Below are 72,089 nucleotides of genomic sequence, written 5' to 3' on the forward strand. Positions count from 1 at the left end.
CCTAATAATGAATCCAATAAACAAAATATCATGTTCCTCCTATATGTTTCTGCTGCAAATTCTGAAAAATATCTGCTGCAAAAATCATATATCTTTGTAGACACGTTGAAACCACGATCCGCTTGTGCCGTTGGAAAGACGACTTCTGGAGCTATAATATCACAAAATTTAGGTTCAGGTTCTTTGTAAATTTATACAGATATTCTTTTGAACTTAATTATAAATTTTTGTGATTTTGCTTTTCACGTGCAAAGCCTGACTAAAAATATATTATCTCTCTATAGGCACATCGAAATCATGATCCGCTTGTGCCGTTGGAGAGAGGACTTCTGGAACTACAATATATACAAATATCAAGTTTAGATTCTTTGTAAATGTATACAGATATTCATTTTAACTCAGTTCTAAATTTCTATCATTTATGGTTCTATTTCTTTTCCTCTTATGAGTAGTTAAGAAACCGGAAGAAATAATTAAAAAACATAAGAAAATCCACGATCATCTTTCCAAATGTGGGTATCCTAACCTAACTCCATAACTTATCCACTTTCTCAATAACTACAAATAATGTTTTATGCGGCTCCTCATTTTAATTTCTTTTTTATGTGCTCAGAAAATAGAACTTTGCAAATATGGCTACAACATTAGACAAATTTTAAGTAACTCGATGCAATGGAATTTGAAAGTTGGAGTGGTTCAAATGTGAGAAATCCCCGATGGCTTCAAGTTTGAAATACCGTATTGTATAGAGTTGATTTTACAGGTTGCAAAGGTAACATATTCATAATTGATTTTTTTTATACTTCTTTTCTCTGCTGTTATAGTTCATAAATTTTTGACAATTTTCAATTCAATGAAACTTTTCATGTAAAACTACTTGTGTAGTACCCTTAGTTCTCTTTCTATTTCTAACGTTACTTTCACAATTGTGTATGAATTTCCAGAAGTTCTCAAATACATGAAACTATCTACATGAAACGATTATGTGGAGTATCAATATAATACATCCTAATAATGAATCCAATAAACAAAATATCATGTTCCTCCTATATGTTTCTGCTGCAAATTCTGAAAAATATCTGCTGCAAAAATCATATATCTTTGTAGACACGTTAAAACCACGATCCGCTTGTGCCGTTGGAAAGACGACTTCTGGAGCTATAATATCACAAAATTTAGGTTCAGGTTCTTTGTAAATTTATACAGATATTCTTTTGAACTTAATTATAAATTTTTGTGATTTTGCTTTTCACGTGCAAAGCCTGACTAAAAATATATTATCTCTCTATAGGCACATCGAAATCATGATCCGCTTGTGCCGTTGGAGAGAGGACTTCTGGAACTACAATATATACAAATATCAAGTTTAGATTCTTTGTAAATGTATACAGATATTCATTTTAACTCAGTTCTAAATTTCTATCATTTATGGTTCTATTTCTTTTCCTCTTATGAGTAGTTAAGAAACTACTATAGTTGGCCGCACTATGACCTGTTGAATTTACTGTTGATGATTCCACAATAGCATAAATAATTATATCTTCTTTTGAATTTACTACTTTTGTTGTTGAGGTTGATGAACCAACTAAGAAAATAATTGGTGAGATGATTCCTGAAATGTTTGTAGTGTCAGTTCCCATACAGGAAGAGATGGATATATAGCAACAAATCTGCTATGTTGATTAATAAATACATCGAGCGGATGCGAATACTAAATTTATAATGCTTAAAAGAATCATATTTAATTATACTATATTGCTATATTACAAGTTCATGTTACTGTGGAATTTACTAATGAAGTTTTGGAATAATGCAACACTATCCTTCAGAGTAATCATTCCCTTATCCCTCATGTATACACTAGGAATTTGATATATCTGAAAGTGAAATTTCGTAAGTTTATTTATTTCTTCTGTTTAAGTTGTTGGTGATACTGTATTGCCAAAATATTAGATAAATGTCTTAATTAGGTTAGGCAGTTGGGAAAGTTTTTTCTATAAAATGTGCCATTATGTTAGAACAATGCTATCTTATTATCATAACATGTTCACTCCGAAAAGTTCACATGTAAAAAAATTTCTACCTTTCTTATATATGGTTTTCATTGTGTGTAAGATTCAATACAAAATCATTGTTGCATGTGCGTACATGCAGGATTTAATCTTACTGGAGGAAGGTCTAAGGTTAGTTCTGGTTTGTTCCTTTTACTTTGTTGCTTTTTCATAATAAGTAGATCTTTCTCTATATAATATGAAGGTTAATTTGTTTCGTAATAGAATTCTCTCCTGTGAGTGAAGACAAAAAGTTAGCATGGTTACAGTTCTATTATTTGTTGTGTGCTAAGTCTTCTCATCTAGGGGTGATTATTCTAATATATATCTCTTTATCTATCATTGTATGGAACTATGTAAGTTATTGTATCTATACTTCTTCTATTGCATACATGTATTGATGATGCAATGATGATTAAATACAGTCTTTGTAGTATAATGTGCTTATTTCTTTCAATTTTCGGCTAACAAATTAAACAGGAGGCTCACCCGAAGGGCAGAGGCTTTGGCAGAGATTGTAGCGGCTGCAGGTTTCCCCTCTTACCAAAAAAAATAAAAAAAATTAAACAGGAGGCATGCATGTGAGTGTTTATGCTAAAAATTGTAAAGAAATTGTTGATGAAGCTGCGAGATTGCATCAGCGCGCAGTCGGTAAAGTTAACATTAGCTATTCATACTGATAAGGCGGATGACCTTTCTTACATCTTGATTTACTAAAACATAGCACAATTTGGTTATGCTCCTAAAACTGTAACGGACATTAGAAAGTTTATTTGATTTTACTGCTATATATGTTGACCTATGACCTTTACAGGACAAATTTAGAGAGACAATGGAGAATGCTATATATCTTGGATAGTGTCATGGAATTATGATAAAGGATTAACCTTGATACAACCGAGTTATTGATCTAATGAGAGAAGCAACAGATTAACTTTTGTAGCTTGGTTCCTCAGAGCTATAAACAAGAGATTAATGAATAGATAGAGACATTTTCTCTAGGTTTCTGGTCATTAAGTTCATATCTCTGATTATTTCACCGTATGATATGAGCAAACATTTTTATCTGTCTATTAATCCGACATTAGTCACTATGCAAAAACTTTCCTCTACTGCTCTTATGGCCCATAAAATGGTTATGCAAATTCAGGTTTGTTTTCGTGACGACTTCATTCTCCCAAGCTTATATAATCCATTAGAATTAATTGGTTGACATTCCCAAAATGATAAGTTTTTGATGTCCTGAATCCTTAAAAAAATATGCCAATTCTTTATGCATGTCTAATTTTAAATGCTACGCTTCTATTAAATTACTTTTTCTTAATATTTTTATCTTCTATTCTTGATATGTAATTGGCGTGCAATAAGGTTTATATGTCGGGCTGCCTTTGCACTGTGTATGCTGAAGTATTTGTCAGAAGTAATATCGAGTTTACTTTGTTTCACCTATACTTATTACTTACAGTGTTGCAAACATCTTCCTTACATTGTTCTTTGCTTAATTTACTTCATTGTCTCTCTTTTTTTGGTTGTATATAGAGTCTATTTTCAAGGCCATTTTGTTGGTTCACATTAGGTTTTGGTTACTGATGTCCTTCAATTTATCTATGCAGATTACACCTTCATTTAGAGAAATGGGTCTTTTAATTAATTTCATCCACACTTTTTGACCATCCTTGCGAAAAGTTTCAACTTTCTTGGTAGAGTTCATCACACCAATTGTGAAGGTGAACTTTTTACCCCCTTGAATCTATTACAATGACTAGAGATCTATTGGCTACGTTATTGTAAAGGATTCAAATGTCAGTTGATATTTTTATCTGTAGGAGCTCAATGTGATGACTTTAGTTTAGAGCATCAGAGTGTATTTGGAGTGTTATTTTGCTTCAAAAAATCAAAAAATAACTAGTCTTTTTTTTCTTTCTTGACGAGTATAAATTCGTGTCTGGAAAAATGCTCACTAATGAAAGTTTGTCTATGGTTTATTATTGCCATTATATTAATTAGCAACCTAAACTTTGTACTTTTTATGTGTTTCTCAGCCAAATATTGATGTCAAATTCGTGAAGGGCAAACACATTGAGAACATCTTTGGCACCAATTCTTAAAATGGATCTGAAACCAGCGTGGACAATACATGTGATGGCAGTACATAAAATTTATCTCAGAGCAACGCCTTCTTCATCGTCGCGTTCAAAGCAGCCCACCAAGAGGAGGTGCAATGACAACACTTTAGTCGATATGACGAGTGTTATTGCTGCAAATATAGGGAGGATTGCAGATGCTTTGATAGATAAGAGTGGGTTGTTCTAGTGGTGAGCACCCTCCACTTCCAACCAAGAGCTTATGAGTTCGAATCACTCCAAGAGCAAGGTGGAGAGTTCTTGGAGGGAGGGAGCCGGGGGTCTATCGGAAACCGCCTCTCTACCCTAGGGTAGGGGCAAGGTCTGCGTACACACTACCCTCATCAGACCCACTATTGGGATTATACTAGGTTGTTGTTGCTGATGCTTTGATAGAGAGCAGCCAACGCATGTGCTTGGACGAGGTGTTTGGCATGATAAAAAATTGTCGAAGCCTTGGGTAAAAATAGCGAAAAGATTCCCGGGGGTACTACAGCTTGCGTGGAAGGCTAGGGTGGTTTTTAGAAAGCGCGAAGACAGAAGACGTCGTAGGGAACCAATTTCTATCGCTTTCCCCCTCTAGTGGTCATTCATTCTTTTGATGACTCGCAGTCGAAAGAGTTGGTTGGCAGTTCAAACCTCAGAGGGAGTTGAAGAGAGGCCTTTCAGTTCGTTCAAAGGCACTAGGGACGAGCCATTACAGACGGTCTGATGCTTCTGGAGTTCGCTCATATCGAATTGTCCAAAAGCTCATCAACCTGTCCGAGGGATGATGAAGGCGATGCCACAATTGAGGGAACCGCCCTCTTACTCTTTTTTAGATAAGAATGCGAAAGACCCTGACCCTGCCAACCAAGCCCACTCAGATAGACTAAGTAGACTAAAAAAAGTGCACAAGAAAGACTAAGGAAACAAAACCTTTTCTCGTCTAAGGAGTGGAGGTCTATAGAAAAACACTATTCGATGATGATTTAGTGATCTGAGGCCTGTGAGGTCCTTTCTCTCGACGAGAAAAGAGCAAGATATATATTCCTCAAATTGGATGAGATATTAAGAAGACTTTGGTTATTTAAACGTTTACGTAGCACTGGTCATTTAATATTTAGACTACTATACTCTTATTGATTGACAATATAGGCTTTAGGTAAAATGTGAGTTGTCATGAAAAGTAAATGTATTCGTTTTGGAAAAAAAGTAAATAGCCAAAATTAAATAAAATTATAATCCAACTTATCTCTTTAGTATTGGTATTTTTATTTTTGCGTTAAACCATGTATTAGAGCTGCAATTTTTTTGTTGATTATTACTTGATTTCTTAAGAAAATTGTAGTGTCCTATTCTAGACTTGAGTATATCTCGAGTGATGATTTTTCCAGGCCATTTTTTAGCCATCATATTTGCTATTGCACTGGTTCTATTTGATGTTCGTTGGACTTAAAATAGAACTTTGTGCAAGTTGGTGCACCCAGATTAACCTTCGTTTGGGACTGGAACTGGAATAAGATTCGAACCAAATGTGATCGTCCTTTATGTTTGTACTTGAGTAAAAAATTTAAGCATTTTCAGGTGGACTAATCATTTTAAAGCAAAGTATTGATGTATCATTTCTCAAGTATATTGTAATAGTTCTTGGGGATTGGTGGTCCCTAGCAACAAATCTATAGAGACATCCCAATAGAATTCACCTATTTGTCTTTTGGTTTAATTTCTTTTTAATGTGGTCGATAAATTTAGTCAGCAAGATACACCTGTTTCTAATATCTCTCTGCTCTTTTTTGTTTGAAACGATTCGCGCGGTAAGTATACTAGTATCATTTAACGCGACGTTATATTGAGATACTTGAATAGAACATTAGTTCATTTTCGAGTTCCTGAATTTAAATATAGTGAAACGATAAACTTATTTCTTTAGAGCGCTCCGAGTATTAAAATTGAAGGTGGCAAAAAAAATACATACAGAAAAGGCGGGGAATTATGGGAGAAAAAATAAGTGGCTAACGTAATTTGAAGCGAATTGTTTTTTCTAAATTACTAAGTGTAACGGACTTTGTTTCTCTCTAAACCAAAAAAACCACCAAAATATTCATTTCCTCCTTTCTCTCTTCCCTCTCTTTCTCTTCTCATTTCTGCAACTTTCTGCAGAGATTTTCTGCAGAGAGAGGGAGAGAGAAAGAGAGAAACAAAAAAAAAAGGGAAAAAAGAAAGAAAAAACCAAGCTGGTCAGAGAAAGATTGAAAAATATTGAAAATCACTAAAAACAAATCGACGTTTTATCTTAAATTAACCAACATATATATATTTTTTGGATAAATATTGGTGGTTTGGGTATTTATCAACGTTTTTTCTCATGCAAACAAAAGCCAAGAAAAAGGTTCGAGTTTTTTTTATATATTTTGCTATGAAATTATTTTTCTTGTACGTAATTGATAATTTAGTTGTATTTGGTTTTGTGTTTAATGCAGGGTTTTCAATTGCGTTAAAGAATTGGCTTTTGAATATCAAGAGTTCTTTTTATGTGATTATTCCTCTCCATTCTTTTTAAAAAAATGGAAGGAATATCTGATAATGTGCATGGAGTTATATTAGCTATATCATCCAGTATTTTTATTGGGTCTAGCTTTGTTATTAAGAAGCAAGGTCTAAAGAAGGCTGGTGCAAATGGAAAACGAGCAGGTTTACTCTCTTTTTTTCATTATTTCATTACGTTTTTTTTTTTTTGCATCATTTAATCTCTATATTTTGAGTTTCTGTTAAATTTATTGGTTTCATTACAATAGGGTAGTTTTTTTTTTCTTTTTGGTAACCGAGAAATCCCAAGGGCTAATTTGGTCCGAAATTCAATGGATAATTGGCATGAACTCGTGACATGTGCCTAATCCAATGAGGTGGTTTATTTATTTCAATTATTATGGGAATATGGTTAGCCCTTGTGGAGATTTGTTATTTTCGTCGTACTCCCTCTGTTCACTTTTACTTGTCCACTATGGACTTTGCACACCCCTTAAGAAATAATAAATGAAATGCATAATTTACCATAATACACATATTAATTGATGCATATTTTTAATAGATTTGAGAAAATGATTTGAAATGAGTAGTTAATAATGTGGGTATAGCAGTAAAAAAAAACGTTTTCTCTTGATATACTAAGAGTGACAAGTAAAGTAAAAATCTATTTTTATAATACTGGACATGTAAAAGTGAACGGAGAAAGTATGTCTTACTCATCCAGTTATGAAAACAACCTCTTGCAAAAATATAAGGTACTCAATATAGTCCAATTGTTCCACGGCCCCCCTCTCCCTCTGCGCAATATAGTCCAACCGTTCCACGGCCCCCCTCTCCCTCAACATAGCTAGGAGCTTCGCGCACCGAGCTAGCCTTTTTACGCCTCTTATCATCCTTCATGCTAAGGCTCAAGGGTAGATTAGCATGAGTTTCAGTGTTGTGACAAGTTTAGCATACTTCAAGAGATTTTGAATGTTAACACACACACACACCAAATATATATATATATATTATAATTACCTGCTAAAAGTTGATGAACTAAAATTCCTGTTATTGCTTCTAAAGGAGATTTTGCCTGTGCATAAAACCATATATTCTTGTAAAGCAAATCTATTGATGCTAGGCAAATTGATCCTGTTATAATAATTACCAATTATGCTGAATTTTGAACAGGTTCAGGAGGCCACTCTTACTTGTTGGAACCTTGTTGGTGGGCTGGAATGTTATCTAGTAAGACACATAACTCATACCAAAAAATATTGTTATTTTGCACAGTTCTTGAGCATATAGCCGATCCCAACTTTCTTGGGATTGAGGCGTAGTTATTGTTGTATGAGTCCTTGAGCATATGATATTCTGCGTCTGAGAAAACCTACATATATTGTAGAACACAAAGTCCTTTGAGCAAGCACCTAAAACAGTTTTTTAATTTCAATAACTATATAGGTGGTCATATATTTGCAATGCAGGTCAATATCTAACTTAAGAAATTAACATTTCTAATGTGCTAACACTACCAGAACTTTTGATACCCTAGGGCAGTGAACATTCTTGTTCTTTTGACCTCAATGAATGCTGTAGAATTTATGTTGCGCGGACTTTCCAAAATGCTGCCGCACCCATGTCGGATCCTCGAAAAATGCACTACTTTTGGAGGACCCGACATGCACCCGGCAATATTTTCGGAGAGTCCGAGCAACATAGCTGTAGGGTTCTTGATTGATTGCCCACTCAATAGCTAAGACAATTGATATCTGATGTTAGAATGAGATTCAACATTTATGTTATCGGCAAAATCAGGTCCGCGCCAGGCATTCATCTGCATTTCATAGCTAATTCCGTACTTTAAGATTTATGACAGTATCTCGATATAACAACAACAACAACCCAATATAATCCCACTAGTGGGGTCTGGAGAGGGTAGTGTGTACGCAGACCTTACCCCTACCCTAGAGTAGAGAGGCTGTTTCCGATAGACTCTTCCCCCCCAAGAACTCCCAACCTTGCTCTTGGAGTGATTCGAACTCAAGAGCAAGGTGGGGAGTTCTTGGAGGGAGGGGGCCGAGGGTCTATCGGAAACAACCTCTCTACTCCAGGGTAGGGGTAAGGTCTGCGTACACACTACCCTGCCCAGACCCCATTAGTGGGATTATACTGGGTTGTTATTGTTGTTGTTGTTGTTGTTATATAGAGATACTGTCATAAATCTTAAGTACGGAACTGATGTTTATATTATGTCTATATAACATCTCTATATAATAACCATTCACTATAAAAGCCAAGTTTTTCTCAGAACTGATGTTTATGTTATGTTATAATATATGTCCTCTATAACAGCACTTCACTATAAAAGGCTGTTATGCTATAAAAGCCAAGTTTTTCTCAGAACTGATGTTTATATTATGTTATAATATATGTCCTCTATAACAACACTTCACTATAAAAGGCTGTTAAGCCCTTTTATAACAACACTTCACTATAGTAGCCCAAAAATATCGGAACAAACAAGATTGTTATAAAGAGGTACTATATATTATCATAGAATGAGAAAGATGATAGACATTTGTCAAATATAATAAGTAACTTATGGACAGGGTGAAAGTATCGATGACATTAACCTCTACGAAGACCTTGACTTAGAGAACATGCATGAAGATGATGGAATGCAGCAATTCCTAATTTGAAAGAAGTGATCAGCGCAATAATATCTAGTTCTAAAACATTTCAGGAACAGTCAGTTTTTTAGTTATATTTAACGCTAATCTTCTGATTTCTTATAGTGATTATTGGAGAGGGAGCTAACTTTGCTGCTTATGCATACGCCCCGGCTATACTTGTGACACCTCTAGGGGCTTTAAGTATGATTGTAAGGTATTTGATTATGTAGCATAATTGGGGTTAAAATTGTTAATCAAAGAAGTTCTTTTTAGTTCAATACTGATATAACTTTCATGAGCAGTGCAGTGTTAGCCCATTTTATTTTGAAGGAGAGGTTGCATATCTTTGGTATGGTTGGTTGTCTCCTCTGTTTGGTTGGCTCTGTCACTATTGTCTTACACGCGCCGCTAGAAAAGAGTATTCAATCTGTTAAGGATGTCTGGTACCTAGCAACAGAGCCAGGTATACTAAAGTTGCAGTTCCAGTTACATTCTTCCATTATCCTTAAATTTGTGTTTACAACAAGAAGAATAATTACGCTTCAATCCCAACCAAGTCAGAGTCGGCTATATGAATCCTCAGTATCCATGTCGCTGTATTTAGGCTCTAGATAAAAAGAGAGAAGTTTCTCTAGTACTATAAATTCTCTATATTTTCTACTAGCATATAAATGTCTGAAAAGACTAAAAGACTTTAAGAAAACACATTGAACCTGAAGTAAACATACTAACATGGCTAAATATTTACTGTAGTATATGTGAAGTAACAGTTGGATTCACAAATTACAAGAAGATACTTGCTATCTTCCCTTGAAAACATGCTTTGTTTATTGGAACTAACCAAAAGGCTTTTGCTAAGGACAGGGTTCCTCGCCTACGCTTTCACAGTTATGATTCTAGTACTTATCCTTATCGTGCGGTTTGTGCCTCGTTATGGGCAGTCGCATTTGGTTGTCTACATTGGAATCTGTTCTCTAGCGGGTTCTCTCACGGTATGTTGTTCTCTTTTATGCTGTATACTATAGTCCACTGTTCACAGTGTGCATTCAGTGTTGTCAAAGGCGAAAAGTGCAAAAAAGCTCTAAGGTCTGTTAGAGGTTTAAGCGCGAAGCGCAAATAAAACTCGGCCTTTAATGAAGAAAGACACAAATGGAGAAAAATTACAAATATGTATGTGTAATCCAAGACTAATATCTATTAGCATGAATACCAAATATATGGACAAAGAAATTGAAAAGAATTTACAATATAATGAAATATCAATTGTTAGTGTCGCCTCTTTAGGATTATGCTCATTGGCAAGGAAAAATATGTCTTTAGAGTCTTGATGACAACACTGAAGCGCCCGTTAAGCGAGGCGAAGCGCTCAACATGTTTTGAGCCTCGCTTCAGGGCTTAAGCGCGCCTTTGATAACACTGTGCGCATTAATTTCTTATATCTTTATCTGTTGGTTGTTTCTTATGGTTATTCAGGTTATGGGTGTCAAAGCAATTGGAATTGCTATGAAGCTCACATTTGGAGGACAAAATCAATTCAAGTATTTTGAGACATGGTTTTTCATAATATTTGTCCTCATCTTTTGCCTTTTGCAGCTGAACTATTTGAACAAGGTATCTGTTCCATTCCCCTATAATTTTATAGAGTCCCAAGTGATATTGGTTATCTTTGTTTTCTGATATATTCATTTGGTTTGATAGTTTAGTCATAATTCTCATCTTTCATTTCACCCTAAACTAGTAGCCATTTTGACCTACTATCCCTAAAACAATATCAATCGTCTCAATCTCAACTTATGTTGTCTCATATTACTAACTACTTGAAAGAGGAGCCTTGACGTAACTGGTAAAGTTATTGCCATGTAACTAGGAGGTCACATGTTCGAGCCATGGAAATAGCCTCTTGCAAAAATGTAGGGTAAGGCTGCGTGCAATAGACCCTTGTGGTTAGGCTTTTCCCCAGACCCCGCGCATAGCGGGAGCTTAGTGTACCGGGCTGCCCTTTTATATTACTAACTACTTGTTTTTTGGAAGATATAAATGTTGACATGACTACTGTATTCTGCAGGCACTTGACACATTTAATACTGCCGTGGTTTCTCCTATATACTACGTCATGTTTACAACACTGACCATTGTTGCAAGTATGATAATGTTTAAGGTAATTCAAAATTCAGTTTTGTGGTTATGGCTATTCAGCACTCTTAGATTTAATCAATTTCCATTTCTTTGAGATATCATGAATGGGTTATTATATTGCTGGAAACGAAACGATTGTAGTTGGAAGAATTAAAATAATGCAGATAGCTGGATAAATATGTTTATCAAATTGACTGTTCTATAAGGGCAAGAAATGATGTTTTGAGAGAAAGGAAAGTTTGCTTGCTTTTCAAGAAGCACAACAAAGGATTCTAATCGAAATTCGAAATGTTGGTAACATAAACTTCTGGAAGAAAAAAAGAATATGATAGTTGAATTGTTGGCATATCTATTTCTGAAGAGTATATACTGAGTTTTTTTCCGAGTTTTTTCATTCGATCGGAAAGTTGTATTTTGAAACTTACTGTAATTCTGGTGTTACTTCTTGGGATTCAGGACTATGTTCATCAAAATGCAACACAGATAATTACAGAGTTATGTGGTTTTGTAACTATCCTATGTGGTACTTTTCTTCTTCACAAAACCAAAGACATGGGAAGCAATCCATCCAAACCAATACCTGTCCTCCTCCCAAAAACAGACACGGATTGTAAGCCAACAAGCGAAACAACAAAAATCCCAGCTGAGGTTTGAAGGCAAAACGACTAGGAGATTGTTCTTTAATTGCATCATCAAGAGAGCATAGGGGAAAGGGAGAGGTGCATAAAGAAGGAAGATAGAAGCATTTGTTATTGGATAAAACTTAAGGAGACAAGCTTAGCATTGGAAAGAGGTGATGTTTTTTGACAGGTTGAAGCCAATGCTATACTAGGAAGGTATTTCGTTATGATTCTTTTTTGTTATTTTGGCTTTAGAAAGATTTTACAGTGTGGATACTGATATCGAAATTGACATGCTTCTTGGAATTATATACACAACGAGCTGCACTTTTGTTGTTTCAGGCTAGTACTTCTTTTGTGTATATAGGATATTGTCTGTATTGAGACTCTCTTGTTACTTTGTCTAGTGGGTTCAATGTCTTTCACTCTTTTTCTTTTTGGATTAAATTCTTGTTGTATCTGTAATAGATAGGGAACGTGATGTTTTCATATTGCATTGATCATTTTAATACATTACGGTTGTTACTTTATGAAGCATCTTGAGGACATCAAATTGATAATTCGGCAAGAATTGTGGCTGAAAGCATAAGAGAGTAGTGTTTCTTGAGTAGGAACTACGGATTGTCTTAGCTTGAGAATATCAAACCGATATCCATTGGTAAGTTTTTTATAGTAACCGAAGATAACAGAATAAACTCATAATATGACAACAGAAGTCGAGATTAAATTATTCCAGTCTCGATCACCAGTATATCTTGGTCCAAGACCAGACTTTGTTCTCCCACTATGTCAGCAAAGGTTTTTTGTACTACGTCATATGGTAATTAAGGATTATCTCAAAATAGTTGTTAGAGTTTCCAAATGAAAAGATAAAAGAAATAAATGAATGTAAACAGAACTCTAACCAGTCATCAATAATCACTTTTTTAGATTTCTAGAACATCATGAGAGGGTAAGAGGGGAAATGACACTTCAATCAAATTGTATCTCGTCTCGAATTTTTTCGTCCGTCATGATCAAAGTACTCAAAATTGTTTGACCAGATCCGGTACGGATCCCATACCCACACCACCCATACTAGTGTCCTGTCGACACGGGTGTGGCACCTAAAATGCTGTGACGGAGCAACTTAGTTGACTATAGTTTTCATATTTTGACATCATTTTGTCCTAAGGGGCATTTGGTGATAACTAAGGAGTACATTCAGAGATTTCATACAAGATGTGGTAAATAAGGAGTCCTTGTACGAGATGACATATGTTCCAATGATCAGAACTAGAGGTGGATTCAGGATTAGAACTTTATGGGTTTGGATTCGATTCGATATTACTACCACATCCTATCAAATTTACTGGGTTTGAAATCTATTATTTGTACTTATTTAGTGGTTTTTTAACACACATTATAGGGTCTAATCCAAAGTTACTGGATTCAAATGAAGCCATATCTTATTCACTAGATCCGCCCCAATCATCAGAAGAAGATAAAGCTACCATCTAGACAGCTATGTTTCGCTCTTTTGGACCCCAAGGTTAATGCTGGAATGAACAGTAGAATTCTACTAGAGAATCAGTCATAGTCATATTTGGTAAAATGCATAAAGCTGTCTTAGTGGAAATTTCAAATAGCATCGGTATCGGATGTAACCATTTAACCTGAGCTACAATTCATGATTCCAGAGGGACTGAGGAATTGGATGTCAGATTTTCATGACCAAAAAGGGGACAATTTTGCCTCTTCCACTTGAAAAAAATGGAAAAGAATCAAAGGAGGAACGAAGTATCTTCTACACCAGATATATTGATCTCGACAGCAGAGAAGTATAGTTGCTATATTGTAAGGTCTTGCTACTACGAATTGTTGAAAACTGGTTTAATGGTTCACAACCTTGGAGAATAAGAAATTAAAAAAAAGGGCAGCCCGGTGCACTAAGCTCGCGCTATGCGCGGGGTCCGAGGAAGGATCGGACCATAAGGGTCTATTGTACGTAGCCTTGGAGAATATTGTGAAACAATAAAAGTCTTTGAAAAGTTAAATGCTTTGGATGGACTACTATGCTTGTAGCATGTCTAACTATGGATACCATTGAGTTAGAAGAAATGCAAAAGCTGAGGAGACATCTTGGAGACAAAAATCAAAATGTTTTTGGGTAAAACAGAGTGATAAGAACACAAAAAATTTCCGTAAAATGGCCAATGTTCATAAGAGACATAACAACCTTGACAGGATAGAGATTAATGCCAAGTTGGTTGAAGATCAAGAAGCTACTTGCAATAACAGCAGTAGTGATATCATATGATACAAAAGTACACCAACCTTATTGTTGATAGGATATAAGATATCTTTCTTAACCGCAAGTAAACCACGAAGCTAAGAAGGTCTAGTGTACATGGAACTGATTGAGAAACACACCATTACTGGTGGTGGTATTACTATTGTTTGTTGCTTTTATTTTCATTGTTCCTTGAGTCGAGGGTCAATGGGAAATAGCCTCTCTACCTTTATAAGGTAGGGGTAAGGCTTGCGTACACGCTACCCTCCCCAGACCCCATCTATGAGATTACACTGGGTTTATTGTTGTTTTTGTCATTGTACCATTACTAGTGATAGAAAAAATTTCCCTTTGTTATTTAGTGAACTTGACCCTAGATGACCAAATGGTGTTTTACGGTAGCTAAATAACTGGGGCAATGGAACACAGTGATACAAAATGGTCAAACCTGTGTATGTCCAGGAAGAAATAAATGTTTCCTTAAAACAACATTCATAATAGTAGACATTCAGTTATCACTCGGAGATGAGTCTTTGTTCTAACAATTTCATAATTCACTTGATAGTACTATGTTCATCTAGTTCTACTAAAATAATGTTCCAATCAAAAAGCAAATCCAGATATCCAATCCCACAAATTTTAAAGGTGTGCCCTTAAAATGCATTTTTACAAAACCTAAACATCAATGACCCCTATGACCAACAGCCCAATATCGACTAATGTTCTACGAAGTAACTCAGCGAATTGGAAGTCAAAATGAAAGTGGTACTACAAACACTCAAGGTTTAAAAGTGTGCCTTTAACCAGCAATTTTAGAAAACTCAAACAATTGATGATAGCTAAACTTGACCAATAGCTTATTATGGACTAACATTCTTTAATATAAACTTAAAGGACTAAGGTCAAACTGGAAGTAGTATTACGATCTCTGTAAGTGGCCTAAGGTGTGGCAAAGATAACAATTACTCAAATGTATTAGGATGGCATAATAATTGAACTGGTAGCACCTTCACTGGACAAGAATGTTATAAAAGTGCAACATTGAGTCATCTGATTCTTATGAAGAGAGAATTACGTAATTGTGTCGTCCTGAACCTCAAAAGCATAAATCTTCTAGATTAGCAACATTTGGTACATGGTCGAGTTGTTGAGAAGTACAGATCTGTTTGTAGATTTGAGCTGGCCTTTGTTGCTCCTGTTAGTTATGTTATCATTCATAAAGATTATAAGAACACTGGGTTATGAAACAAGAAAGAGCGGATATGAACAGTTTTTTAGATTTTCTTTTTTTGGGGTTTGGGGGTGGGGGAGGGGGCGCATTTTTCGCTTGTTTTTGTGTTAGTTAGAACCTTGATGGAAGAATAAAAAGAGGTAAAAAATCACTGTAAAAATTATGGTATTATATAGATGTTTATTGAACAATGACGACATAAAAACTTAAAAGGCTGAGAACTCTACATTCTATATTGGCTACGCCAAAAAGGCGATATAGGAAACATTATTCAAATACATAGGCTCTGAACAGAAACCTAATATCAAATAATACAAATTACAAGTCACTGACCTTTACACTTGTTCATGTCTTGCAAGGCTAACTGCACCTTCCTCTTCAGGTGGTCGATAAAAATAATTAAAGAGCATCCTTCTATTCATCCATCCACAATAAATTGGTCTTCTTGGGTATCTCCTTCAACTCTTGCATCGCCGTGAACCATACCATTGACATGGTGCAAGTTTTGTATCATTTGTGAAAGATAATGGTTAGCCCCTGTGTGATCAGAAAGCCCCGTTGAATGACCAGTCCACTGAGAAAAAATTCCGAGCAGCTGACTAGTAAGATTTTGTTGTTCGTGAAGCATTCGAGTCTGGATCTGGCTCATTTCAGCGCGATGCTGAACTAACGTCTCGTCAATCCTCTTCTTCCAGCCTGATCTCCTCTTGTTCATTCTTTCTTCGTGTTCTCTTTCAAATATAAGTTGTTCCTCTCTTCTCCTCCTCTCTCTCTCCTCACTTTCCTTCTCCATTATTTCCCATTCTTGAATTCTCTGTCTTTGCAACTTCTCCATCGTTTTCTCCCTTTCTTCCCTCTCTCTTTCTCTTTCCTCCCATTTTCTCTCACGTTCTTGTTCAAGTTCCGTTCTAAGATGTTCTCTCCTCTGCCTCTCCCGCTCTCTCTCAGCATCACGTTGCTCGAACCGAGCTTCCATTTCCTTTAACTGTGCCAACTGTGTTGCAAGAAAACCCCATGCCCTCTTCTCTACCCCTTTCAACATCTTCTTCTTCTTTCTCGTATCGGATCCAATTGCCTCGATATCTTCGTAAACAAATCCATCATCCGCATCTTCCTTCATATGACTATTCCTCGTAATATTACCATTGAAATTCCCCTCTCCTTCTTCCCCATCATAATCAAATTCCATCCCGGTAACACCATGATCAACCCCATTAATACCTCCGGCAAAATCACCGTCGCCAGCATGACCTAGATGCCCGAATCGATCAATCCCGATACCATTACCACTCCCATCAAATCCCACACCATTTTCAATCCCATCTCCTACAACCGCCATGGAGTCACCACAATTGAAAACAAGTGTATTCACATCCCCAAACACTTCCTTATACCTCAAAAAGTTCGACCAATGAGTTAACCCCTCCATCCAATCAAACTCGTCCCCAGCAGCCGACTCCTCCTCCCCCGAGTTTGGCTTCTTAATCTTTTGCTTCACTAATGTATATTGGTGCCTCATGTTCTGCACTTTAGTGGACACATCCTTCCAAGTCCATTGCCATGGATATGTGATCGGATCACGAACATGGTGCATAGAATTTACATGTAAAGCAATAGGTCTATACTTCTTTTCCCTAGTTTTCATCTTAGCTAAAGTCCCATCACATAACATCTCACCATACTTATCAATTAAAGTTCTTTCTTCTGCCTCAGTCCACTTCTTTCTTCTTGGTTGTGGCATCATCAAATAAAACTAACTCCACTACTCAATTCAAAAAACTTTAAGAAGCTCAAAAAATCACATAGACAATTACTTAAATACCCCACAACCCCAAATTTTAGCTCTTTACCACAAATCCATAACACTCAAATTGGTCAAGAATTTGCTCAAGAAAAGCTAAAGGGTATACCTAAAATCACAAATATTTAGAAAATACCCAAAATCACAACTTTTTGAGCAAATACCGAAAATTACAACTTTTTAGTAAATACCAAAAATTACAACTTTTTAGCAAATACCCATATTAAATAAGGAAGAAAAATGGCATATATGTATAAATAAAACCAAAAAGAGTGATAAAAACTGACCTTTAAACCAATAATAGGTTTCTTGAATTGGGGAAGAAACACAGTGGGATAAAGTGGGAAATTTTTTTGATGGAGAAAGTTAAGAGGATTTAAAGGGGACAAAAATGGAAATTTACAAGATTCGCAGGAGCTGAGCAGGATTCATGTGATGAAATTACCTCGTTGCCCCTATATTTTTCTTATTATTGTGTTAATTAATATTTTTTGTTGATTCTTTTTCAGTTACTTTTTGCTGGCTGGGATAATTTTGTTATGTACTTATAGCAGTTAGAGGTGTACGAATAAAATCGACAAATTGTACTAATGCGATAATCCGAGAAAAAAAAATCTGACTATGGTTTGGTTTGATTTGGTGTTAAAAAAAAATCCGACCATATTTGGTTTGATTTGGTTTAAACTAAAAAAAGTCAAACCGAAACCAAACCAACCCGACATTATATGTATAAATTTTTTAAATATATTTAATACATAAAAATATTTATGGTAGTGTAGTTTATAAATATTTTTTAAACTTTATTTTAGTTTTATTTTTTAACGTATTATTTCAAGCTTGAGCTTATAATTTTTGGATGCTCCAATCAGTTTTATAGTCCATAAATGTTAGTAACTCAAATAAATCCTAAACCAAAATTAAATCAATACTAATGCTAATAAAAGACATTTAATTCAATTGTACTATGAATGAAAATAGTATTGGATATCTATTTTTTAGTTTTTCCATGATTTAGATAAAATGTATAACTTATTTTTCTTTTAGTGGTTAGCCATATAAATATTAGTACTTATTAGTCATAATTTTAAATTATGTTTATTTTTATTATGACTTATTAATAATATATTTATTTTATGTGATTTTATTATCTTTATTGTTGAATATTTTAGTACAATGACATGACTCATCTCATATTTATATTATTTCATTGAAAAACACCTTATATAGTTATGTCTTACTAGGATTAAAGAAATATTTGGAGCATTAATTTTACGTTTTGTGCTGTGAAGACTTTATGAAACAAAATCCGAAAAACCCCGAAAATCCGAAAAACCTGAGAAAAATCGAGATTAAAAACCCTGACTTTTATTGGTTTGGTTTGGTATTTAGATTTAATAACCCGATACAATTGATTTGATTTGGTAATTAGAAAATTCGAACCAACCCGACCCATGTACACCCCTGCTTATAGGTTCGCATTATAGCTACATGTGAGTCTATCTGTTTCTTTGATTATTTTTGCAATTAGCATATTGCGCAAGTAGCAATCTATTGTTACAATTTGACTTGTAATTGAGTTTGGAAAAATGACACTATATAGGCACTCTCAAAATAATAACTATATATATATATATATATATATTAGATGTAAATAGTTTTGATCGCGAGCTAAAAGTGATCTTTAGGTGAGATTGTGATGGTTTTAAGATTTACGTCCCGAATATCATATTTATCTCGTACATTTTAATGCATTATCAGCCTATTATGTATGAAATATGTATATCTTGCTTTTCATAAAATTATTGTTTGTATGTCTATAAGAAATTTTTTGAGCGAATAGTATATCATTGAAAAAAAATTGGGTGCTATAAATTTGAATCTTATATTTTATTCACGAGAGTTTCTACTCACAATCATACATGGTGACTCTCTCATGTTTCAGCAATTAAAATTAATGAAGATTGATTCCTAATAGTTGGGAACATAATTCTATTTCCAAGACCTAAAACTAAAAAGCAGCAAATCCAAAACTAAAACACGAAAACAAAAATTATTGACTTATCAAATTAATATCTATCTAGCTGTAAAGGTTCAACTAAAGAAAATACCAATTAAATATTCAGTTTACATCAAGCAATACGTGACTAGCTCCTCATATAACATTAAAAGTAAAATTTATAGGTTCAACTCATCAAGTTGGAATTAACAGGCCATCTTTTAATTTGCAAAAAGAAAATATGGATATAAAGTTATAAATAAATCACACTAACACAAACATACAAATTGCGACTATATCTTGTTTAGCAATCAAAACGCGTATTGAGTTTAAACATTTAGGAACATATATAGTTCAAATTTCATGAACCTGAAAAGCAGCAAATCAAGTAAAACTCGGGAAAATATAACTAACTTATCAAATTATCTATCGAATCGTGAAAAAGATTTAACTAAAGATAGAAACAAATTCATTATCCATTTTACGTCAAACAATACGCGACTAACTCCCGATACAACAGTAAAGCAAGACATGTAGGTGGATCGACTCATCAAGTTCACATACAAAATTAACGCATCCCGGGCATACCGCCACTTGGCATCATCCTAACATTGGGCATTCCTCCTTTACCATTGGCATTAGCTGGTGAATTAGCAAAATGCTTAGCAATCTCAGGATTTTCTTCCATAATTTTCTTAACCATATCTTGATTTTGAATCTCATCACTAGTTGGTTTACCCATTGTCTTTTGTTTTTGATCAAACATCATTTTTTCCACTGCTGATCTTGTCTCCAAATCCAATTCAGATAGCCTACTTGGCTCAGGCTCAGCTTTTTGTGTGTCAATTTCAGGGCTACCTTTGAATAAACTCTTCCACCAATCAGATTGATTTCTTTTTGTCATAAGAATTGTCACTTGTTTCTGATCTTCTAAACTCCAAAAACATTCATCAGCTTTTACAGGCTCCAGAAGTTCACCTTATAGTTAGAAAATTAGAATAACAAAAAGTAAGAAGAAAGAAAATACGGTGGGAACTCTCAATAACAACATCTTAATATAACAACTAGTATTATAAAAGTTAAGTTTCTTTCGAAACCAATTTTAATGCTATGTTATAACATATATTTTTTACAACAACACTTCGCTATAATAACCAAAAAAATCTGGAACAAACAAGATTGTTATAGAGAGATTGACCGTATATTGAAAAATCACTAAAATATAGAAAAAGAATATTAACTCATATTTTCAAAAGTGTAATAATATTAGTGGAAAAAAGTTAAATGTTGAACTAATCAAATTTAACTTCTGGATCCGCGTTTTACTTATCCACTTTTCAAATAGACATGTTCATTTAAATTTAAAACTAAAATTTATATTTATTTTTTTCCATTGTATTTGAATGTATAGAGCCTTCAAACTCAATTTTACCTTTCTAAGTGGGACAATTATACTTCATGTATATTCAGTGGAGATTTACCTTAAAAGCTACGATTTCAGTTGAATCTAACATTTTTGACACGTAACTTAGATATTTATAAAAAATTACATACTAAATTTCAACAGATATTAAATTCTGCATCTGCTTACGTATATATTAACAAACTATCTAATTACAGACCTTCAAGGATTGGCGGTTGATTCTTGAGACCAACTTTGATGAAATTGTTCTTGATATCCACAGCTAAGAATCTTGATTTTGTACCAGGTGGTACAAAAACATTAATAGTAACATCTTGAAGTGTTTGTCCCCATGTATAATTTTCCATATCAAGTCCATTAAATTTATTTGGCTTTAATTTCTTGTTTTCTTCTTCTTTTGAAGCTAAAGAAGAAGAAGAAGAAGTGTCTAATTCTTTTTGGGGTTGTTCTTGATTTTCATCTTCTTTTTCTTGTTGGTTTTCTACAGGCTTTAATTGTTGTGCTTGATTATCTCCTTCTGTGTAGTCTGAAAGAATTGCCATTATTTTTTGGTGTTGAAATGAATGAGTAAAAAAGAGGAGAAGAAAGGTATGTGAATTGGTGTGAGAATTTGGTAATTAAGAGTGTATTATATAGCAAATCATCAGAGAAAGAAAAGGAAAACTCAAGTCTTAATAACAGCATGCCGTGAGATTCGTATTGAATTAGCCTCAAAACAACAAATTGAAATGTCTAGTAAAATAAATAGTTCTATATTAATTTTGTAGATTACACTTATATATTGACAATGTAAATTGTTTTTACACGGTTAGTATAGTCATGAGGTGTATATCATTGTCACTAAATTATCAATTGATGATGATTATAGCGTAGAAATTTATTTGTAATTTTAAGTGATCCTTATTGTATTCATATCGTTTACGTCGTCAATGCATAGAACTTAAACTCTAACTTTATTTTTAAAAAGAAAGGAGAAAATTAGTCCAAACGAAAAAACCCACAAGATTTGAGTTAGTTAGAACATTTAACTGTTTGCTTGAAATACGCTTAGATCACTTGAAGAATTTGACCAAAGCATAAACATTAATAGGACAATCACTCGTAAATTCCACATGATTTTCTTCTAAAATTATTTTGTACGTACTAGTATATTAGAAGTAGCAATATTTACAGTTGGAAATGAAATTGGTTCCGCCAAATTTTATCAACCGTTTAATGTCTAAGTATTTAATATTGAAAAATCAATTGTATTAAGAAGATAAAAAATTTAACCGCACCAAAATATGACACATATCATGTATTTGCATGTTCTCTAATCATTGTTAACTAATATATATTTTTACCTCATTTAAATCATGACTTAACAGTAATAAATTTATATGATTTGATGTAAATATTAAGTGTCAATGGATCATGTTACAGGATCCAAACTAAGTGTTCTACCTACACGTTTGACTTGCATAATTATGATGATATTTAATCTTAATTTAACAAGTGTGAATTAATATATTTAAAATCGAAGAACAACGTATAAAAAAGAATAATAAATTACACTAATACTTAATTGTTTATTTACGATTATCAAAGTTCTAAGCATACCCACATCCATGCACGTGCATATATCTTATTATTTTTTTTTTTTTATCTTATTTATAATTTCCTTATGTTTATAGCTAAAAATTAGCCATTATTTGATGGTTAAGTTATTACTATTAAGTTGTAAAAACATACTACTGCTATGTGTTATGGACAACTCGCTTTTCAAGTGTAGTTGAGAAAGCAAAACTTGGCGATCAAGTTTGACTTAAAGTAGGGATCAAGTACTAAAATGACCACAATTTTTGTTTTAAATTTTTACATTTTATCCTTTTTTACCTCTTGTTTCATTATAATTATCCGTTGTATGTTATTTTTAGTACATTGATTAATCGTTCTGAGTTGATCAATTTTAGGAACAACAATGGGATTGGGCTGGTTAAGTCTTAACCCGCAAACTTTTCAACCCGTCCACCTTGCTTCGCATAAATCCAAACTTGCCCTACTCTGCTCTGTCCTATTTTTATTCCTAGTTGATTTGTGGTATTTAGGTGTTTTCCAACTCCACTTTGGATTCTAATTCCTAATTAAAAAAGGCTTTTATATCTTTCTATATATATATATATATATATATATATATATATATATAGACACCCATTCTTCTTCCTAATTCTCACATCTATTCACATTATCTCCTCATTCTTCTCCTATTCTACCTCTAAAATAATCTTTTTGTCTTTTTTCAACGATGAGACCTTTCTCATACTACAAAGAAGAAGCACAAGAACCACTCATAAAACCTATAGAGAAAGAACAAGATAATCCTTCTTCTTTTTCTTCTACTTCAGCCCCAAAAGAAGAAGAAAAAAAGAAGTTGCTAAAACCAAACAAAGGCAATGGTCTTGACATGGAAAATTATTCATGGGGTCAATCACTTGAAGAAGTTACCATAAATATCCAATTACCACGTGGTGAAAGTGAAAACTATTTTACTGTAGCAATTGAGAATAGTAATTCCCTCAAAGTTGGACGACATCTTCAACCATTTATAATAGATGGTCAACTTTTCAAGGAAATTAAAGCTGATAAATGGAGTTGGTGTTTTTCTAGTAAAGAAGAAATTTGCATTATTCTTCCTAAGAAAAATAAGAATTGGTGGAAAAGTTTGTTGAAAGATGGTCCAGAAATTGACACACATAATTTTGAGAATAAATGGAGGATTTTGACACAAAGAGTATTGCAGCCGTGGAAAAGATGTATTTTTGGCTAGTTATGTCATTCACTTGTTTTAGGTAGTAATAATTTTTATCTATTTTTGGTGGGGAATGTAATGGTTTCTTATTTGAGTTGAAGGAAATTGGATTTGAGTCAAGATTATTCTTTAATTTGATCGGGGTTCTAAATTATTTTTTTATTCGTATTATATTTCACACAACTTATTTGAGAGTGAGGCATAATTGTTGTATTTGTACCATATTTCACACAAAAGATATCGTACTATTTTTTTTATTCACAACTTATTTAAGTTCCAATATATAATAATTGTTACTTTAAGATTATCAAAGTTCTAACCATACCACGCCATGCACGTTTGTGCATCTTATTTATCATTAATTTTAGATGCAATTGTCTTTACATCAAATATGAAAACTGCAGCTTTTCCATATGTTTATAGTTTATTGAATATTAGTTATTAAATCTAAAACATACCTTTTCTTAATAATTAATTATGTGTAATGGATAATTCTCGTTTCAAGTGTGATTAACCAGAGGCCGCCTCAAAATTTGGTGGAAAAATCAGAAATAGCCAGATTTACAATTTGATTGAAAAATAATCATAGTTTTAAAAGTAGTCAAAATTTAGCAATTTTTTATATAAAAATTAAATCTGAACAAAAATACCCTTAAAAGTCCGGAAAAATTCCAGCATAAAATGTTGGAGTACTTTGAATTTTTTATTTATGAGATTCCAGCATAATGTGCTGGAATTTCATAATATGTTGGAGTTCCAACATAATATGCTGGAAGTTTATACACATGAGCTCCATAATCCAACATTTTATACTGGAATTTTTCGTGTGTTTGAGTTCCAACATAATATGCTCGAAATTTATACACGGGAGCTCCATAATCAAGCATATTATGCTGAAACTTTTCGTGTTTCAGCAAAATAGTGACTATTTTTTAATGACTTTGCAAATGCTGGCTATTTTTTCATTATCAGAAAATAGGATGAAAGACGGACCTTCCAATAAACTTAGTCAATTTTATCGAATCTTATGCACCTCACTCTCCGTCTTGATTCCAAACGATTATTTCCATCCATACTCATCCCGATAGGATTTCATATGTCTAAAATATAACATTATGTAATGACCCGGCCGATTGTTTTGACTATTGCAATCCCATTCCCCCATTTACTACTCAAATTGTGAATTACAGTTGTTAATTGGCTTGCCGGGATAACTGATTTGGGTTCGGTGAGACTTTGAAATGATTTAGAGCGCTTAGTTCCAAGGTTTAGAATTTAAGTTGAAAAGGGTGACCGGATGCTAACTTATGTGTAATGACCTTGGAGAAATTTTGCTAAGGAAATTAAGTTTTGGTGGTGCCGAGGTAGATCAATTTGGGTTGAACAATGCACCGAAGTGTAAAGAAAAATTTTATCGGAAAATGGTCATTTCTGCGACCACTATGCAGTCGCAGAATCACTCTGCGGACCGCATAATGGTCGCAAAGTGGAACAGGAGGAGGGCAAGATTTGAGAAAAATCTTCGGTACACTATGCGGCCGCAAACCTATTTTGCGGTGCATTATGCGACCGCAGAACAAGTATGCAGACCGCATAATGACCGCAGAACAGGTCAGTAACGCCCAGCTTTGGAGGCCAAATTATGCGGCCGGTATGCGGACCGCATACCTGTTATGCGACCGCATAACTATGTCGGAGCTTCCATTCTTTCTAATTTTTGACCGACCCAACTTGGATTTATAGCCCTTGAAGCTCATTTTTAGCCAAAATCTGATATTTTAGAGAGAGGTGAGAGCATTTTAGAGAGAGAAAGTGAAGACTTAGTTATTTATCCATCAATTCTTGTTCAAGGTTTGAAGATTTCACAAGGATCTTGCTAGGGCTTCAAAGAGGTAAGAATTTCTTTCCCTAATTCTTCAATTTCGGGTTTGGAGTAAAGATGGGTTATTAATAGTATGATTCTTGGGTGTAGAGTATCATGTATACATACCAATAAGGTTGTGGAAAGATTGTTAGGTTCAAATGGGTAAGGATTGGGTTGAAAATGGTAGAAATCTTCATAGATTTTAATTGAAGATTTGAGGGTCGAGTTGGTGTCGGATTTTGGTAAAATTTGTATGGTTGGACTCGTGGTTGGATGAGCGTTCTTATTCTGTAACTTTTGTCGGGTTTCGAGATGTGGGCCCTACGGGCGAGTTTTGAGTTAATTTCGGATTTTATTAGGAAAATTAGTATTTTCTTATAGAATTAATTACAATAATTTGTATTGACTGATTCGAATTAATTGTGGCTAGATACGAGGCTTTCGGAGATCAATTCTCGTGGCAAGGGCATAACGAAATAAATAATTACACGGGTTGAGGTAAATAACAGTTATAAATATAGTCCTGAGGGTATGAAACCCCGGATTTTATGTCATGTGATTATTTTGGAGGTGACACACATGCTAGGTGACAGGCGTGTGGGCGTGCACCGAGGGATTGTGACTTGGTCCGTCCTGTGAAACTGTAAAGTTGAATAACCTGTTGTTAGCTATAAGCTCTCTTTGTGTTGAAGAAATTTGACTGTAAATCATGATTAAAAATCATGCTTAGGCTATGTGATAGTACTGTTGTGACCCACAGAGGTCGCGTACTTGTTGAATTATTTGCTAATTGTTGTCTTGTACTCAGTCATGATTTTCTTGCGTATTATATCTCAGTCTTTCTGGATATTTGTTGATATACTATGTTATCTTGGTTTGGGCTGATCTTGTGATTTCTGAGAGCCCGAGAGACTTGAGAGGTTGAGGACTTAGTAAGGCCGAGGGCCTGTCAGTGAGGTAAGGATATTATAGCACGTGAGTTGTCCGTACAACACGTGAGTTGTCCGTGCAGATTATGGCGCTTGGGCTGTAGGAGCCCCTCCGAAGTCTGTACATACCCCCAGTGAGTGCGGGTACCCATTGAGTGTGAGTGCTGAGGGCTGAGAGCCGAGTGGTTGAGCTGTTGTAATGAGCTGAGTGACTGTTGCCTGAGAGGATGTACTTGCTTTGCATTTGTTGTTGCACTTGGTTGCTATCTGCCATTATTGTGAAATCTCTAAAAGAATTTATATCCGGATTACTTGAAATTGAACTGTATAAAATTTATTTGACTTAAACTGCCGGATTCGAAAGCATGTCTATTCTTTGCTGGAATTACTGAAAGTGAACTATAACTGTGTAGCTCGTCATTATCTTCAGTTCCTTAGTTATTTTTGTTACTTGCTGAGTTGGTTGTACTCATACTACACTCTGCACTTCGTGTGCAGATTCAGGTGTTCCTCAACATAACGGGTGTTGATCATTTCGCGCAGTTAATTTTCAGGAGATTTTGAGGTAGCTGCCGTGTTCCGCAGACTTTGTCTCTCCTTCTCTATATCCTTGTATACTGTATTTGGTCTCAAACTATTATAGACCATATTTTCCATACTTGTACTCATATTAGATGCTCATGTACTCAGTGACACCAGGTTTTGGGAGTGTTGTATCGGAAATTGCTAGATTTTTGGTATTGTATTAAACGTTACGTTTTTAAATTTAAAGGAAATCGTGGGTTATTGATATTGTCGGCTTGCCTAGTACTGAGATAGGCGCCATCACGACAGGTTAGGATTTTTGAGTTGTGACAAGTTGGTATCAGAGCCTAGGTTACATAGGTCTCACGAGTCATGAGCAGGTTTAGTAGAGTGTTGCGGATCGGTACAGAGACGTCTGTACTTATCTTCGAGAGGCTGCAGAAATCGTAGGAAAATTTTACTTTCTTGTATTCCGTCGTGCGAATTTGTTGATTCCGGAAACTAAATTTCTGTTAATCTATTCTCTCACAGATGGTGATGACACGTACTACCGGATCGGATGATCAACCACCAGTGCCACCAGTTAGGGCCGTGAGAGGCCGGGGCCGTGGTAGAGGCCGGGGTCGAGGTAAAGGTCGAGGTTGAGGTGTAGCTCGTACCACAGTTGGACCAGCACATGTAGTACCACCAGTTGCTCCAGCTCAGGAGCAGATTCTAGATATAGTTGAGCCGACAGGATCAGCTCAGGCACCAGCTGTGCCCATTGAGATTCCAGGCCTTTAGGAGACTTTGGCCCAGATATTGGCAGCTTGCGCTGGTCTGGCTCAGGTGGTTTCGGCTCAGGCCAGGGGAGGTACTCATACCCCCGTTGCCCGTACTCCAGACCAGGTAGTATAGGGACTTCATATACCAGGGGCACTACCAGCCCAGCCAGTTGCAGCTGTTCAGGCCCCGGTAGTTCCTATTATGGCAGATGATGAGCAGGGGAGACTTTAGAGATTTGAGAGGCTTTGACCTCCATCTTTTAGCGGTGCTGGGTCAGAGGATGCCCAAGGTTTTCTGGATAAGTGTCAGTGGATGCTTCGGACAGCGGGTATTCTGGAGACTGGTGGGGTCTCATTTACTACTTTTCAGTTTTCTGGGACTGCCTTCAGATGGTGGGAGTGTTACGAGAGGTGTAGGTTGGTCGATGCAGCACCCCTTACCTGGCAGCAGTTCTCCGGTCTATTCCTGGAGAAGTTCGTACCTCAGTCCCGCAGAGAGGAGCTGCACAAGCAGTTTGAGCAGCTTCGTCAGGGTGATATATCCGTGACGCAGTATGAGATGAGATTTTCAGAATTGGCCCGTCATGCTATCTGATTGATTCCTACAGACAAGGAAAGGATCAGGAGGTTCATAGATGGCCTCATTTTTCAGCTGCGATTACTCATGACTAGAGAGAGAGTGTGTATGGTGCTACTTTTGATGAGGTTGTTGACATTTCTCGTCAGATTGAGATGGTTCGCAGCCAGGAACGAGTTGAAAGGGAGGTAAGAGGCCTCGTGGTTCCGGTGATTTCAGCGGTGTTCCTTCAGGGGGTCAGTTTTACCATGGTAGGGGTCGTTCTTATAGATACGCTCAGGCGGGTTGTCCAGTTCATCGTGGTGCATCAGCTAGCCATAGTTTTTACAGTGCTCATTCAGGCCAGTCTTCATTCAGTGCACTACCAGCACAGAGTTCTCATCAGGCCTCGTCCGCTCAGGCTTCTACAGGTAATTCTTCGGGTTATCAGGAGCAACAATTCCGTCAGAGGATGGGTTGTTTCGAGTACGGAGAATTGGGTCATTACAAGAGGGATTGTCCTAGGCTATTGATTGGGGATCCACAACAGAGTTCTCGACCAACGGCACTAGCACCATCAGTTACACCACCCGCCCAACTAGCTCGGGTTGGGGGTCAGGCAACTAGGGGTCGCCCAAGAGGGGGATGCTGATCAGGTGGCGGTCAGGCCCGATTCTATGCTTTTCCTGCTAGGCCAGATGCTATAGCTTCAGATGTAGTGATCATATGTATTGTTTCAGTGTGCCACAGGGAGGCTTCTATATTATTTGACCCTGGTTCTACTTATTCATATGTATCATCGTATTTTGCTCATTATCTAGATATACCCTGTGAGTCCTTAGTTTCACATGTTAGTGTATCTATACCGGTGGGTGATATTATTATTGTGGACCGTGTGTATCGATCGTGTGTGGTAACTATAGGAGAACTGGAGACTAGGGTTGATATTTTATTACTCGGTATGGTCGATTTCTATGTAATCCTAGGTATGGATTGGTTGTCTCCATGTGATGCTATTCTGGACTATCACGCAAAAACCATGATGTTGACCATGCCGGGGTTTCCAAAGGTTGAGTGGAGAGGTTCTCTAGATTTTGTTCCTAGCAAGGTAATTTCTTATTTGAAAGCCCAAAGTATGGTTGGGAAGGGGTGTTTGTCATACTTGGCTTTTGTGAGAGATGTTGATGCAGATACTCCTACTATTGATTCAGTACCGGTAGTGAGAGATTTTCCTGATGTATTTCCTACAGACCTGTCGGGTATGCCGCCCGATAGGGATATCGATTTTGGTATTGACTTGGTGCAGGGCACTCAACCCATTTCTATTCCTTCATATAGTATGGCACCAGCTGAGTTAAAAGAATTGAAAGAGCAACTTTTGGAACTCCTTGAAAAGGGGTTTATTAGGCTTAGTGTGTCACCTTGGGGTGCACCGGTTCTGTTTGTGAAAAAGAAAGATGGTACTATGCGGATGTGCATTGATTATAGGCAATTGAACAAAGTTACAATAAAAAATAAATATCCTTTGCCACGTATTGATGATTTATTTGACCAGCTTCAGGGAGCGAGAGTGTTATCCTAAATTGATTTGAGGTCTGAGTGTCACCAGTTGAAGATTCGGGACTCGGATATTCTGAAGACGGCATTCAGAACACGTTATGGTCACTATGAATTTCTTGTGATGTCTTTTGGGCTAACCAATGCCCCAGCAACATTTATGCATTTGATGAATAGTTTATTCCAGCCATATCTTGATTTATTTGTCGTGGTATTTATTGATGATATTCTGGTGTACTCACATAACCAGGAGGAGCATGCACGACACTTGGGGTATTGTATTACAGAGGCTGAGAGATGAGAGACTTTATGCTAAATTCTCTAAGTGCGAGTTCTGGCTTAGTTCAGTGGCATTCTTGGGACATATAGTGTCCAGTGAAGGAATTAAGGTGGATCCAAAGAAAATAGAGGCAGTTCATAATTGGCCCAGGCCCTCTTCAGTTACTGAGATTCGGAGTTTTCTCGGCTTGGCCCGTTATTATCGTCGCTTCGTGGAAGGATTCTCGTCTATTGCATCGCCTATGACTAGATTGACCCAGAAAGGTATTCAATTCAGGTGGTCAGATGAATGTGAAAAAAGCTTTCAGAAGCTCAAGACAGCTTTGACTACAACTCCAGTATTGGTGTTTCCTAGAGGTTTAGAGTCTTATACTGTGTATTGTGACGCGTCGCGTATTGGTCTCGGCGCAGTGCTGATGGAAGATGGTAGGGTGATTGCCTATGCGTCCAGACAGCTAAAGGTACATGAGAAGAATTATCCAGTCCACGATCTTGAGTTAACAGCTATTGTTCATGCCTTGAAAATTTGGCGGCATTACTTGTACGGTGTCCAGTGTGAGGTGTATACCGATCATCGGAGTCTACAATATTTGTTTAAACAGAAAGATCTTAACTTGCGACAGCAAAGGTGGTTGGAGTTGCTAAAGGATTACGATATCATCATTCTCTATCATCCCGAAAATGCCAATGTGGTGGCCGATGCCTTGAGTCGTAAGGCGGAGAGTTTGGGCAGCTTAGCATACTTACCGGCAGCAGAGAAGCCTTTAGCCTTGGATGTTCAGACCTTGGCTAATCAGTTTGTTAGATTGAATGTTTTTGAGCCGAATCGAGTTTTGGCCTATATAGTTTCTCAGTCTTCTTTATATGATCGCATCAGAGAGCGCCATTATGATGATCCACATCTGCTTGTCCTTAAGGACACGGTTCAGCACGGCGATGCCAAGGAAGTCACTATTGGAGATGACGGTGTATTACAGATGCAGGGCAGGCTATGTGTGCCTAATGTAGATGGTTTGCGTGAGCTGATTCTCCAGGAAACTCACAGTTCGCGGTACTCTATTCATCTAGACGCCGCGAAGATATATCAGGATTTGAGACAACACTATTGGTGGAGGCGGATGAAGAAAGATATAGTTGGGTTTGTATCTCAGTGTTTAAATTGTCAACAGGTAAAGTACGAGCATCAGAGACCGGGAGGATTGCTACAGAGACTTGAAATTCTGGACTGGAAATGGGAGCGTATTACCGTGGACTTTGTAATTGGGCTCCCACGGACCTTGAGAAAGTTTGATGTTGTTTGGGTGATTGTGGATTGGCTAACCAAATCTGTGCATTTTATTTTAGTTGTTACTAATTATTCTTCGGAGCGGTTGGCTGGGATTTATATTCGCGAGAGTGTTCGCCTACACGGCATGCCGGTGTCCATTATTTCAGATCGGGGTACGCAGTTTACCTCACAGTTTTGGAGGGCAGTGCAGCGAGAATTGGACAAACAGATTCAGTTGAGTACAACATTTCACCCTCAGACAGACGGACAGTCCAAGCGCACTATTCAGATATTGGAGGATATGCTACGCGCCTGTGTCATTGATTTTGGGGGTTCTTGGGATCAATTTCTGCCACTCGCGGTGTTTGCTTACAATAATAGCTACCAGTCAAGCATTCAGATGGCTCCGTATGAAGCTTTATATGGGAGACGGTGTCGGTCTCTGGTGGGTTGGTTTGAGCCGGGTGAGGTTAGACTATTAGGTACTGACTTGGTTCAGGATGCTTTGGAGAAGGTTAAAGTAATTCAGGAACGGCTTCGCACGACACAGTCTAGACAGAAGAGTTATGACTACAGGAAGGTTCGTGATGTTGTTCACATGGTTGGGGAGAAGGTTCTGCTTAAGATTTCACCTATGAAGGGTGTGTTGAGGTTCGGGAAGAAGGGCAGGTTGAGCCCTCGGTATATTGGGCCTTTTGAGATACTTAAGAAAATTGGAGAAGTGGCTTATCAACTTGCCTTGCCACCCAGTCTACTAGGTGTTCATCCAGTGTTCCATGTATCTATGCTCCGAAAGTATGTCGGGGATCCATCTCATATTCTGGATTTCAGTACAGTGCAGCTGGACAGTAATTTGACTTATGATGTGGAGTCGGTAACTATTTTAGATCGGCAGCTTCGAAAGTTGAGATCAAAGAACAAAGCTTTAGAGAAGGTGCAGTGGAGAGGCCATCCAGTCGGAGAAGCTACTTGGGAGATTGAGCAGGAGATGCGGAGCAAATATCCACATCTATTTGAGACTCCAGGTATGATTCTAAGCCTGTTCGAGGACGAACGTTTGTTTAAGAGGGGGAGAATATAACGACCCGGCCGGTCGTTTTGACTATTGCAATCCCGTTCCCCCATTTACTGCTCAAATTGTGAATTACAATTGTTATTTGGCTTGCCCGGGTAATTGGTTTGGGTTCGGTGAGGCTTTGAAATGATTTAGAGCGCTTAGTTCCAAGGTTTAGAATTTAAGTTGAAAAGAGTGACCGGATGCTAACTTATGTGTAATGACCTCAGAGAAATTTTTCTAAGGAAATTAAGTTTTGGTGGTGCCGAGGTAGATCAATTATTACGAAGATTATAGAAATTTCTCGCGGCGAGCTTGCGAGCCGAAACTCGGACTTTTTGGGTTGAACAATGCACCAAAGTGTAAAGGAAAATTTTGTCGGAAAATGGTCATTTCTGCGACCACTATGCGGTCGCAAAATCACTCTGCGAACCACATAATGGTCGCAAAGTGGAACAGGAGGAGGGCAAGATTTGAGGAAAATCTTTGGTACACTATGCGGCCGCAAACCTATTTTGCGGTGCATTATGCGACCGCAGAACAAGTATGCGGACCGCGTAATGACCGCAGAATAGGTCAGTAACGCCCAGCTTTAGAGGCCAAATTATGCGGCCGGTATGCGGACCGTATACCTGTTATGCGATCGCATATGCGACCGCATAACTATGTCAGAGCTTCCATTCTTTCTAATTTTTGACCCGACCCAACTTAGATTTATAGCCCTTGAAGCTCATTTTTAGCCAAAATCTGATATTTTAGAGAGAGGTGAGAGCATTTTAGAGAGAGAAAGTGAAGACTTAGTTATTTATCCATCAATTCTTGTTCAAGGTTTGAAGATTTCACAAGGATCTTGCTAGGGCTTCAAAGAGGTAAGAATTTCTTTCCCTAATTCTTCAATTTCGGGTTTGGAGTAAAGATGGGTGATTAATAGTATGATTCTTGGGTGTAGAGTATCATGTATACATACCAATAAGGTTGTGTAAATATTGTTAGGTTCAAATGGGTAAGGATTGGGTTGAAAATAGTAGAAATCTTCATAGACTTTTATTGAAGAAATCTTCAATTTTAATTGTGGCTAGATACGAGGCTTTCGGACACCAATTCTCGTGGCAAGGGCATAACGGAATAAATAATTACACGGGTTGAGGTAAGTAACAGTTATAAATATGGTCCTGAGGGTATGAAACCCCGGATTTTATGTCATGTGATTATTTTGGAGGTGACGCACATGCTAGGTGACGGGCATGTGGGCGTGCACCAAAGAGATTGTGACTTGGTCCGTCCCGTGAAACTGTAAAGTTGAATAACCTATTGTTAGCTATAAGCTCTCTTTGTGTTGAAGAAATTTGACTGTAAATCATGATTAAAAATTATGCTTAGGCTATGTGATAGTACTGTTGCGACCCACAGAGGTCGCGTACTTGTTGAATTATTTTCTAATTGTTGTCTTGTACTCAGTCATGATTTTCTTGCGTATTATACCTCAGTCTTTCTGGATATTTGTTGATATACTATGTTATTTTGGTTTGGGCTGATCTGTTGATTTCTGAGAGCCCGAGAGACTTGAGAGGTTGAGGACTGAGTAAGGCCAAGGGCATGTCGGTGAGGTAAGGATATTATGGCATGTGAGTTGTCCGTGCAGGATATTATAGCACGTGAGTTGTCCGTGCAGCACGTGAGTTGTCCATGCAGATTATGGCGCTTGGGCTGTAGGAGCCCCTGCGGAGTCTGTACAAACCCCCAGTGATTGCGGTTACCCATTGAGTGTGAGTGCTGAGGGCTGAGAGCAGAGTGGTTGAGCTGTTGTGATGAGCTGAGTGACTGTTGCTTGAGAGGCTGTACTTGCTTTGCATTTGTTATTGTACTTGGTTGCTATCTATCATTGTTGTGAAATCTCTAAAAGAATTTATATCCGGATTACTTAAAATTGAACTGTATAAAATTTATTTGACTTAAACTGCCAGATTCGAAAGCATGTCTATTCTTTGCTGGAATTACTGAAAGTGAACTATAACTGTGTAGCTCGTCATTATCTTCAGTTCCTTAGTTATTTTTGTTACTTGCTGAGTTGGTTGTACTCATACTACACCCTGCACTTCGTGTGCAGATCCAGGTATTTTCGGATATAGCGGGTGTTGATCATTTCGCGCAGTTGATTTTCAGGAGATTTTGAGGTAGCTGCCGTGTTCCGCAGACCTTGTCTCTTCTTCCCTATATCCTTGTATACTGTATTTGGTCTCAAACTATTATAGACCATATTTTCCAGACTTGTACTCATATTTGATGCTCATGTACTCAGTGACACCAGGTTTTGGGAGTGTTGTATCGAAAATTGCTAGATTTTTGGTATTGTATTAAACGTTATGTTTTTAAATTTAAAGGAAATCGTGGGTTATTGATGTTGTCGGCTTGCCTAGTACTAAGATAGGTGCCATCACGACAGGTTAGGATTTTTGGGTCATGACACATTAATACTCATTTAATATGTCCACACCTAGTCTGAATTTATAGAGTATTACATTATCTCCCTATTGGGATCATTCGTCCTCGAGTGATTGCCATGACTGTAACTACGACTAGCATTGGACCTTAAACACGTCTTGTGGAAACATGTGAACACTGAACTTTCATGAACACTTGCATACTAAACTGAATGAATACATGATTGCTGAACTGCTGAGATACTGAACTGAATGACTACTGCATTGATTGAATGTTAAGATGACTGAATACTGAAAGATGGAGATTATAATATAAGGTCTGAATGAAAAGGTTAGTTACCTTTAACATTTCTCCAAAACACCCTCCAACTATCATAGCATAACACAAGCCTCACATGGAATCATAATGCGCATAACATGAAATATATACGTGAATACTGGTCTGCCATAGATACGTGAATACTAAACTAACATGGATATATGAATATTGAGATGGCATGAATATTTGAGTACTGAACTGACATCAATATCTGAGTACTAAGCTGGCATGAATATCTGAGTATTGGACTGACATGATTATCTGAGTACTGAACTAACATGAGTATCTGAGTATTAAATTGACACGAGTATCTGAGTACTTGAATGTCATAATATGACACGTGAAGTACTGGATGTACAACCGCTAATTCTGGTGGAAACTCTAACTTATAAGCTATTTGTCTGATCTTTCGGAGGATTCTATATGGCCCAATATAGCGGGGACTAAGCTTCCCCTTCTTCTCAAATCTCATAACGCCTTTCATTGGAGAAACTTTCAAAAACACCCAATAATTAACTTGGAACTCTAAGTCTCTACGCCGCATGTCCGAATAGGACTTTTGGTGACTCTAAGCCGTTTTCAAATGCTCTTGAATCAACTTGACTTTCTCTATAGCCTGATGACCAAATCTGGTCCTAATAGCTCTGCTTCGCCAACTTTGAACCAACCAATTGGCGATCTACACCTTTACCCATACAGAGCTTCGTACTATGACATCTTGATACTAGAATGATAGCTGTTATTATTAGACAACTCAATGAGAAGTATATGATCATCCCAATTACCTTTAACATCAAGGACATATCCTGAAGTGTCTGAATAACGCACTATGCCTTCCATCTTTCTGTGGATGAAAATCTATGCTGGGGTTTACTCTTATGCTTAATTTTTTCTGAAAGGACTTCTAAAAGTTCATTGTAATCTGAGCACCACAGTCCGAAGTGATGGACAATGGAGTCCCATGCAATCAAACGATTTCCTGAATGTACAACTTGGCATAATCTTCTGCTGAATCTTTGGTCTTTACTGGCAAGAAGTGCGTTGACTTGGTAAGTCGATCTATAATCACCTAATCAAATTGTGCTTTCAAAATGAGTGAGATAATCCTATTATAAATTCCATATTTGCCATCTCTACTCAAAATGAGTGAGATAACTGTTACTCTAGTCTATAAAGCCTCTAATGAAGTACTGAAAATACTGACGGTCTAAAAATACTGAAGACTGTAAGGTAATGATAATGCCCCGAAAGAACTAGGGATCACCAAATAGCTGGTACGAGAATTCTAGCACTTTGAATCGTCAACGTGTAAACCATTACCTGTATCGTGAGATGCAGGCTCCAGGCAAAAGGAACATCAGTACATTTTAATTGCACTGGTACGTAAAGCAACTAAAAGAAAGAACTGTAAATGCTGAAAATGAATCTAAACTAATAACTAAGAACTGATACTGAGAACTGATAACTAAAAACTGAACTAATAACTGATAATTGATAAATGAACTGAACAAAGGAAGTAAGGATATGAATACTCCCTCTAGTGAATGATGAACCACCTGTTTATCTGAATAAATAGACTGCGGCCTCAAGCCCAATATATATATGCACTAACTGTGGTCTCAGGCCCAAGTATACGTATACATAACTACGACCTCAGGCCTAAAGATGCACAAAGCATTAATTGCAGCCTCAGACCCAAATATGCGTAAAGCATTAACTGCGACCTCATGACCAAATATGCATAAAGCATTAACTATAGCCTCAAGCCCAAATACAGGGGTTCAACATTCAGGGATTTAAAATCAGGAACTGAGAATCATACTGCAATACATGATACTGAAATACTGAATCATATTGAGTTACATGATACCAGAATGCTAAATAGAACTAGACTGAGACATGTATCATGAACTGATTATGAAAACTGAAACTTTATCTTTTATGACATGTTGAGTAATCTAGACTAAGACTCACAGGCATCAAACCCAAGTCTATATTGATTACGCATTTATTTTACAACGTTCATAATGAAAGTCATGAACGAGTTACGAAGCTAGAGAATAAAAGTTATGCAACTATTCAAGGAACTAGGCTTAACTATATTTCTGAGGCAATTAGTAACGTCGTTAAAGAAACGTAATGTAGGGAGAATCATTAACATTCCCTAACATAGAGAGTTAGTCTCACATACCTAAACTTTCTGCTCTTGGGCGTAATACAACATTCGCCAACCCTTTCAAATTTAATCTATATCAATACAAGTAAAAAGAATTCCATATTAGCAATAATACTCATGTTTTGGTCACTTAGGCATTTTATCAAACACTTGGTGGGTATAAAGCTTCATAGCCCTCATTAATGGTGTTTCTATACCCAACAACCTATTCTCTTACCCCTAAATAAATTCTAAAATCTCAAATTGTTATAATCAATATCATTGCTCATCACCCATATGATAAACAACACCCTTAATCAATAATCAACAACCAATAACCCAAATTTATAACCGTTCATGCTTTTCTATCAAATCCATCTACTCATATATCATGAACTTAGAGTCTATAATCATTTAGCCAATTCTATAATTAATCAGAGGGTGAAGATATTAGCTTATGACGTTCAATCCTCTTGAATTCGAGTTCTAGGGTTTCTTTTCTCAACCATGATGTTCCAATCGAATATCTAATGATTTGAAGGGTTTAACCATGTTAATAAGGTGTTGGGGGAATTGAAATTAACTTAGAATCACCATTAGAACCTACCTTAGATGGTGGAGGGACCTTTGAGGATTTAGGTTCTTGAGAGCTTCCCTTTCTAGAGCAAGGTTTTGTGTTTTTGGGTGTGGGGGACGAGGTAGGGCTTATAAAATGACCTCCCAGGTACACTCCCGCGCACCTGGACGTGCAGCAGGGCATTATCACTGCCACAAGTACGCGACTGCACACGGGACCATCTGGGCGCGCATACTTTTTGCACATAACTTGTGTTATGCACATTGTCTAGTAAAATGCACATAACGTTTTGCATAGAGATCTGTTCGGGATCCATAATATATCGTTGGAAAGCTATTTCAAAGTGATACAATTTTCATGTTTTGAGTTTTCTCCAATTTCTAACATAAATCCATGAAATCAGGATGAAAGACAGACCTTCCATAAATTTAGTCAATGTTATTGAATCTTAGGCACCTTACTCTCCGTCTTGATTCCAAACGACTATTTCCACCCATACTCATCCGGATAGGACTTCATATGTCTAAAATATAACATTAATACTCATTTAACATGTCCACACCTAGTGTTAATTTACGAAGTGTTACATTATCTCCCCCTTGGGATCATTCATCCTCGAATGATTATCCTGACTATAACTACGCTATCATTGGACCTTAAACGTGTCTGGTGGAAACATGTGAACACTAAACATTCATGAACACTTGCATACTAAACTGAATAAATACATGATTACTTGACTGCTGAGATACTGAACTGAATCATTACTGCATTGGCTGAATGTTAAACTGACTGAATACTGAAAGACACGGAGATTATAATATAAGGTCTGAATGAAAAGGTTAGTTATATTTAACATTTCTCCAAAACACCCTCCTGTTATCATATCATAACACAAGCCTTACATGGCATCATAATGCGCATAACATGAAATATATATGTGAATACTGGTTCGCCATAGATACGTGAATACTGAACTAACATGGATATATGAATATTGAACTAGCACGCATATTTGAGTACTGAACTGACATCAATATCTGAGTACTAAGCTGGCATGAATATATGAGTACTGGACTAACATGACTATCAGAGTATTGAACTGACATGAGTATCTGAGTACTGGAAACTTGAATGTCATAACATGACACGTGAAGTACTGGGTATACAACCGCTAATTCTGGTGGCAACTCCAACTCATAAGCTATTTGTCCGATCTTTCGCAAGATTCTATATGGACTAATATAGCAGGGACTAAGCTTCCCCTTATTCCCAAATCTCATAACGCCTTTCATAGGCGAAACTTTCAAAAATACCCAATCATTAACTTGGAACTCTAAGTCTCTACGCCGTACGTCCGAATAGGACTTTTGGCGACTCTGAGTTGTCTTCAAATGCTCTTGAATCAACTTGACTTTCTCTATAGCCTAATAGACCAAATCTGGTTCCAACAACTCTGCTTCGTCAACTTTGAACCAACCAATTGGCGATCTACACCTTTACCCATACAGAGCTTCGTACGATGCCATCTTGATACTAGAATGGTAGATGTTATAATTAGAAAACTCAATGAGAGGTATGTGATCATCCCAATTACCTTTAACATTAAGGACATATCCTCAAGTGTCTGAATAATGCACTCTGCCTGGCCATCTTTCTGAGTATGAAAATCTATGTTGGGGTTTACTCTTATGCCTAATATTTTCTGAAAGGTCTTCTAAAAGTTCATTGTAAACTGAGCACCACGGTCCAAAATGATGGACAACGGAATCCCATGCAATCGGATGATTTCCTAAATGTACAACTTGGCATAAACTTTTGCTGAATCTGTGGTCTTTATTGGAAAGTAGTGCACTGACTTGGTAAGTCGATCTACAATCACCTAATCAAATCATGCTTTCAAAATGAGTGAGATAATCCTGTTATAAATTTCATATTTACTATCTCCACTCAAGAATATTTGTATTATGTGGTAAAACACTAGGCTTTCTGCAGCTCAACTTTCACTTGCTAACAATTCGGACTCTTGGCCACAAAGTCTGCGACGTTCATTTTTATGTTGTTCCACCAATAAATCTCCTTAAGACCATGATACATCTTTATGGACCTAAGTAAATAGAATACCTGAAATTTTGGGGTTCAGACATAATCCGCTCTCTAAGCCTATCTATGTACGGAATACACAATCCATCTTGGTACCTCAAAGTACCATCATCTCCCCTTGTACAAAAGTCATTATCTTATGCTTGTGAATCATATCTTTCACTTGCAACAAGTAGGGATTATCAAACTGTTTCTCCTTCACTTCGGCTACTAAGGAAGAACAAGTCTTGTTCTGGACAACAACTCCACCATCTTCGGTGTCCGAAAGTCAAAATCCTAGCTTGGCTAAGTGTTGAACTTCTTTCACCATAGTTGTCTTATCTTCCTCAATCATGAGCTATACTTCCCATACTTGATTATCTTTTTAAGGTACTTCATAAAAATACTTATAGCGCTATTGTGAGCTAAGTCTTTGACCAGTACTCCGAAGATTAGAGTCTCGTGCATTTGCACTACCCTCGTGATACATAACTGGGCATGATTTTATAGTTTTTTTATATTCCATGCTAACTATGCGGGTTTCAAATCTCCAACTAGACTTACTAACCATTATCACATATCCCCTTTAGACCAAAGGTTAAGGTCTTGTACTTGCGGATCCTTATCTTTTGTTGGCATCCAAATAACCTTTCTTATCTTCTGCAATTCTTTGCACTTTACGTCAGTGACGACTTATCTTCCAACTTACTTTTGAGAAATCTTTCTTACTAGAAAAACTAAATTACTTACATAAACAGAAAGCTAATGTATTCACAACTATCATATACAATATTAATGATTTAACTCTGCTCACACTGTCAATCTTGGGGAAACCCCTTTTTGATAACTCTTAAATATTATTCTTCTGTAGTTTTCTCTCTTACTGCTAGCTGATATTTTTTTCTTTCCACTATCACTAAACTTTGGGTTTAACTTAAAAATTTTGGGTTCTAACATGCGTTCTGTATTTCAAATTGTCATCTACTCATTAGAGTTAACCTGGCTAAGTAAATCAAATCGTACCTCTACTAGCTCTGCTGAAATTGCTAATTCACTGTATCTACTCAAAACTTACTTGCTATTCCTTTACTTACCACATGCTAGCATCATATTTTCTTATTCCGCTTTGAATAACTAAAGTGAAGCATAAGGTTATTTCTAATTTCCCTCACCATCCGACCCTATTCTACGGTCACATACTAACGTTTTTTAACTATGTACATGGATCACAGTTAGGAAAATTTCAACTATCTTACACGAAATTGGAATATTTTTACACTTAAGAAAAGTTCATCTGTCTTAAACAAAATTGGAATATCTAACCCCCAACTTTCTATACACTTCAAAATCATATCAGACTATAAACATCTGGGGTAAACACTTAGTCACATAACCTAAGGGGGAACTGTCATGTCTTTTATCTCACAATAATAGCTGCTTCTCATAGTAATTCACTAACGTGGTATTTTCTAATTCTGATTTGAATAAATCTGAACAACTTAAAATCATTCCCTGAAATTCAATATCGGCTGCTCTTGGTTCTCATTTCGAATATCATATCTTCTTAGTCATATGTATGAGTCGAACGAAAAACACACATTTCTGACTCCTGGGTATTTTTCCCTTAGGCTCTTTTCTGTCCAAAACTATAATGACCAATTCTATGCCTGCTGCGGTTAAATTCTTAACATGTTACACCATGGGGTCTGACAATTGAACTATCATCATCCAACGCGTGGCTCCATTTACAAGAATTAAAAATGAAATTGTTTCATGAGGTTCACATATGGCTGCAGTACCATACACAAATTTGTCCTTCAGAGTATACCATCATCTGATAAATCACTCCATGCACCGTCCGGTGAGTCTTGGGTCTCAATCCAGACCTAAAATATGAGGAGATTTCGCTAATATCACTGTCACTTACATTTTCTTTTAGCACCAGTAGGCATCGCTAATATCACTGTCACTTACATTTTCTTTTAGCACCAGTAGGCATCACTATATACTCACAAGTTACCAGAATTTGGATACACTGAAAATTAGAGATCTGGTAACTAAATACTAGCATACTAAATAACTATAAATCTGCTAACCGAAAGACTGCATAACTGGTAACTGAGGTAAACTGATAACCATAAAACATGATAACTGCTTTTGTAATTTCTAATAAAGTTATGCTCTAATCTGTACTACTATCCATTGCATCCAACTTTCAACATCCTCTCAAGTCTCATTTATTACCAACCAGTACTCTATAGTTATACACCAATGGGCAAGCCATTCTTTCTAGAACCTTGGGTTTTTCTTGCCCGTCTCTTGGGCATTTGATACGTCTGAAATTCGATAGGAAGATAAGGTTACCTATTTCTCTAAGCTTCATGGCACAATCTAGAGTAGAAAGAAATGAGACAATCCTAAATGTGTTGGTAGTTAACTGTTTATATGAGTGCCCGACGCACAAATATAAAGGAAACTCAATTGGACACGGCTTCAGAGACTCCCTAGGACTCTTGAACCTAGTGCTCTAATACCAAGCTTTGTCATACCCCGAACCTGGGCCTGGACGTAACATGACACCCGATGACTGACTACATGTGACCGAGCGAACTAACTGGCTGTCAGAATCAACATGTGATATCATACCATACTGAATGCGGAAGATAAACTAGCACATACTGATATACTGAAAGTCTAAATGATATAAATCAAGTGCAGAAATACTAATACTAATCTGAAACATATCTTTAGCCAACAAGCTTAACATGAAAATCTGGTGAGTCTATCTAATTGTTACTCTAGTCTATGAAGCCTCTAATGAAGTACTGAAAATACTGAAGACTGTAAGGTAATGATAATGCCCCGAAAAAACTAGGGATTACCAAACAGTTGGTATGAGAATTCTAGCACTCTGAATCGTCAACCTGTAAACCATTACCTGCATCGTGAGATGCAGGCTCCGAGCAAAAGGGACGCCAGTACATTTGAATTGCACTGGTATGTATTGAAACTAAAAGAAAAAACTATAAATGCTGAAACTGAATCTAAACTGATAACTGGTACTGATACTGATTACTGAACTGATAATTGATAAATAAATTAAAAAAGGAAATAAGGATATGAATACTTCCTCTTCTGAATGATGAACCACCTATTTATCTGAATAATAAACTATGGCCTCAGAAAAATATTTTTTAATAAATAAATAAACTATGGCCTCAGGCACAATATATATGTGCACAAACTGCTGCTTCGGGCCCAAGTATACGTATACATAACTGCGGTCTCCGGCCCAAATATGCATAACGCATTAACTGTGGCCTCAGGCTCAAAGATGCATAACGCATTAACTGCGACTTTAGGCCCAAATATGCGTAAAACAATAACTGCGGCCTCAGGCCCAAATATGCATAAAGCATTAACTATGGCCTCAGGCCCAAATATAAGGGTTCAACATTCAGGGATTTAAAATCAAAAACTGAGAATCATATTGCAATACATGATACTGAAATACTGAATCATATTGAGTTACATGATACCAGAATGCTGAATAGAACTAGACTAAGACATGTATTCATGAACTGATTATTAAAACTGAAACTTTAACTGTTTATGACATGCTGAGTAATCTAGACTGAGACTCATGGGCATCAAACCCAAGTCTATATTGATTACACATTGATTTCACAATGTTTAGAATGAAAGTCATGAACGAGTTACGAAGCTAGAGAATAGAAGTTTTGCAACTATTCAAGGAACTAGGCTTAACTATATTTCTGAGGCAATTAGTAACGTCGTAAAAGAAACGTAGTGTAGGGAGAATCATTAACATTCCCAAACATAGAGAGTTAGTCTCACATACCTTAACTTCCTGCTCTTAAGCGTAATACAATATTCGCCAACCCTTTCAACTTTAATCTATATCAATACAAGTCAAATGGATTCCATATTAGCAATAATACTCATATTTTGGTCACTTAGGCATTTTATCAAACACTTGATGGGTATAAAAGCTTAATATCCCTCATTAATGGTATTCCTACACCCAACAACCCATCCTCTTGTTCCTAAATAAATTCAAAAATGTCAAATTATTATAATCAATATCATTGTTCATCACCCATATGATAGACAACATCCTTAATCAACAACCAATAACCCAAATCTATAACCGTTCATACTTTTCTATCAAACCCATCAACTCATATCTAATGAACTTAGAGTCTATAATCATTTAGGAAATGCTATAATTAATTAGAGGGTGAAGATATTACCCTTTGACGTTCAATCCTCTTGAATTTGAGTTCTAGGGTTTCTTTTCTCAACCATGATGTTCCAATCGAATATCTAATGATTTGAAGGGTTTACCCATGTTAATAAGTTGTTGGGGAATTGAAATTAACTTAGAATCATCATTATAACTTACCTTAGATGGTGGAGGGACCTTTGAGAAGTTAGGTTCTTGAGAGCTTCCCTTTATAGAGCAAGTTTTTGCATTTTGTGAGGGACGAGGTAGGGATTATAAAATGACCCCCCGGGTGCGCTCCCACGCACCTGAAGGCCCAACCGCACACCCGGATATGCAGCAGGGCAGTAGAACTACCACAAGTGCACGGCCGCGCACGGGACCATCTGGGCGGGCACTTGGGCGTGCATACTTTTTGCACATAACATATGTTATGTGCATTGTCCAGTAAAATGCACATAATGTTTTACACAGAGATCTGTTCTTGCTCTAATATATATCATTGGAAAGTTATTTCAAAGGGATACAACTTTCATGTTTTGAGTTTTCTCCAGTTTCTAACATAAATCCATGTAATCAGTATGAAAGACAGACTTTCCATAAACTTAGTCAATTTTATCAAATCTTATGCACCTCACTCTCTGTCTTGATTCCAAATGTATATTTCCACCCATACGCATCCCGATAGGACTTCATATGTCTAAACTATAATATTAATACTCATTTAACATGTCCACACTTAGTCTGAATTTGCGGAGTGTTATATTATCTCCCTTTTGGGATCATTCATCCTCGAATGATTGCCCAGACTGTAACTACGACTAGCATTGGACCTTAAACGCGTCTGGTGGAAACATGTGAACACTGAACTTTCATGAATACTTGCATACTAAACTGAATGAATACATGATTATTGAACTACTGAGATACTGAACTGAATCACTACTGCATTGACTGAATATTGAGCTGACTGAATACTAAAAGGCATGGAGATTATAATATAAGGTCTAAATGAAAAGGTTAGTTACCTTTAACATTTCTCCCAAACACCCTCCAACTATCATAGCATAACACAAGCCTCACATTCAATCATAATACGCATAACATGAAATATATACGTGAATACTGAACTAACATGGATATATGAATATTGAACTGGCAGAAATATTTGAGTACTGAACTGACATCAATATATGAGTACTAAGATGGCATGAATATCTTAGTATTGTCCTGACATGAGTATCTGAGTATTGAACTGACATGAGTATCTGAGTACTAAACTGACATGAGTATCTAAGTACTGGAAACTTGAATTTCATAACATGACATGTGAAATACTAGGTGTACAACCGCTAATTTTGGTGGCAACTCCAACTCATAAGCTATTTGTCCGATCTTTCGCAGGATTCTATATGGCCCAATATAGCGGGGTCAAAGCTTCCCCTTCTTCCCAAATCTCATAACACCTTTTATAAGCGAAACTTTTAGAAACACCCAATCATTAACTTGGAAATCTAAGTCTCTACGCCGCACGTCTGAATAGGACTTTTGGCGACACTGAGCCGTCTTCAAATGCTCTTGAATCAACTTGACTTTCTCTATAGCCTGATAGACCAAATCTGGTCCCAACAACTCTGCTTCGCCAACTTTGAACCAACCAAATGGCGATCTACACCTTTACCCATACAGAGCTTCGTACGATGCCATCTTGATACTAGAATGGTAGATGTTATAATTAGAAAACTCAATGAGAGGTATGTGATCATCCCAATTACCTTTAACATCAAGGACATATCCTCAAGTGTCTGAATAATGCACTCTACCTGGCCATCTTTCTGAGGATGAAAATCTATGTTGGGGTTTACTCTTATGCCTAATATTTTCTGAAAGGTCTTCTAAAAGTTCATTGTAAACTGAGCACCACGGTCCGAAATGATGGACAACGGAGTCCCATGCAATCAGATGATTTCCTGAATGTACAACTTGGCATACTCTTATGCTGAATCTGTGGTCTTTACTGGCAAGGAGTGTGCTGACTTGGTAAGTCGATCTACAATCACCTAATCAAATCATGTTTTCAAAATGAGTGAGATAATCTTGTTATAAATTTCATATTTACCATCTCCAACCAAGAATATGTGTATTATGTGGTAAAACACTCGGAATTTTGCTGCTCGACTTTCCCTTGCTAACAATTTGGACACTTGGCCACAAAGTCTGCGACGTTCATTTTCATGTCGTTCTACATATAAATCTCCTTAAGACCATGATACATCTTTGTGGAACCTGAGTAAATAGAATACCTGGAATTTTGGGCTTCAGACATAATCCGCTTTCTGAGCCAATCTATGTCCGGAATACACAGTCCATCTTGATACCTCAAAGTACCATCATCTCCCCCTTGTACAAAACCCATTATCTTATGCTTGTGAATCATATCTTTCACCTGCAATAAGTAAGGATCATCAAACTGTTTCTCCTTCACTTCGGCTACTAAGGAGGAATAAATCTTGTACTGGACAACAATTCCACCATATTCGGTGTCCGAAAGTCGAAATCCTAGCTTGTCTAAGTGTTGAACTTCTTTCACCATAGTTCACTTGTCTACCTCAATTATGAGCTATACTTCCCATACTTGATTATCTTTTTAAGGTACTTCCTAAACATACTTATAGCGCTATTGTGAGCTAAGTCTTTGATCAATACTCCGAAGATTAGAATCTCGTGCACTGGCACTACCCTCATGATACATAACTTGCAATATTTTATAGTTTTTTTATATTCCATGCTAACTATGCGGGTTTCCACTATCCAACTAGACTTACTAACCATTATCACATCTCCCCCTTAGACCAAATGTTAAGGTCTTGTACTTGCAGATCCTTCTCTTTTGTTGGGATCCAAATCACTTTCTTATCTTCTGCAATTATTTGTACTTTACGTCAGTGACGACTCATCTTCTAACTTACTTCTGAGCAATCTTTTTTACTAGAAAAACTAAATTACTTACATAAACAGAAAGCTAATGTATTCATATCTATCATATACAATCTTAACGATTTAACTCTGCTCACACTGTCAATCTTGGGGAAACCCCTTTTCGATAACTCTTAAAGGTTATTCTTCTGTAGTTTGCTCTCTTACTGCTAGCGGAATAAATCTATATATGAAAGTTTAAAACTAATAAAGCATTAAGTTTTTTTTTTTGGGTCTTGGCATTATGGAAATTAATGGCTACAAGTGACCAAATAATTAATATCCAACGTCCCAACTTTCATACCCATTCTACTACTCATATCGAAACTAAATTAGTTCTAACATCTTGGGTAGCAAGCCACTAGGTATTCTGTTGATTTTCATTAGCAAGCCACAAGGTATTGGATATTTTTTCTTTGATATGATTTAGAGTTTTTCTAGTAAAGAAAAAATTTGCATTATTCTTTCTAAGAAAAATAAGAATTGGTGGAAAGGTTTGTTGAAAGCTAGTCCAGAAATTGATACACAAAATTTTGAGAATAAATGGAGGATTTTGACACAGAGAGTATGGCAACCGTGGAAAAGATGTATTTTTGGCTAATTATTGTGATGACCAAAAATGTCATCTTTAAATTTAATAATTAATTATATATTCTAAGACCTCGAAAAAGTAGTCTTTATCATTCCTCGACTTGCGTGCGTAGTTCGTAAAATTTTTCGAGAAGTTTGTATGTGAAAAAATAGATTAAAATGTGAATTAAAGCTTTAAATCTCAACTAAGTTGACTTTGGCCAACATTTTGAGCAAACGGACTCGGATATGTATTTTGACAGTTTCGATAGGTCCGTATCATGATTTGGGACTTGGGCGTATGCCTGAAATAAAATTCTGAGGTCCCTAGCCCGAGATATGGAATTTTGATGAAAAATTAAAAGTTTTAAAGGCTTAGGTTCAAATAGTGACCGGATGTTGAATTATTTGCAAACAACCCTGGAATAGAATTTTGATGATTCCAACAGCTCTGTATGGTGATTTTGGACTTAGGACTATGATCGGAATTTTAATTGGAAATCCGTAATAAAATTAAGCTTGAAATGGCTAAAATAGGAATTTAAGTTGGAAGTTTGACGAGGGAGTTGACTTTTTGATATCGGGGTCGGAATCTTGTTTCAAATTTTTTTATAGCTCTGTTATGTCATTTATGACTTGTATGCAAAATTTGAGGTCAATCGGACTTGATTTGATAGGTTCCGGCGTCGTTTGTGGAAATTGAAAGTTTCAAAGTTCATTATGCTTGAATCTATGTGTGATTCGTGTTTTTAGTGTTGTTGGATGTGATTTGAGGACTCGAATAAGTTCGTATGATGTATTAGGACTTGTTGATATATTTGGTTGAGGTCTCGAGGGGCTCAGGTGAGTTTTGGAGGGTTAACAGATCATTTTTGGCCTTGGTGAGACTGTTGATATCTACTACTGCCTTCTTCTGGTTTCCTTATACATGACCGCATAGGTATATCCGCGATCGCGTAAGCTTATTTTGGGCAGAGATATTTTTGTTCTATGCGGTCGCATGTGAAGGAACGCGACCGCATATGTGTAGTAAGTTGTGCTTCGTGAACGCGTGGATGAGGTCGCGTTCGCGTAGAAGGATTTGAACAGTAGATGAGGGGAGGAAATTGCTCTACGTGATCGCGTGGGTTTGAGAGGCAGTGTTCCCGATTCGCGTGGAGTCAACCGCGATCGCATAGGGTTATTTTGGCAGTGGAAAATGTTGTGCTTCGCGATCGCGGGACTTGGTTCGCGATCGCATAGAAGAGAGGTCTTGACAGAATGTTTAAGTTCTGAAAATCTATTTTTAACGAATTGGAGCTCGGATTGAGGCGATTTTTGGGAGATGTTCAGAGAAAACATCGGGTTAAGTGTTCTTAACTCAATCTTGGTTAGACTACCCGAATCTATCAATGTTTTTAACATTTAATTGGTGATTTAAGTTGGAAATAATTTGAAAACCCTCTTGGATAGAATTGAGGATTTGAGGGTTGAATTGTTATCGGAATTTAGTCATTTTGGTATGGCTAGACTTGTAGTTGAACGGGCGTTCATATTTCGTAACGTTTGCATGATTCCGAGACATGGCCCCCACGAGCAATGTTTGAGTTAATTTCGGATTTTATTGAAAAACGTAGTATTTTCTTATGAAATTGATTCTATAATTTTTGTTGACTGTATCGAATTCATTATGACTAGATACGAGTCGAACGAAATCGGAAAATCAAGGAAAAGGCGTACTACTTGGTTAAATTGGAGCAAGTCGAGGTAAGTGACTTGTCTAACCTTGTGTGGGTCCCTAGGATTGGTATTAATTGTAATGTGATGAAAGTCGTGTACACGAGGTGACGAGTATATACACGGGCTAAATGTGAAAGATTATGTTTTTAAATTGTGTAGATAACTGTTGCATATTAATTAAATTATTAAATCTTGTTGTATTCTCCATCATTGATTTGATTTATGTACTTTAAATTTGCTTGACCTTCTCCTGCTAAATGTTTTTACCTGTTAGGTGAAACTTGGTTTCTTTTATTCTGTGCATTATTGAAAGGTTGATTTTCTTTGAATAAAATATTATTAATATGAAGTATTTGACATTTTTAAATTTGGTATTTAAGCAGCGTATTAAATATTTTGAAATATTATTTATTCCTGAATATTTTTGTAAGATTTTCGTACCCATTGTGATGGAGCTATGAGCTCTTATTTTTGGAAAAATATTATTGTTGATTTATTTTGGCATGAGCCGTGAGGTCTTTATGATGGAAAAAAATTGTTGTTGATTTATTTTGGCAAATTGAAATATTTGGGCACTTGAGGTGCAAATTGTGATATATTATGATATTTTTACGCATGCGGTGGTATAAAGTTTGGGTGTTGAAACGCATGCAGTGAGATAATGGTGGTTTGATACGCGTGGCTAGTAGGGGAAACTATTAGAAATCATGCGGTGTGATAAGGATGGTTAAAACGCAAGATGCTATTTCTGAAAAAATATTTTCTTTAAAATAAATTGTGAAGGCTCCCGAGGTGATACAAGGAAATGAGATATTGTGAATTTATTTATAATTTAGGACTACGAGGCGGTACCTCGGGAGTTCCCTTGTTGATATTGATTTATGGCCGCAGTTGCCTTCGATTATTGTTGTGATTTTTTTTTTTTTAAAAATTTAAAAAGAAATTCTGTTTTGTTTCCGCGAGGCATTAATTGCCATTATTTGGTGTAATTAAATGGTGACATACTACTTGATTCATTTCCATTGACATTTTATCCTATTATATTGTTAAACATTTTACCATGCCATTATTTATTTTTCAGTAGGGTCTGACCTGACCTTGTCACTACACTACCGAGGTTAGTCTTGGCACTTACTGCGTACCGCATTAGTGTACTCATACTACGCTTTTGCACATTTCTTTTGTGCAGATCCAGGTACATCTTATCAGACCAGGCATCAGTAAACTAGTTGTGCGAAGAGACTTCGAGGTATATCTGCCAGCGTCCGCAGACTCCGGAGTCCCCTTCTATCTTACTATGTTGTCTTTCTTATTTGCTTTAGACTCTGATATATAGAGACATAGAGAATAAATTCTTAGAAACTTGTGACTTATTTCTACCGGGTTTTGGGAGTTGAAATTGTTTGAGTTGTAGTTTATTTATTTCAGATTTCAATTTTTATTCTGCATTGATAGGCTTACCTAGTCTTAGACTCTAGGTGCTATCACGATATCCTACAGAGGGAATTTGGGGTCGTGAAAAGTTGGTATCAGAGCTCTAGGTTCATAGGTGTAATGAGTCACAAGCAGGTTTAATAGGATCTTGCGGATGGAACTGTTAGGAAAATATTCACTTCTTTGATTCCTTATCGTGTGCAATTGTTGAATTCAAAGTTCTAAACCTTTATCTTTCTATTCTCTCACAGATGGCGAGGACACGCATAACTGGATCCGATAATCAGACACACGCGCCCCCTGTTGGAGCCGCAAGAGGCCGGGATCGGGGCAGAGGCCGAGGAAGACCACGTGGTGCAGCCAGAGCACCTGCACGAGCTGTTGCACCAGAGGCACCAGTAACTCCAGTTGGAGAACATGCACCTGAGACGCCTATTACTACTCCTGCACTTCAGGAGACTCTTGCCCAGGTTTTGAGCATGTTTGGCACTCTAGCTCAGGCAGGGTTAATTCCACTTGTTCCTGCCACATCTCAGGCCAGGGGAGGAGCACAGGCTCCTGCCGCCCGTACTTCAGAGACATGGTCCCAAGTTGACCATGCCCCAGAGGTTATACCAGTGCAACCAGCTGTCCCAGTTCGACCTGAGATTAAGACAACAGTTTCAGAGGGGGAACAACTCAGGCTCGAGAGGTACAGGAAGTACCACCCTCCCACTTTCAGCGGTTTAGCTTGAGAGGATGCTCATGGTTTTCTGGAGGAATGTCATTATATCCTTCGTACTATGAGTATTGTGAATTTCAGTGGGGTTTCTTTCACAACATTCCAGTTTAGAGGAGCAGCCTACCAGTGGTGGTGGGCATATGAGTCAGATAGTCCGGCTGAGGTAGCTTTACTCACTTGGACTCAATTTTCAGATATGTTCTTAAGGGAGTATGTTCCTCAGAGTCTTAGAGATGCATGGCGTGCAAAGTTTGAGCAGCTGCGCCTGGGTTCTATGACCGTGTCATAGTATGCGGTCCGATTTAATGAGTTGGCTAGGCATGCACCAGCCTTAGTTGCTACTATTTGAGAGAGGGTTTGCAGATTTATTGAGGGTCTCCACCCTAGGATCAGATTTAGTATGGCCCGAGAGCTAGAGATGGACATCACATACCAATAAGTGGTGTCAATTGCTAGGAGATTGGAAGGTATGCAGACTCGGAAGGGGGAAGAGAGGGAAGCTAAAAGACCCCGAGATTCTGGCACATATAATAATTCTCGTGCCCCAGTTGCAGCCCGTCATGGTAGAGGTTATGTGAGCCATCCTATTCATTCAGCACTTCCAGCTTCCAGTGGTATTCCGGCTACTCCTAAACCTCAGGTTCCATATTATGCACCGCCAGTGCCTTCTGTACCTCCTATACGGGGTGCTTTCAGCGGGCAGTCTAATCGATCATGCCCGAGCTAGTCCCAGTAGCCACGTCCTCTGAGGGCTTGTTTTGAGTGTGGTGACACTCGTCATATCATGAGGGATTGCCCCAGATTTAGGAGGGGTGCACCTCCACAGATTTCTTTGGCCATGATTACTGCACCAGTTGCCACTCCACCTATACAACCAGCTAGAGGTGGAGGTCGGGTAGGTAGAGGTCGCCTTAGAGGGGGAGGCCAGGCCAGATATTATGCCCTTCCTGCTAGGACATATCTGATTCTGTTATCACATGTATTATTCCGGCCTGTCATAGAGATGCATCAGTCTTATTTGATCCATGCTCCACTTATTCTTATGTGTCATCTTATTTCGCCCAGTATTTAGGCATATCACGTGATTCCTTGAGTTCTTCTATTTATGTATCTACACTCATGGGTGAATCTATTATTGTGGACCATGTGTATCGGTCATGTTTAATTGTTATCAGTGATTTTGAGACCAGAGCTGATTTATTATTGCTCAGTATGGTGGATTTCGATATTATTTTAGGCATGGACTGGTTGTCACCCTATCATTCCATTCTTGATTGTTACGCCAAGATGGTGACGTTGGCTGTTCCAGGTCTATCACGGCTAGAGTGGAGAGGTACCTCAGATCATGTTCGTAGCAGGGTTGTTTCATTTCTTAAAGCTCAACGAATAGTTGAGAAGGGGTGTAATGCGTATCTGGCCTATGTAAGATATGTTAATATTGATACTCCTACTGTGGAGTCAGTTCCTGTAGTAAGAGATTTTCCTGATGTATTTCCAGCGGATCTTCCAGGTATGCCACCCGACAGGGATATTAATTTGGCATTGATTTGTTATTGGGCACTCAGCCTATTTATATTCCACCATATCGTATGGCCCCAGCAGAGTTGAAAGAATTAAAATAAACAATTACAAGAGTTGCTTGATAAGGGTTTCATTCGGCCCAGTGTATCGCCTTGGGGTGCTCCTGTTTTATTTGTAAAGAAGAAGGATGGTTCTATGCGGATGTGTATTGATTACCACCAGCTAAACAAGGTTACAGTGAAGAACAGGTATCCATTGCCACGTATTGATGACCTATTTGATCAGCTTTAGGGTGCCAGGGTATTCTCTAAAATTGACTTGCATTCAGGCTATCATCAGTTAAAGATTCGGGAGCCAGATATCCCGAAGACTGCTTTCAGGACTCGGTACGGTCATTACGAGCTCCTTGTGATGTCTTTTGGGCTGACCAACGCCCCAACAACATTTATGCACTTAATGAATAGTGTATTTCAGCCCTATCTTGATTCTTTCGTCATTGTGTTTATTGATGACATTCTGGTGGATTCCCGGAGTTGGGAAGATGATGAACAGCACCTAGGGACTGTGCTTTAAATTTTGAGAGGAAGGAAGTTATATGCAAAATTTTCAAAGTGTGAATTCTGGCTTGATTCAGTGGGATTTTTGGGTCATATAGTTTCGTGTGAGGGGATCAGGGTAGACCCTAAGAAGATTGAAGTAGTGCAGAGTTGGTCAGACCGTTCTCAGTTACAGAAAACCAGAGTTTCCTTGGTTTGGCAGGGTATTATCGCCGATTTGTAAAGGGTTTCTCTTCTATTGCTGCATCTATGACCAAATTGACCCAGAAGGGTGCTCCGTTCTGGTGGACCGAAGAATGTGAGGAGTGCTCCAAAAGCTCAAGACAACTTTGACTACAGCCCCAGTATTGGTATTACCTACAGGTTTAGGGTCTTATACTGTGTATTGTGGCACATCGCGTATTGGTCTCGGCATAGTGTTGATGCAAGATGGTAGGGTGATTGCCTACGCATCCAGACAGTTAAAAGTGAATGAGAAGAATTATCTTATACATGACCTTGAGTTAGCAGCTATTGTTCATGCCTTAAATATTTGGTGACATTATTTTTACGGTGTTCATTGCGAGGTCTACACCGATCACAGGAGTCTACAACATCTGTTTAAACAGAAGGATCTAAATTTGCGGCAGCGGGGATGGTTGGAGTTGCTTAAGAATTATGATATCACCATTCTCTATTATCCCGGGAAGGCCAATGTAGTGGCCGATGCCTTGAGTCGTAAGGCGGAGAGTTTGAGCAGCTTAGAATATTTACCGGTAAAAGAGAGGCCTTTAGCCTTGGATGTTTAGGCCTTGGCCAATCGGTTTGTCAGATTGGATGTTTCTGAGCCGAGTCAAGTTTTGGGTTGTATGGTTTCTCAGTCTTCTCTTTATGATCGTATCAGGGAGCGGCAGTATGATGACCCCCATCTGCTTGTCCTTAAGGACACAGTTCAGCATGGTGATGCCAAGGAAGTCGCAATTGGAGATGATGGTGTATTACGGATACGGGGCAGGCTATGTGTGCCTAATGTAGATGGTTTGCGTGAATTAATTCTTCAGGAGGCTCACAGTTCGCGGTACTCCATTCATCCGGGTGCCGTGAAGATGTATCAGGACTTGAGGCAACATTACTGGTGGATGAGGATGAAAAACGACATAGTGGAATATGTAGCTCGATGCCTAAATTGTCAGCAGGTGAAGTAAAAGCATCAACGGCCAGGTGGGTTACTTCAGAAGTTAGAGATTCTTGAATGGAAATGGGAGCGGATCACTACGGATTTCGTTGTTGGGCTCCCACGGACTCAGAGGAAGTTCGATGCAGTTTGGGTGATTGTGGATAGATTAATCAAGTCACCTCATTTCATTCCCATGATCACTACTTACTCTTCAGAGAAGCTGGCTCATGTATATATTCGCGAGATTGTCATACTTTATAGTGTACCAGTATCTATCATCTCTGACCGGGGTACATAGTTTACCTCATGGTTTTGGAAGGTTGTACAGTGAGAGTTGAGTACTCGTGTGGAGTTGAGTACAACATTTCACCCTCAGACAGACGGGCAGTCCGAATACACTATTCAGTTACTAGAAGATATGCTCCATGCGTGTGTGATAGATTTTGAGGGTGCTTCGGATCGGTTCTTACCACTTGCGGAGTTTGTATACAACAACAGTTACCAGTCAAGCATTTAGATGGCTCTGTATGAGGCCTTGTATGATAGGCGGTGCCGGTCTCCAGTGGGTTGGTTCGAACCGGGCGAGGCTAGACTATTGGGTATAGACTTGGTTCAGGATGCCTTGGTAAAGATTAAGTTGATTCAGGATAGACTTCGTACATCCGAATCTAGACAGAAGAGTTATGCGGATCGGATGGTTCGTGATGTTGCATTCATGGTTGGTGAGCGGGTATTGCTCCGGGTTTCGCCTATGAAGGGTGTGATGAGGTTCGTGAAGAAGGAAAAGTTGAGCCCTAGGTATATTGGGCCTTTTGAGATTCTTGAGAGAGTTGGAGAGGTGGCTTACAGACTTGCACTACCACCTAGTCTCTCTGCAGTTCATCCGATATTCCATGTTTCTATGCTTTGGAAATATCACGGGGATCCGTCTCATATGTTAGACTTTAGTTCGGTTCAGCTGGACAATGGTCTATCTTATGTTGAGGAACCAGTGGCTATTTTAGATAGGCAAGTTCGAAAGCTGAGGTCAAAGAACATTGCTTCCGTGAAGGTTCAGTGGAGGGGTCATCCGGTTGAAGAGGCGACTTGGGAGATCGAGCACAATATGTGCAGCTATTATTCACACTTATTCACCAGCTCGAGTATTTTTTTCTAACTCCGTTCGAGGATGAACATTTGTTTTAGAGGTGGAGAATGTGATGACCCAAAATGTCATCTTTAAATTTAATAATTAATTATGTGTTCTAAGACCTCGAAAAGTACTATTTATCATTCCTCGACTTGCGTGCGTAGTCAGTAAAATTTTCTGGGAAGTTTTTATGTGAAAAAAAGGATTAAAATGTGAATTAGAGCTTTAAAACTCAACTGAATTGACTTTGGTCAACATTTTGAGCAAACGGACTCAGATAAGTGTTTTGACAGTTCTGGTAAGTCCGTATCGTGATTTGGAACTTGGGTGTATGCCCAGAATCAAATTTCGAGGTCCCTAGCCCGAGATATGGAATTTTGATTAAAAATTAAAAGTTTTAAAAGCTTAAGTTCAAATAATGACCGGATGTCGAATTATATGCAAACGACCCCGGAATAGAATTTTGATAATTCCAACAGCTCCGTATGGTGATTTTGGACTTAGGACCGTGATCGGAATTTTAATTGGAAGTCCGTAGTGAAATTAGGCTTGAAATGGCTAAAATAGAAATTTAAGTTGGAAGTTTGACCAGGGAGTTGACTTTTTGATATCAGGGTCAGAATCCAATTCCAAAAATTTTCATAGCTCCGTTATGTCATTTATGACTTGCATGCAAAATTTGAGGTCAATCAGACTTGATTTGATAGGTTCCGGCGTCGTTTGTAGAAATTGAAAGTTTCAAAGTTCATTAGGCTTGAATCTATGTGTGATTCGTATTTTTAGTGGGGAAGCTGCAGATGCGGAAATGGAAGGCCAAGGCTGGTAACGCAGGTGCGAAGAATTTGCCGCATCTTCGAGCCCGCAGGTACGAGGCCTTGAGCGTAGATGCGGAAAGGAAGAGTTGGGCCGGTTCCGCAGAAGCGAAAGTGTTAAATATGTACGCGCTCACAGGTGCGGAATTGAGGGCTTAAGTGGTTGTCGCAGGTGCGAGGATTCGACCACAGGTGCGGTTCTGCAGGAGCGGACATATGGCCGCAGGTGCGATGGTGCTGGGCAGAAAAGCCCCAGCTCGTGTGTTTTGTCTTCATTTTTCATTTTTGGATTTGAGAAACTCGGGAGAGAGGCGATTTTTTGAAGGTTTTCAAGGAGCAACATTGGGGTAAGTGATTCTAACCCATAATGGCATAGATTTCGTGAATCTATGGCCTTGTTCATCATTAATTAGTAGGATTTTGGAGTGAAAGTAATGGGTTAGGGCTTGGAATTTTTTAGAGTTTAATTTAAGGATTTGAGGGACCAATGATGTTGGATTTGGATAAATTTCGTATGTATGGACTTGTAAGTGAATGGGCTTTCTAGTTTTTAAATTTTGTCAGATTTCGAGACGTGGGCTCGGGGGCCGGGTTTGAGCCAATTTCAGGTTTTGGTCTAATTTTGTAGATTTTCTTATGGAATTCATTCCATTAGCGCGTATTGATGGTATTGTACTGATTTTTAATAGATTCGGAGAATTTGGGGGGAGAGTCCAGAGGCAAGAGCATTGCGGGGGTAGAGATTTGACCGGTTTGAGGTAAGTAACGATTGTAAATCTAGTCCTGAGGGTATGAAACCCCAGATTTTTGTATCATTCTACTATTTTGAGGTGACGCACATGCTAGGTGACGGGCGTGTGGGCGTGCATTGTTGGGGATTATGACTTGGTACGTCCCGTAGCAACACTAAAGTTGCATATTTATTGGAAACTATATGATACTTAGATGTTTTAGAAAGAGTTTCTACAAATTGGGTTGAATGCCATGTTTGGGTCTTGTACTAGTGCTGTTTGGACCCTTAAGGGCCTTTTCTTACTATCCTCTCACTGTTTTCGATTGAAAATCTATACTCAGTCATGGTTATACTTGTTTACTGCATAACTCAGTTTTATGACTCTATTTTGATGCATATAAATATTGTTTTGGGCTGAATGCCCCGTTTTTACGAAATGCCCAAGTGGCTTGAGAGGTTTATGACTGAGTGAGGCCGAGGGCCTGATTTGTGAGGATATTTATGGGATCAGGTTGTACACCGCAGCATGTTTGATATAGGCCGAGGGCCTGACTGATTTATGCCATGATTTGGCTTGATATAGTGCTTGGACTGAAGGAGCCCCTCCGGAGTCTATACACACCCTAGTAAGCGCAGGTACCTACTGAGTGTGAGTGCCGAGTGCCAAGTGCTGAGTGACTGTGAGGCATGAGTGATTGTGAGATATGCCCGAGTGGCAAGAGTGATTGTGAGGTATGCCCGAGTGGCACGAGTGACTGTGAGGTTTGCCCGAGGGGCTGCTTATGATTTCATCATTTTTGCTCACCTTTGCATTGAGCCTTTTTTTGAAAACTGTTGAAAAATATCTTTCAATTATTTTTACTGGAACCGGGTTTAAACGACATGATTTGATTCAAACACTGATTTTTAAAGCATGTTTTACTTTACTGAATTTTTGTGATATGAACTTGATATGCTTTATTGCTCGTCACTACTGCTCAGTCTTTATTTATTGTTGTTACTTACTGAGTTGGTATACTCACGTTACTCCCTGCACCTTGTGTGCAGATCCAGGCGTAGTTGGACATGGTAGCGGTTGTTGAGTATTCTGGTTGCAGATTTTCTCGGAGATAGCAAGATAGCTGCTTGTCGACCGAAGCCCATGCTCTTCTCCCTCTTATCTTCCTTTAGTTATATTTAGCTATTTTCCAGACTATGTTAGTCTCGATATTGTCAGAAAAATGGTAGTAGATGCTCATGACTAGTGACACCCCGATGTCGGGCTTTTCTTTTCTGCACTTTTATTTTGATTTGAACTCCTTTACGAAGAATTTTATGTTAAATAACATTGAAATTATCTTTGAAATGAAAATATCGGTTTGTTTTGGAAATGAGTCGGCTTGCCTAGTTCCATGATAGGCGCCATCATGACAGTGGTTAGTTTGGGTCGTGACAGATTGGTATCAGAGCCTAGGTTACATAGGCCACACGAGTCATGAGCGGGTTTAGTAGAGTCTTGCGGATCGGTACGGAGACGTCTGTACTTATCTTCGAGAGGCTGCAGAACCTTTAGGAAGATTCCACATTCTTGAATTCTTGTCGTGCGAATCTGTTGGCTCTAGTAACTAAACATCTGTTGTTTCATTCTCTCACAGATGGTGAGGACTCGTGCTACCGGTCAGGAGGGCCAGCCACCAGTACCACCAGCCAGGGCCGCGAGAGGCCGAGTACGCGGTAGAGTCCATGGTAGGGGCAGAGGTGCAGCCCATACAACAGCTGGGGAAGTACCTGCAGATCCACTGGTTGTCCCAGATCAGGACCAGGTTCCAGTTGTTGATGCACCAGCTCAGGCACCACATGTGCCTATTGTGATTCCAGGCCTTCAGGAGGCCCTAGCTCAGATTCTGACAGTGTGTACCGACCTTGCTCAGGCGGTCTCTATCTCGACGGCCGCACCCACTTCTCAGGCCAGGTGAGGCACTCAGACTCCCGTCGCTCGCACACCCGAGCAGGTTGTTCAGGGACTGCAGACACCGGAGGCACCACCAGCCCATCCGGTTGCAGTTGCTCAGGATTATGTGGTTCCTGCTATGCCTGAGGATAATCCTTCATATTTAGCCCATGTACACACTCGTCACCTCGTGTACACGACTTTTATCACATTACAATTAATACCAATCCTAGGGGAAATTACCCCCACACAAGGTTAGACAAGTCACTTACCTCGACTTGCTCCCATTTAACCAAGTAGTACGCATTTTCTCGATTTTTCGAGTTCGGTCGACTCGTATCTAGTCATAATTAATTCGATACAGTCAACAAAAATTATAGAATCAATTCCATAAGAAAATACTATAATTTTCAATAAAATTTGTAATTAACTCAAAAATTACATGTGGGGCCCACGTCTCGGAATCCGGCGAAAGTTACGAAATATGAATGCCCGTTCAACCACAAGTCTAACCATACCAAAATGACTAAATTCCGATAGCAATTCAACCCTCAAATCCTTAATTCTATGCAAGAGGGTTTTCAATTTATTTCCAACTTAAATCACTAATTAAATGTTAAATGCAGTGATAGATTCGGGTAATCTAACCAAGATTGAGTTAAGAGCACTTACCCCGATGTTTTCTCTGAAAATCTCCCAAAAATCGCCTCAATCCGAGCTCCAATTTGTTAAAAATGGAAAATGTCCCATTTTTCAGAACTTAAACATTCTGTCCAGACCTCTCTTCTATACGATCGCGGACCAAGTCCCACGATCGTGAAGCACGCGTTCAAACCCACGTGATCGCGTAGAGCAATTTCCTCCCCTCATCTACTACTCAAATCCTTCTACGTGAACGCGACCTCATCCACGCTTTCGCGAAGCACAACTTACTATACGTACGCGATCGCGTTCCTTCGCTTGCGACCGCATAGAACAAAAATATCCCTGCCCCAAATAAGCCTGCACGATCGCGGATATACCTATGCAATCGCGTATAAGGAAACCAGAAGAAGGCAGTAGCACATATCAACAGTCTTACTAAGGCCAAAAATGATCCGTTAACCCCCCGGAACTCACCCGAGCCCTTCGGGAACTTAACCAAATATACCAACAAGTCCTAATACATCATACGAACTTAGTCGAGTCCTTAAATCGCACCTGCGACTCCTCCTTCCGCAGGTGCGAAAATAGCAGTAGCAGCACCTTCAGTTGCATTTTCCAACTTTGACAAATCCGTTAACTACCCGGAATCACCCTGAGGCCTTTGGGACCTCAACCAAAAATACCAACAAGTCATATATAACCATACAAACTTAGTCGAACCTTCGAGTCACTCAAAACATCATCCAAACACCAAATTACCCTCAGATTCAGGCCTAAGAACTTCTAATTTTTCAAATTCGGCAACCGATGCCGAAACCAACCAAACCACGTCCTAATGACCTCAAATTTTGCACACACGTCACAACTGACACTACGAACCTACTCCAACTTTCGAAATTCCATTTCGACCCCGATATCAAATTTTCCACTGCCGACCAAAAATTGCCAAATTTCCAATTTCGCCAATTCAAGCCTAATTCTACCGCGGACCTCCAAATCACATTCCGGACGCACTCCTAAGTTCAAAATACCTAACGGAGCTAGCGAGACCATCAGAATTCAAATCCGAGATTGTTTACACATAGGTCAACATCTGGTTGACTTTTCCAACTTAAGGTTCTAAATAAGAGACTAAGTGTCTCATTCCACTCAGAAACCACTCCGGACCCGAACCAACTAACCCAGTATATCATAATATAACTTAAGAGCATAAAGGAAACAGAAATGGGAAAACAGGGCTATAAGTCCCGAAATGACCGGCCAGGTCGTTACATCCTCCCTTTCTTAAACAACCGTTCGTCCTGGATCGGGTCTAGAAACATACCTGGAGTCTCGAATAGGCATGGATATCTGCTCCACATCTCCCGCTCAGTCTCCCAGGTGGCCTCCTCCATAGGCTGACCTCTCCACTGCACCTTCACTGAAGCTATATCCTTTGACCTCAACCTTCGAACCTGCCGATCCAAAATAGCCACCGGCTCCACATCATAAGTCATATCACCCTCCAACTGAACAATGATGAAGTCCAAAACATGGGACAGATCTCCAATATACTTTCGGAGCATGGAAACATGAAACACTGGGTGCACACTAGACAAGCTGGGTGGCAAGGCAAGCTTATAGGCCACCTACCCTATACTCTGAAGCACCTCAAAAGGCCCAATAAACCGGGGGCTCAACTTGCCCCTCTTCCCAAACCTCATAACACCCTTCATGGGTGATACCTTCAGCAAAACCTTCTCCCCAACCATAAAAGACACATCACGTACCTTCCTATCCGCATAGCTCTTCTGCCTAGACTGCGCACACAAGGTGCATGGAGTAACATGAGTATGCCAACTCAGTAAGTAACAACAATAAATAAAGACTGAGCAGTAGTGACGAGCAATAAAGCATATCAAGTTCATATCACAAAAATTCAGTAAAGTACAGCATGCTTTTAAAATCAGAATGATGAAATCATAAGCAACCCCTCGGGCAAACCTCACAGTCACTCGGGCCACTCGGGCATACCTCACAATCACTCTTGCCACTCGGGCATACCTCACCATTACTCTTGCTACTCGGGCATACCTCACAATCACTCATGCCTCATAGTCAATCAGTACTCGACACTCGGCACTCGCACTCAGTAGGTACATGCGCTCACTGGGGGTGTGTACAGACTCCGGAGGGGCTCCTTCGCCCAAGCGCTATATCAAGCCAAATCATGGCATAAATCACTCAGGCCCTCGGCCTATATCAAACATCCTGCGACGTGCAGCCCGATCCCATAAATATCCTTACAAATCAGGTCCTCAGCCTCACTCAATCATAAACCTCTCAAGCCACTCGTGCATTTCAGTAAAAAGCAGGGCATTCAGCCCAAAACAACATTTATATGCATCAAAATAGAGTCATAAAACTGAGTTATGCAGTAAACAAGTATAACCATGACTGAGTATAGATTTTCAATTGAAAACAGTGAGAGGATAGTAAGAAAAGGCCCCTAAGGGTCCAAACATCACTAGCACAAGGCCCAAACATAACATTCAGCCCAATTTACAAAAACTCTTTCTAAAACATATAAGTATCATATAATTTTCACAAAATATGCAACTTTACAGTTGCTACAGGACGGACCAAGTCACAATCCCCAACCGTGCACGCCCATATGCCCGTCACCTAGCATGTGCGTCACCTCAAAATAGTAGAATGATACAAAAATTCGGGGTTTCATACCCTCAGGACTAGATTTACAATCGTTACTTACCTCAAACCGGTCAAATCTTTACCCCGCAATGCTCTTGCCTCTGGACTCGGCCCCCAAATACTTCGAATCTGTTAAAAATCAGTACAATACCATCAATTCGCGCTAATGGAATGAATTTCACAAGAAAAGCGACAAAATTAGACCAAAACCCGAAATTGGCTCAAACCTGGCCTCCGGGCCCACGTATCGATAACCCGACAAAATTTACAAAACTAGAAAGCCCATTCACTCATGAGTCCATACATACAAAATTTATCCAAATTCGACATCATTTGGTCCCTCAAATCCCTAAATTAAACTCTTAAGAATTCCAAGACCTAACCCCCTACTTTCACTTCAAAATCCTACTAATTAATGATGAACAAGGTCATAGATTCACAAAATTTATACCATTATAGGTTAGAATCACTTACCCCAATGTTTCTTCTTGAAAACCTTCGAAAAATCGCCTCTCTCCCGAGTTTCTCAGATCCAAAAATTGAAAATGAAGACAAAACACACGAGCTGGGGCTTTTCTGCCCAGTACCATCGCATTTGCGGCCATATGTCCGCTCCTGCAGAACCGCACCTGCAGTCGAATCCTCGCATCTGCGAGAACCACTTAAGCCCTCAATTTCGTACCTATGACCCCTGGTTCCGCACCTGCAGGCGCGCACATGCGTAACACTTTCGCTTCTGCGGAACCGGCCCAACTCTTCCTTTTTGCATCTGCACTCAAGGCCTCGCACTTGCGGGCTCGCAGATGCGGCAAATTCTTCGCACCTGCGTTCCCAACCTTGGCCTTCCATTTCCGCATCTGCGGCTTCCCCAAACGCACCAGCGACCTCGCACCTGTAACTCCTCCTTCCGCCTATGCGAAAATAGCAGTAGCAGCAGCTTCAACTGCATTTTCCAACTTTGACAAATCCGTTAATCACCCGGAATCACCCCGAGGCCCTCGGAACCTCAACCAAAAATATCAACAAGTCATATATCAACATACAAACTTAGTCGAACCTTCGAGTCACTCAAAACATCATCCAAACACCAAATTACCATCGGATTCAAGCCTAAGAACTTCTAAATTTCCAAATTCGGTAACCGATGCCGAAACTAACCAAACCATATCCGAATGACCTCAAATTTTGCACACACATCACAACTGACACTACGAACCTACTCCAACTTTTGAAATTCTATTCCGACCCCGATATCAAATTATCCACTGCCGACCAAAAATCGCCAAATTTCCAATTTCGCCAATTCAAGCCTAATTCTACCGCGGACCTCCAAATCACATTCCGGATGCACTCCTATGTCCAAAATTACCTAACGGAGCTAACAGGACCATCAAAATTTAAATCCAAGATCGTTTACACATAGGTCAACATCCGTTTGACTTTTCCAACTTAAGGTTCTAAATAAGAGACTAAGTGTCTCATTCCACTCCTAAATCATTTCGGACCCGAACCAACTAACCCGGTATATCATAATATAGCTTAAAAGCATAAAGAAAACAGAAATGGGAAAAACGGTGCTATAACTCCTGAAATAACCGGCCGGGTCATTACACACTTACTGGGTACCGCTGTAGTGTACTCATACTATGCTTCTGTATATTTTTTTTGTGCAGATCCATGTACATCTTATCAGACCAGGCATTAGTAAACTAGTTGTACGAGGAGATTTCGAGGTATATCTGTCAGCGTTCGCAGACTCCGGAGTCCCTATCTATCTTACTATGTTGTCTTTCTTATTTGCTTTAGACTCTGATGTATAGAGACATAGAGAATAAATTCTTAAAAACTTGTGACTTATTTCTACCGGGTTTTGGGAGTTGAAATTGTTTGAATTGTAGTTTATTTATTTCAGATTTCAATTTTTATTCCGCATTGATAGGCTTACCTAATCTAAGATAGTAGGTGTCATCACGACATCCTATGGAGGGAATTTGGGATCGTGACAGTTATGGCATTCACTTATTTTAGGTAGTAGTAAATTCAATCTACTTTTGGTGGAATGTAATGGTTTTTTAATTTGAGTTGAAGGAAATTGGATTTTAGTCAAGATTATTCTTTATTTGAACGGGGTTCTAAATTGTTTTTTTATTCGTACCATATTTCTTATCCTTAGATTTTATACTACATGTTGTTTCTCTTGTTTCGATTATTCTATTATCTTGATGTTGTTTATTACCGTTTTTTATGGCTTTTTCACTATTATATTTATTTTAAACATTGTTGTTATTGTGCTTCGCGTGAGTCGAGAGTCTATCAGAAATAGTCTCTCTACCTTCGTAAGGTAGAGATAAGGCTGCGTAAATACCACCCTCCCCAGACTTCGCTTGTTGAATTATACTGAATTTGTTATTGTATATTTCACATAAAGCTATAATATCACGCCTGCTAAAACGAAACAAAGGTAAAGGCCTTGACATGGACAATTATTCATGGGGTCAATCACTTGAAGAAGTTACCATAAAAATCCTAGTACCACCTGGTACAACGTCAGAAACTGTAATTTTCAGAATTTTGAATAATACTTCTCTCACATAAAGAGGTATTTTTTTTTAAAGAAATAAGTTCAAATAAATTAAAACGAAAAGAGTACTAATAGATGGTGAATTTTTCAATACAGTAAAAGCAGATAAATGTAGTTGCGGTATAGTAGATAACGATAAAAAAGAAATCACAATTCGTCTTGTTAAGAAAAATAAGATTTGGTGGAAGACTTTGTTCAAGGGTGGTCCAGAAATTGACACTAAATTTTGAGCCATAGCCTAGTAAACTTTAGAGGATTTGGACATAGATACAAGATACTACTATGCTCTAAAAAGTTTGTACTCCCTCCGTTTCAGTTTAGATCCGATAGTTTGACTCGATACGGAGTTTAAGAGAAAATAGAGAGACTTTTGAAACTCGTGGTATTAAAAGCTTAAGGGGTAAAAGCTTTATGGGACCATAATATTTGTGTGATTATAAAAGCTTCTCATTAAGGATAAAAAGGGTAAAAGTTGAATTGTTTTCAATTATAAAAATGTGTCATTCTTTTTTAAACGCACTAATAAAGAAAGTGTGTCATCTAAATTGAAACGGAGGGAGTATGTTTTTGGGCTAGCCATGGCCGCCTTAACTTATTTTGAGTATAGAAAGAATAAATATCGGGAAAATGATACTTAAAAGCACTCTCAAAATAATAGTCGAAAAATATATATTTTTTGTATATATGTACGTTTTATATGTTATATACAAAAAAATATACAAATTTTATATATTTTTTCGGCAATCGAATATAAATAATTTATGACGCGAGCTAAAAGTGAAAAAAGCTCAAGAATCTTCTGAGATTGGTACGGTGTAAATTTCTTTTTAATTTTGTTGGGAATTGTAATGCTTTTAATTCACTTGAGTTGAAGGAAATTTCGGATGTGGCACAAGATTATTGTTCTGAATTTTTGTATTCGTAACAAATTTTTCGCAAAAAGTTTAGAATCTCTTTTGTATTGTTCTAAATCTTGTGAATAATATATTTTTACGTTACAATTAAAACATGAAGGAGGACCAGAAAACATATATATTATGTATGCATATATAACTCAGAAAAAGAATTGATGATATGTATTGTGAATTAAACTTGAATTTGTACATTTTGTTAATTCCGATGTCTTTTAATACCCGACTTAGAACAAAGATAAGAAACATATAATGATATGATCCTTTTGATCTTCTAGAATTAAAAAATTTCGTAACTTTGTATCACTAATCATTAGATTATAAGTCAGCGTTAGTACTAAGTAAATTATCTTTATTTTTATACATTTGAGTAAAAACGATTACTATTATTCCCTTGTCTTGCTCCTACAAAGGTTAGAATAATGATTCATTTTTTAGACTATTTCAAAAAGAATAATCTCTTTTAAATTTTAAAAAAATTAATTTACAAGTAGGAGAAGTAAAATACTTACCTTTGATGTAACATTCAATTCTCACTAAACCATTCTTTTTCGTTCATTAATTCGATTGTTTAGAAAAGTAAATAAATGAAAACTAGGAAAGAGGTCTTGAGTCGGTTTAGGGGCTTTCCAACTCAATTAAGGATTCTAATTCCTAATCAAAAGGGATTTTATCTCTATATATACACTCATTCTTCTCCCAAATTCTCACATTAATTCACATAATTTCCTTCTCCTTCTACTTCTGCTTTTCTTTTTCAAAAAGAATTGTTTAATTTTTTTTCAAGTATGGCAATTCTCTCTGATTATACTGAAGAAAATCAAGAACAACCTATGAAGCCTATCGAAAAAGAACAAGAAAAATCTTCTTCTTCAGCCCCAAAAGAAGAAGAAAATTCATCTTCACCCCCAAAAGAAGAAGAAAACAAGAAGCTAAAGCCAAACAAGTCCAATGGCCTTGACATGGAAAATTATTCATGGGGACAATCTCTTCAAGAAGTTACCATCAATGTCCCAGTTCCTCCTGGTAAGATTTTTCGATAATTTATATATTAAAAGATTTTGTATTTACTGTTTTTATTCAAAACTTGAATTTAAATATACAAAAAAAACAACTAAATTTGTAAGTTTTAACCTGTCTCTAACCGTTTCTTTGATGGTTGTATTGTATCATGTTGTATCGTTATTTTAAATACAATATTTATTTTGATTGTTATTATTGTATTATATCGTTACATCTGTTGTAACATAACGGTATCGTTACATTATTTTTGCTTTGTCTTAAAGTTCTTTTACCCTTCATCCTAACTTTTTAATAATTACGCTACCTGATACTTTACTTTTAATTTCTTTATAATATTCCTATTTTTCATATTGCTAGAGTGTAACATTATGAGACGATAAAAAAGGATACAATATATTCAATCATTATATAGACTAAAACAATATAGTACAATACGATGCGATACGTTAAGAAACGATACGCAACAACCATCCAAACAAACAGTAAGTTATTGTAGGTCTTTTCATCTTACCTTGTGTTATTTTATTTTTTTATCAGGTACAAAATCAAGATTTTTGGTAGAAAAACGATACAATCTATTCAAATATTATATAAATTAAAATAATATAGTACGATACAATACATTAAGAAACGATACGTAACAACCATCCAAACAAACTGTAAGTTATTGTAGGCCTTTTCGTCTTACCTTGTGTTATTTTATTTTTTACCAGGTACAAAATCAAGATTCTTGGTTGTTGAAATCAAGAATACTTCCCTCAAAGTTGGACTCAAAGGTCAACCATTAATAATAGATGGTGAATTTTTCAAATCAGTGAAAGCTGATGAATGTTATTGGAGTTTAGAAGATCAGAAAGAAATTTCAATTCTTTTAACTAAGCAAAACAAATCTGATTGGTGGAAGAGTTTGTTCAAAGGTGGACCAGAAATTGACACACAAAAAGTAGAACCAGAACCTAGTAAATTGTCTGATTTGGACACAGAAACAAGGGCAGCAGTTGAAAAAATGATGTTTGATCAAAGACAAAAGCAGATGGGACTTCCAACAAGTGAGGAGATTACAAATCAAGATATGCTTAAGAAATTTATGGAACAAAATCCTGATATGGCTAAGAATTTTGCTAATGCTAAGATGATGCCAAATTCTAAGATGATGGGCATGGGCTAATTGCTTGGAAGTTTTATTTTTGATGATTTTTTTTAATCTCTAGTAGATTTTGATGTTTTTTTCGTACTAGTATGAGAGATTGGAATTATTCTTTTTCTTTTTTGGGTTTCGTTGGAATTTATTGCTTGGTCAATGCATAAATCAATTACTCTTAATTTTTTCTATGATTCATGTGATTAGTTTTGAAATTTAATATTGTGGTAATTTTAGGATTAACTTTTCTTTTTCTGAATTTTATTTTAATATCGTGTGGGCTTAGATTTTTTTTTTCCCATACTAGTATAAGAGCTTGAAATTATTATCGGAGTTTTTGGCTTTTTTGTTGGTCAATGACATGTTGCTTTCTATTTGTCAGGAAAAAAGGATTCTAATCGTATTTGGAATTTTCTGTTTGTTAGGAAAAGGTATTCAAATTGGTAGAGTTATGGGGCTTAAATCGGATGCGGATTCAGGATTTAAATTTAGTGGGTTTAGCTTTTAGAATTTTTAGCATTAAATTCATTGTATTATTAAACTTATGAGTTTAAATTTAATATTTATTGAGATTTTAGTAGGTTTTTACATATAAATCTATAACCCATGTCGAAAGTTATAGGTTCAATTGACCTCTAACCGAAAGATTATATCCGCCCCGGCTTAAATATAAAAAGCTTGAAGCAAAAGGCGCACACTTATTTGAAGAAGGCTTGATTGTTCTACTTGATAACAAGTAAATTTGCATATATATAATGAATCCTATATATATACTCCTAAATTTGGCTCAAATTCTTCAAATAATGTATTTCCTTTGTCGTTTAAGAATGGAACAATCAAATGGTACTATTCTTCCTTATAATTTTACAATAATCAAAGTTTGCTTATGAAAACAAATTATCAACTATCTCTTGGCAACTAGTTGTACCTATAACGATATCTTTATAAAGGACTTTATAAAAATAATAGAACGATCAGTTGAAAGACAATATATATCAAGATTCTGATTTATTTCTTTATGGTTGGTCTAACACGTGCTTAATATTAAGTTGTTCTTTTCATCAAGCTAAGATAGATATGATAAAACATCATCTTTATAAACAATGTATGTATAGCGAGGAAAACAAAAAAAAAAGAAGTGGTTACTATAATTTATTCAACGCGTACATATTTCAAAGTTAATTCTACCAAGGCATCTTGCATATTTTCCCATAAAACCAAAATGAGATTTGAAGCTAATTACTTATTAAAGCATAAAATTAAAGCACATTTCACTAAGGAAGAAGAAGCAAAATAACCAACACTGTATTTTATACTCAATCCATGAAACTTCATAAAGCATATATAGAACCTCATATCTTGAAAATGCTACAATTTCATGGATTCGCTAAGGATTTGTAATATATCTTACTGGTTCACTTGCAACATATTTTACTGGCTCACTTGCAATATATCTCGTTGGTTCACTCGCAATATATCTCACTGGTTCACTTGCAATATATCTCGTTGGTTCACTTGCGACATGTCTACTTGAGTCATCGTCCCATACGAAGAGCTCACATTTACCTGCAAGCAACATACACATTCCTTCTTCATGTACTCTCCAATTACATACCTCATTAGTGTGACAAATTTCAGTGTCATTAAAATTAAACAAGTCGAAAAACCCGTGTTTATTCCCTAATTTAATGGCACAAGAAAGAGTGTTATTTCCTCCTGGAACAATAGGTATATAGAATTTATCAGTCCATCCTGGTTTCATCGAGTAGTCGCCGCGATCTTCTCCATATATATAACATCTTGCTTCTGCTGTATTTGGAGTTTCATTTTTTATAATAACAACAAAATCACTAGTCGAGTTTTGTGAATTAACTGATGAAATTGCTAAAAAATTAAGTAGGAAAAGGTAAAGGACAAAGTGATGTAATGAGGAAGACATTGTGATTTTTCTTCCTTCTTATGTTTGGTTTAGTTTTTTTGTTAATGTAGGCCAAATTTATAGTGATTTATGTGTGTTATATGGATTGGATCAACTATTTCATTAAATGTAATACTGATAATATATCTGTTTATTGATACTGTTTGACACGGTCTAGCCAACAAGTCATACCAAATTGTAGATTTTCTAGGACTTTTTTTGGTTTTCCATTGAGTGTCTTGCATCCGTATTTGAGTCCGACTATATCCGGATTCGCATCGCGTTAGGCCCCATTTGAGGGGAAGCGCTCCCTATACTAAGGATTTTTTCATACTCGGGACTCGAACCTGAGACCTCTGGGGGAAGAGCAGTCCAATCCGCTGCACCACATCCTTTAGTGGTGAGATTTTCTATGACTAGCTTCAATTTAAGTAAAGGTTTTAACTTATATACGATAATTGTGTAAATATGTTTTACACTTTCAGTGAATTTTAACCTATATTAGCAGATTAGCTGCTTAATTTTTAGGTTTCAATTTTATTTGTTATGAACAATTATTATTTGTAGTAGTTTTTAGGTAATCTAATATTGTAAAAGTTATTTTTTTATATTGTTAAAGTATAGAAGTTAAACTCTTTCAACTAACTAGTGGTGTTGGCTTATTAATGTTTAGCCATTATTGGAAACTAGGAATTAAATTATGCTAAAGGAAAGGGAAACTTCGTAGAATTTAACATTATCTTGTTCGGTTTAATAAAGCAAAAAAAAAAGGAAATTAATTTTCTTTTATGGACAAAGTTTCACATCTTAATTAGTGGCATAAATGCATTTTTTTATAAACAGAGAATGAAAACCTAGGAGTTTTTCTTCAGCTAACAGTCAAATTAAACAAAAAGGCAATTAATACATGCGAAGGGAGGAAGCTTGGAATCGAAGAATGAATGTTGGCATTAGTCTTACGGATATAAGTTATATACACTAACATTTGTAATTTTGTTTATAATATCAATAAATTTAATCTTATGGTCGCATTTTAACTAATTAACTTGTGAAATTTATCATAAGAATTTACCTATAATTACTTAATTAAACTCAATTGTTGAAATCCCACAAGTTTCAAAAGATCTAATGCAATGTAAAAGAGTTTTATGTTACACATATGCTGACAAATTAATGATTTTGAAACTGTATATGTAATATGCTTAACCTGTTATCACAAGTTTTTTACTTTGTTTTTTTATGTTATTAGATTATGTTCGTTATAAATAGTTACATGTTACTGCATATAACTTAATTTGTTGATGTAAAAATTAATTTAGTTATCTGAAAACATCAGTTTATATTATCATTCATATATTACATTAGCGAGTACGATGAAAATGAATAACTGCCAATAGACAAAGAACAGTCAAAGTAAAAGAGAATATGAACCTTACAAATATTAATGCAGATTCTTCAAATCTCGAATGACCAGTGAAATTTATATGCAAATAAGACTTTTGAGTGAAATAGGTCAAACTCTTCAAATTTTATATCCAGGCTTTTTTTACATATCCTGAAATTTTTTTTATCAATAATTGATAAATGTATTAGTCTAGTGTAAATTTATTGTTTAATATCGAGCTTAAGTTTTGTGTACTTGTGTATAAATTTGTTTATACTATTAGGTCAAATTAACTCAGAATAACAAATCTCATAGC

At 37.3% G+C, this 72,089-nt stretch overlaps 6 protein-coding genes and 1 long non-coding RNA gene across 8 annotated transcripts; 4 read left to right on the top strand and 3 right to left on the bottom strand.

Moving 5' to 3' along the window:
• Positions 1-1,790: 1,790 nt before the first annotated feature.
• Positions 1,791-5,415, top strand: LOC104096266 (uncharacterized). The gene is made up of 2 exons (XR_011411225.1): positions 1,791-3,778; positions 4,094-5,415. It is a non-coding gene; the product is annotated as an uncharacterized lncRNA (long non-coding RNA).
• Positions 5,416-6,207: 792 nt separating this feature from the next.
• LOC104096264 (probable magnesium transporter NIPA2) lies at positions 6,208-12,625 on the top strand. The gene is made up of 9 exons (XM_009602611.4): positions 6,208-6,545; positions 6,637-6,847; positions 7,856-7,912; positions 9,463-9,553; positions 9,642-9,802; positions 10,204-10,331; positions 10,813-10,950; positions 11,405-11,497; positions 11,932-12,625. The coding sequence occupies exons 2-9, from the start codon at positions 6,721-6,723 to the stop codon at positions 12,127-12,129; spliced, it is 993 nt and encodes a 330-aa protein (XP_009600906.1). The 5' UTR covers positions 6,208-6,545; positions 6,637-6,720; the 3' UTR covers positions 12,130-12,625.
• Positions 7,717-17,789, bottom strand: LOC104096265 (uncharacterized). 2 transcript variants are annotated; one of them, XM_033656132.2, is made up of 2 exons: positions 15,932-17,789; positions 7,717-8,054 (listed from the first exon to the last, which is right to left on the bottom strand). In XM_033656132.2, the coding sequence occupies exon 1, from the start codon at positions 17,340-17,342 to the stop codon at positions 16,017-16,019; it is 1,326 nt and encodes a 441-aa protein (XP_033512023.1). In that variant the 5' UTR covers positions 17,343-17,789; the 3' UTR covers positions 7,717-8,054; positions 15,932-16,016. The 2 variants fall into 2 exon arrangements, with proteins under 2 accessions (XP_033512023.1, XP_009600907.1); XM_009602612.4 differs by lacking the exon at positions 7,717-8,054 and adding an exon at positions 15,293-15,562.
• Positions 17,790-19,847: 2,058 nt separating this feature from the next.
• Positions 19,848-21,433, bottom strand: LOC104096263 (protein BOBBER 1-like). The gene is made up of 2 exons (XM_009602610.4): positions 21,018-21,433; positions 19,848-20,373 (listed from the first exon to the last, which is right to left on the bottom strand). The coding sequence occupies exons 1-2, from the start codon at positions 21,358-21,360 to the stop codon at positions 19,964-19,966; spliced, it is 753 nt and encodes a 250-aa protein (XP_009600905.1). The 5' UTR covers positions 21,361-21,433; the 3' UTR covers positions 19,848-19,963.
• Positions 21,434-23,102: 1,669 nt separating this feature from the next.
• LOC138898348 (protein BOBBER 2-like) lies at positions 23,103-23,624 on the top strand. Its single transcript, XM_070184407.1, has one exon. The coding sequence runs from the start codon at positions 23,103-23,105 to the stop codon at positions 23,622-23,624; it is 522 nt and encodes a 173-aa protein (XP_070040508.1).
• A 22,839-nt stretch (positions 23,625-46,463) lies between these two features.
• On the bottom strand, positions 46,464-46,814 carry LOC138898349 (uncharacterized). Its single transcript, XM_070184408.1, has one exon. The coding sequence runs from the start codon at positions 46,812-46,814 to the stop codon at positions 46,464-46,466; it is 351 nt and encodes a 116-aa protein (XP_070040509.1).
• Positions 46,815-66,925: 20,111 nt separating this feature from the next.
• LOC104096262 (protein BOBBER 2-like) lies at positions 66,926-68,665 on the top strand. Its single transcript, XM_009602609.4, has 2 exons — positions 66,926-67,333; positions 68,044-68,665. The coding sequence occupies exons 1-2, from the start codon at positions 67,096-67,098 to the stop codon at positions 68,496-68,498; spliced, it is 693 nt and encodes a 230-aa protein (XP_009600904.1). The 5' UTR covers positions 66,926-67,095; the 3' UTR covers positions 68,499-68,665.
• Positions 68,666-72,089: the final 3,424 nt, after the last annotated feature.

The sequence above is a fragment of the Nicotiana tomentosiformis genome, chromosome 9 (assembly GCF_000390325.3).
Source record: "Nicotiana tomentosiformis chromosome 9, ASM39032v3, whole genome shotgun sequence".
NCBI classification, from domain to species: Eukaryota; Viridiplantae; Streptophyta; class Magnoliopsida; order Solanales; family Solanaceae; genus Nicotiana; species Nicotiana tomentosiformis.

Bases quoted from the DNA above. Each gene is read 5' to 3' on its own strand.
- LOC138898348 (XM_070184407.1), top strand. From the start codon at position 23,103: ATGAGACCTTTCTCATACTACAAAGAAGAAGCACAAGAACCACTCATA.
- LOC104096264 (XM_009602611.4), top strand. From the start codon at position 6,721: ATGGAAGGAATATCTGATAATGTGCATGGAGTTATATTAGCTATATCA. The intron at 9,554-9,641 runs GTATTTGATTAT...TTTCATGAGCAG, and splicing joins GCTTTAAGTATGATTGTAAG to TGCAGTGTTAGCCCATTTTA. The intron at 10,332-10,812 runs GTATGTTGTTCT...ATGGTTATTCAG, and splicing joins CTCTAGCGGGTTCTCTCACG to GTTATGGGTGTCAAAGCAAT.
- LOC104096262 (XM_009602609.4), top strand. From the start codon at position 67,096: ATGGCAATTCTCTCTGATTATACTGAAGAAAATCAAGAACAACCTATG. The intron at 67,334-68,043 runs GTAAGATTTTTC...ATTTTTTACCAG, and splicing joins CAATGTCCCAGTTCCTCCTG to GTACAAAATCAAGATTCTTG.
- LOC104096265 (XM_033656132.2), bottom strand. From the start codon at position 17,342: ATGATGCCACAACCAAGAAGAAAGAAGTGGACTGAGGCAGAAGAAAGA.
- LOC138898349 (XM_070184408.1), bottom strand. From the start codon at position 46,814: ATGGTGAAAGAAGTTCAACACTTAGACAAGCTAGGATTTCGACTTTCG.
- LOC104096263 (XM_009602610.4), bottom strand. From the start codon at position 21,360: ATGGCAATTCTTTCAGACTACACAGAAGGAGATAATCAAGCACAACAA. The intron at 20,374-21,017 runs GTCTGTAATTAG...TCTAACTATAAG, and splicing joins TCAACCGCCAATCCTTGAAG to GTGAACTTCTGGAGCCTGTA.